This window comes from Chelonoidis abingdonii, chromosome 2, assembly GCF_003597395.2.
Source record: "Chelonoidis abingdonii isolate Lonesome George chromosome 2, CheloAbing_2.0, whole genome shotgun sequence".
NCBI lineage: Eukaryota > Metazoa > Chordata > Testudines > Testudinidae > Chelonoidis > Chelonoidis abingdonii.
In genome coordinates this window covers 204,121,220-204,193,308 of record NC_133770.1, presented here as the reverse complement: position 1 = coordinate 204,193,308, position 72,089 = coordinate 204,121,220, and positions in this window count along the sequence as shown.

Here is a 72,089-nt window from a genome sequence, read left to right as displayed (position 1 = left end):
TTATCTCTTTCTTGTAGTGCACAAAAGGATTTCAAATGCAATGTTTTATTCATTTTTCAAAGTCCAAAGCTCCTTAAAAGCTTCTGAAGGTTTTTCTTTTCTTTTTATTTTTTTCTTTGCTAGCAATCAGCAACAATGAGGCTCTTGTGATGCTCTAAATACAAGTCCTTTTTCCCGCTTGGTGTTAAGGAGTCTGCCTTCTGACTGACGCTGCACTGGATTCTAAGAGCAGATCTGTAGTTTGGGGTTATTTTGCACTGAAAAGAGCTAGTTTATTTCAATCTCTCACTTTGTCATGGGAGCAAAGGGAAAAGGGGAAAGGTTGCTGCTCAGAATTTGAAAGGCTTGTTTCTCTTCACTATCAGCAACTCATCTCACTGACTTTCACTGAAGCCACAAAGAGTAAGTCCAAATCGGTTAGGTCTGCTCACAAAATAGCTGAATATTGCATATGCCTTAGAAAAAATGAATAAGATGAAAACAAGAAAATAATATTACGTGATTACGACAAATTATCTCTTTTCTAAAAGAGAATACTTTAAAAACACTGTTTTGTTTCAAGTTTTTCAACAAAAATAAATATTCTAGGTTTTTCTTTGAAAAAAAAAGGAACATTTCCACACACAATTTTTTTTTTCCATTTCTTTCATAATTTTTCATGGTAAATATTCACTCTTTTCATACCAAGTTCTACATGCTATTCATAGCTTTTACACATATTCGTAGATTTTAATACCCAAAGGGATAACTTGACCATCTAGTCTGACCTTGTGCATATCACAGTTCTTCTCTAAAGTAAGCCCATAACTTTGTATTTGAATAAAGTACCCTTTCCAGAAAGGCATCCATTATGTAATCAGTATGATTTTAATTCAAAATATTACAATTTCTGGCACATGTAGGGGGCTCTATGTCAAATGCTAACATTTTCTCAACAAGGAAGAAAGAAGTTCAGAGCACATGGGGTATTGTGGTGTTCTCTGTACTTAAGAGTAAGTATTTCCTACTATTTTCCTAAGGGAGGAATTGGTGGGAAGGCAGGATGAGAAGACAAATGTCCAGAGGAGAGGAAGTGGTTTTGGCTTTCAGGACTACAGTAAGATTGTTCATTGCACATCCATTTTCTGAGAAGCAATTGGGCCCAGGTCAAACACAGAACAAGCTGATAGGGCAGGATTGTCTTGCCTCCACTCAAAGTCATTTTTGTGACAGGTGGAACTAGTTATGGAAGTCACATATGAAAGGAGGAGGAACTCTTCTATTCTTCCATCAAGTGAAAATTTAACCACGAGAAGGAGGTCAAATCTTTCTCATCTAATTCACACAGGTTTTCCCCCTAAAATCAATAGAAAAATAGTCTGAGTAAGGTGAACATGATTTTGTTCATGCCCAACACATGCATTTTTCTCTGCATCATAACTTTGCTGGGAAGAGAAAAGTGAGAGTGTAAGACGAGAAAGAACTGTGACGAAGAGAGGTTGAGGGGACCAACAGGTGGGACTTGACAAAGCCCCAAGTGAAGCCCACAAAGCCCCAAGTGGCTGAATAGAAGCTTATGCATAGATTAGTTTTGCATAAGTTTAAAAGGAAACATTGCTCTCTTTAAAAGGCATGTCCACTAAATGGTACTAATGTGGGTGCAAAGCAGTCTTGTGGGTAAAGCACAATAACTGGAATAACTGGGTTCATTTTTTGCTGGGCTCAGTTAACTTTCTGTATGACTTTGGGCAAACCCTTTGTTTTTAGTCCTGCAACTGCACACATGTGGGTGGAGACATGTGCCTGCATGATGCCCCATTAACTTCAGTAGGACTTTGTTCAGCACTGAGGTATTTCTATGAACATGCAGTTGCAGGGCTGGAGCCATAATCATTCTGCACTTGAGTTCTTTATCTGTAAACTACAGATAAAAATACTTTCCCACATTACAGGGGTGTTGCAAGGATGATTAGTTAAATGTTTTAGGGACACTCAAGTACTCAGAAAAAAGCCTATAAACAAGTGAAATAAACATGTCCCTCATCATCATCAGCATCTTGACAAGAAGACATTTACAGATTGTTTTTCAAAAAACACTTCCCAATGAATCATTAAAGTGGTCAGCAAACACACAAAATCTAACCATGGTGCATATATTTTCCAGAAATGCAAAATCAGTGAGTTCCTAAAATCATAAATCAGAGAATTCTTGAATATGACCCTTTAAAAAAATTAAACCAATTTTTACAGCAATTTTTATTGATTGTTTCAACCTATTTGGACTATTATTCAATTCATTTTTATCATTAATCAATTATAGAAAAACATCCAATAATAATCTTAAATTAAGACAAGTCTAATGGAGTCTACTCCTTTATCATACAAAAAAGTCCATTTGTCTAATTTTCTCTTTTTTAATTTTCACATATTCTATAATATCATCACATGATGGACACCCATGGTAAATACGAGGATTTCTCACAGCTTCTTTGCTTTCCATGAAGGTTTTACTTGTGTTCCTTTAAGTATCAAAATTCCGGCCTTTTGACCTGCTCCAAAGCTCATTGATGTCAACAATTTTGAACACTCAGACCTTAGCATTTGACATGGAGGAGTCATTCTGTTCTTCATGATGGATTTCGTTGACTTTATTAAGATAGCACTTGGTCCACAAGTAATGATTTTTTTTTCATTTGGAACTGAAATAAATATACAATTAAAATAAACAATCTCAACATATGTCTTTCCAGCATTCCTCACCTGCCTCAAATTCCCACTAAACCGGATCGTTCCTCCAGAGTAATTAATATAGCATACTGTGTCAAGTAATGTTGACTTCCTTCTACCCTGTCCCCACCCACCCCCACCCATGGATTGTTTGGCAATACCCTCTTGCTTCCATTCCCATCTGCAGATTGAATGACTTATGACTGTCTACGTCCTGATGTTACAATCCTGCTGCTTTTCTCTCTAGCTGGCTGCCTGGTATTACTCACTCTTGTATGATGTCCTATAGTGTTGCCATCGGATACCATTGGCAGTGCTGACTTCCTGGCATTTCACGCTGGATGCCCTGTCTACCTTATTCATGTGCCAAATACTTATTTTATTCTATAACTTTTTGGGCCAGATTGCTACTTCATCAGTTTCACATACGTAAATTCCTGCTGTGCCAGGACACTCTTCATCACTAGTATAAAGTTGGCTGAGATGTCACAACCATCTCCTATGCCAGCTGTCTCCACAACTGTAATGTAATTGGGAGTCTCTTGTGTATTGTTGGCATGTTGATAGCAGGATGGTGCGTGGTGGAGTTTATCCCAATGAAGGAGATTATACTAGGTTGGGTGTCCAAAGATCTTGGAATCACAACCTGTTCCCTGGGACTAAAACTGTCTACTATGTCCAAGTGATTGGGGCCTTTGCTATCCAAATGTCGATATTTTTTCAAAATATTCAGACATCAGGAACTCATTTAAAAATGGGCCTGGGCCTGGTCTGCAAAGCTTCATTCATTCAAGGAATCCTCAGTCAAGTGGATAGTTCCACTGACAATTTGGACTGCTTGAGTGAGTAAAGCTTTGCAGGATCTGGCTCTATATTACAAGTAGCCAACATTTTCCTTCTCTTCCTGCCATTCATAACTACTTAATTTCCATCAAGGCTGCTGCTATGAAGTAAATATAATAGTAATTAGAAATAGAAAACTACATTTGCTCTAGGATATTATAGCAAATTGCTCTGAAGTCCTTTTCCTACTATGTCAAACTTTGTTCAGATGTTTTTACTTTGATATCTTTTGTTTGTTTATTTTTTTAAAACAATCCTATATTCTTATCTGTTCATTAACAAATTCTGCTTTTTATTTCATAAAACAATATCTTTATGCTTAAAAGCTAAAATGTCAAACAATGATACACACAAGCACAGCTAACTCGATAAACGTTAGGATCCAAAGCTGCTAGAAAGGAAGAAAACCAGGAGTAAATTTCAGACCCAGCGCTTAGACCCACAGTGCTCAGTTACTCACCCTTCCAATTTATGTGACCCTTAAAGCAGTTATTTATTATTTTTATGATGATAGTGCCTAGAAGCTCCTTTGTGTTAGGCAATGTACAAACTAGAGCGAATTGGGCATTTTCTGTGAGGACAATTTCCCCAATGGAAAATGCAGTTTCTGCAAAACTGACATTTCAGTTTTGCCAAAAAAAAATAAAGTAGATTTTCTGTCAGGAAAATTGAAATGACATATTTTGGTTTGGGTCAGTTTAGACTCAAAACACTCAGTGTTTTGTTTCAAATCAGTTCAACACATTAAACAGCATTTCCCTAACAATGCATTGCTTTAAGAGAGTTGCAGATCAAGCACCATTTTCTCCAATAGGCTCACTGGAGGACTGCATTTCCCACAGTCCAATGCTGATCAAGCTGTATGGTACATCTGAGGGGCAATATGATTCTGGATGCAAAATGGGAGATGTAATCTGGCCAGAGCCTGTCCCATAGAAGTGAATGGTGGCACAAGACTCCAGAACTAGAACCCCCATGGAGCAATGAGAAAATACCGTTCAATGTTGAACTGACCTGAAATGAAGCATTTTAGGTAAGTTCAACAAAATGAAACAAAACATTTCAATTTTGTGACCATCAAAATATTTTTTGTTTTCAAATTTCAAATATCCAGATTATTTATAAAAAATGTCAAAATAGAACATTTGGACATTTCCAATATCCATAGCTGGATAAATTAATAGAAACTACAGATTGCTAGTCCTATGACTCTCTCTTTTGCAAATTCACCATCAACTGAGTCATTTCAGAAGCAAAAATCAATCTGATAATTGATGCCTTTGGTGCATATTTGCAGGATAAAAAACTAGGTAAAGGGGGTTAAGGGCCCAGGAGAACCAATAGGGGAGGGAGAGAAAAAGGAATTCCAAGAATTTCTCATGTTCAACTGTTTATTAAGACAGATAAAAATCACTTCTCATTTTTACATCCTGAGTGGCATTATGCCTTTCGTAGGCTTTTGCATTCCTCAGCCCCAGAGCCCCAACTGAAATGCTTTGACCCACTCTTAGGGGAATTCAGGCATCTGATAAATCCTTAAAGAAGAGTAATTTCATCCTTCCTGAAAAAAGTATTACAGTACACTTATGTAGTTTCTTTATCAGGGAAATGCATGAAAATCTAATTATCCATGAATCAGGCCCTATGAACTCAGGGCCAGTCTTTTTTCATACTGAATTCTAAAACAGAGAAATTACTTAGTAACAATGGCTGAATAGAGGATAGAAAACTATCATCCAGTATTCTAATGCAGACTGAATGATGAACACCAAGTGTTACCTCGAAGGTACTCTGTGTGTGTATGTGTGTGTGAGTGTGTGTGTGTGAGAGAGAGAGAGAGACTCTGCAAGAAGCATGATTCATAGTCAGAATATAGTTTGTTTTTTCCTGCTGGCTAAGAGAGGCAATGAAAGAGTGAGAATAAATTAAAAAAATTAAAAACTGAAATAGAAAAAAATCGATCACTGCAGGATCATAATGTTATTCATTCTCAAGAACAGCAGCTTTCTACTTCCCTTCCCCCATTGCCATAAGCTCTTTTTATGGTCCAAAGGTCATTTTACTTTTCTATATTCCACTGTAATGATTAATACACTGTAGGAACACGATTATATGCTATAATGCTTTGCACCTTGGCTATAGGATAGTGCTTTTTTATTATTTTGTCCTTAAATAAGGACATTTCTCAGACCCAATTCCACATGAAGAAAAACCTAGTTCTTATTACAGTTATTGGTGATATTTACTTCTGCAGTATGATATTCTGTATTACCATTCAGTCCCTTCAGGAGCAGCCTCAGAGCAGAGGTTAGCCACATGTTCTGATGCAGTACTATTCTGAGTCCCTGTGTTTCTGTCTAAGTTGTATAATGAATGACTGCTGCTGTGCCAGCAGAGCCCTTGTAATGTTCTCTATTAAATAAATGTCTGGCAAATACCTGGCATGCTTGAAATACTAAACACAGAACCAGCAGTTGGGAAAAAGAGCTTTCTCCAAACATTTTCTAAAGGATAATACTGTCTCACTGCATAACCTATTATTGTGATTTTCGAAGGGAACTATGATGAGTACATGAAATAGTGGGAGCAGCCAAACCTTTCCCCACAGTCCCAATGGATAGCAATTCATCCAGGTCATTATAGAAGAGGAAGCCTATTGTCCTGATTCTGATCTCTCTTAAACTGATGTGAAATTGAAATAACTCCATTAATTTCAAAAAGTTTCAAAAGGTCCCAATTTTGTTCCAGGAAGGGTTTCCATTTCAATTGAGTTATTCCTGTTTTACTTCAATATGAAAGAAATAAGAACCATGTCCTATATGTCTTTTCATAGTCTAGTATAGACATTGGCAACTTTTGGTATGCGGTCCGCCAGGGTAAGCACCCTGGTGGGCTGGGCCGGTTTGTTTACCTGCTGCGTCCGCAGGTTCAGCCGATCGTGGCTCTCACTGGCCGCCGTTCGCTTCCTGCCACCCTCGTTGGCCTGGAGCAGCGAACCGCGGCCAGTGAGAGCCGTGATTGGCCGAACCTACGAACACGGCAGGTAAGGAAACCAGCCCGGCCCACCAGAGTGCTTAACCTGGCGAACCGTGTGCCAAAGTTTGCTAATCCCTAGTCTAGTATATAAATTTTCAACTTTGAGGTCTTGACTTGCCCTTCCTGTATGACTAAGAGGAAGATCTTGGTTACATGAGTGGGCTCCAGCTTGAAATAAGAGTTTCTAGTAAGGAAAAGGTTGAGGACCAATGATTTTCTGAAAGGATCTCAGTAGTCTTGATACATAACTGCATATTGGGATACATAACTGCGTATTTCTTATCTTAGGTCTGACAATGACTTGATCTGCTAGACTTGAACAAGTCATTTAACCACCTTGTCTCATTTCTCCCCCTGTAAAATTGGAGATAATCATTAGGGCTAGCTGGAAAACAAGAAATCTGTTTCATGAAGAAATAGAGGTTTTGACATTTGATTCTGTTCCACATTGGAATCAAATCATAAGACTTCTTTTTTTTTTTCAGCGAGAGAGAGAGAGAGGCCGTTGAGATACTGGACACCCACATTCAAGTGACCACATGACTCCCATATCCCATCTAGGTGCCACAACTACTGGGCTTTATGATCAGTCTCTCTCTCTGTTGCTTAATTAAAATGTAATTGCTTCTATAAAGTGGAACAGCTCTGACAGAAGAGAGTTTGTTCTCATGTTATCTTCCTGCCAAGATGACTACAGCCTCAGACGGTGGGGTGGAAAGAGGCTTTGTTCCTCCAGTAAGGTCTCTGGACTTAATAATGGAAGATTCTGTTTATCTGGAGACTGAAGCAGAAGTTTCTGTCCACAGATTGGTGGATCCTGTGGTGCTATCAGCTGATGTTATGAGCTTTGTTCCTGTGGTGCCTGGAGGTTTGTGCCTCTCCCACCCTAAGCTGAGGATAGCTGCAGGGAAGTTGACTTGGGAATGATACTCACAGGTGGGGAAGTATTTGGGATGAATGGATAAGCAATATGAGTATGTGTTCAAAAGGAAAAAAAAAGTTTTCTATGTAGGTCCCTGATGTTGGGGAGCAACTGCTAGAAGGAGCTCCAGGAATGCAGGGGCTGGAGCTAGGTCCCCTTACTCAGGGAAATTATTTTTCAGCGTGTGTCTTCCTTTGGGGTATTTAAGCAAGGGCAGGAATACAGTACAGCTTTGGAACAGTCAGCTGTATCAGAAATGTAAAGGACAGTTTAGCAGCCACATGTGTGGCCTCCCCTTCTCCTGAAAGTGGAGATGGGAGTAGTACTGGGTTTTCTTCTGTTACAGGAACTCCATTCACTTTAAGGGATTCCATTTGTGTATTATTGAGGGTAAAAGCTGACCAGAGGGAAAAGTGGATCAAAAGAGGCATTTTTTAGAATCTGAAGCAGTGTGTGGGTGGGGGGGGAGGGGCTTGTTTTGCTTTATGTTGATTTTCCCAGCAACACAAAGGGAAACTCTAGTGGTTATGTGAGAACACAAAGTCCTGTTATGAGTGAGCGACCGAATAACAATAGCAATAAGGAAGGACTCGATGTGCCTGTTTCTAGCCATGGTCTTCTCAAGGGCCAGCTAAGAAAAAATCCTAGGTAGCTGTCACAGTACTCTGGGCAGTACCCTTCACAATAGAAGCATTATCTTAGGATGATTCAGCAGAAATATGTGATTTGACTGCCCTACCCATGGGGCATAGACAAATGTCCCACTAAGGATTTTGTTGCTGGGACTCTTTTAATAAAATCTTTAGGATTCTCACTGAAAGCTGTGATACACCAGCCAGGCAGCAGAGAATTTGTGATCAGCAGTTTGCAAGTAGAACAGGGTCTAGGGAGTGAGATGATGTAGTAGCTGTTCCTCTATTCCAACCTGCTATTAAGTCTATGACTATCTTCTTTTGCAATGAAAATATACATGAAGAGGATGTTCTGCATTGGGTTCCACATTATGCTAAATGTTGCAGCTTCCAGTTGAAGTTTATGATCAATTTAAAGTTTGGAATGGTAAATTTAGAGGGACCAGTGAACTTTTTCAGGCAAATAATACAGTGTAACATCTCCTCGATGTATTTAATTTAGGTTCTGAGCAGAGTTAATGTTGGTATCCCAGGCAGCCACGTACGTTTTACCTGCTGCTCTATAGAACATTTTAGTATGAGCAGCGGTGTGAGGAAGTGAATATACTGTGGTTCTGATGCACACAAGACTGAGGTCTGTAGGGACTTCATTAGATGTAACACGTGTGCTGAAAATTGGACATGTTTACAGGCAGTGCCCAGAGGCATAGCATAATAGGGGAAAACATCATTCCCAGCCTCACAAGGACCTTTTCTGCTTGCCTGTGCCAGGGGATCAGAGGATTCTAAGCAGCCTGTCAAGAACTAATGAAAGCTCTATTTTCATTAGTAGGCCTCTCTACTTTTGAGGGGAAGGACAGAACTTTACTAATACAGGATAGGGAAGAGGTCAGGATGAGGGAGTGGGGACCACTGAGAGCCAGGATGAGGATACAAGCACTGGTAATATGGGGGCGAATATCTGAGATGTGGACAGGGAAAAAAAGAAACTGGGGAAGGAACATCTGCAACCACAATTGATTATGTAGGAATCCAAATCACCAGTAAGGGATTGGCAGACTATGGGTACAGCAGGCCCTTCAATTGGGGAGTGAGTTTTGATGTGCTCAACTTCAGAAATGGAAGAGTTTCTTGAAATCAGAGAGGGAAAAAGGATCCTGGGAATTTGCTGGGGTTATAGTAACTGAGAGTGACCTACAAGTGTCTGAACCATACAGCATTTTCACAGTTCAAATGGATAACAGGTTTTCTGTATTAGGCACTCTTGCGGATGAGGGAGAGAAGGGAAAGGAGTCTGTGGATGCATTATAAAAGCATTCCCTGGGGGCAAAAGAACTCAGGGATTTTTGGGATTGACCAACTTCAGAAACTATCAGAGTTGAGATCAAGATCTAGGGACTCACAAGGCACCCCAGTTGAAAGTAATGAACAAGGAAAAAGTGGTGGCTAAAGAACAGGAAAAAGTGAGAGCAGGGTAAGTCAGAGGATTTATTAGCATTTGCACATCCCCCATTTGAATCTTCTGGTCAGGAAAGAAGGTCCCAGGATGCAGCTTTCTATTCTGTCCAGTGTTCCTAAAGACGCATGCACATGAACTTTCCGTGACCAGCTTATATCGATATCAGTGAAATGGCCCCGGTGATCAACCATGGAGGAGTAGCCCTTTCAGTTGATGTACTCTATCACAGGATGATCTGGGGCCAAAACTGGGATTAGCATGCCATATATGGCCCCACTACGGTTAGGGAATCCCACTGCCACAAAGCTATAAATTATTTCCTGTACATTACCCAGAGTCACAGTCTTTCAAAGCAGGAGATGATTAATGGCCCTGCATACTTGTGTCACGATGGAGTTTCCAACTCCAAATTGATTTGTGACTGAGCAGTAGTAGTCTGGAATAGCCAGCTTCAACATAGCGATCACCACTCGCATTTCCACTGTGAGGACAGCTCATATTTTAGTGTCCTTGCGCTGCAAGGCAGGGGTTAGCTCCACACACAGTTCCAGGAAGTTGGCTTTGTGCATCTGAAAGTTCTGCAGCCACTGCTTATCATATCATACATGCATCACGCTGCGATCCCACCAGTCGGTGTTTGTTTCCCGAGCCCAGAACCCACTGTCCACCATGTGCAGCTTCTTCGTGAATGCCAGCAGCAATCTTGAATTGTTTCTTTTCATTGCACACAGCAGGGCAGGCACCACAAATTCACTTTCTGTTTCCCAGCTCATGAAATATTGCATGACCAGCTGCATTGGGTTCATAATGCTCAATAACAGATGGGTCAGCAGTTCAGTATCCATGCTTTCAGGCCTAGATGGAGGGCATACAGTTTACAGGGGCTGTTAAAAAAAGTACAAAATGAAGTCAGAAGCTCATTGAATGATGGGATGGAAAGAACTGTATCATGGTATAGTGAGCATGCTCCCCTGATGCACTGCAGTCTGTCCCCAGAACTCCCAGTGGCAGCAGGTAGCACGTTGCTTCATAGGATAGTTATCCATGATGCAATGCTCTCTCTGTCGATGCAACATCAACAGCAGTGGTTGCACTACACCAACACAAGGAGCATTGTGTGAATGTGCACAACTGATGTAATTACAATGGTAGACGGTCGTCAATGTAACTTAAGTAGACTTAACTCTGTAGTGTAGACAAGGCCTTAATTGTGTTCCTGCCTTTCTTCTCTTCTTTTGCTTTATGCCCAAATTCTTGTATACTCTATGGTACCATAGCCAGGGAATTTGAAGAGGAATCTATCCCTTTCTGTAGCATTGTGTTGAAAAATCTAAGTCTTCTTAAATAATAAAATAAAATAAAAGCCTTTTGGTGGTAAAGAAGCTCACTCCAAAGTGATCCAAGTGTATCCAAAGCAGACAACCTGTATAAATACACTTAAAAAAAGTGTGAATTGGTCCCATTCATCCCACTTGGATGAATGGAACTTAAATCACTTTGATCAATTGGTCCTTCAGCCCTCGTATTGATTGCGCCGATCACAACACATCTTCCATTCTTCTTGTATCCTGGCCTTCCTTCTTCATGTGCGGTCATGTTTTTCACGATAAAATCTTCCCATCTCTTTGGAGGTCGGCCGAGTCATCATTTCAGTTCCCGTGGGTACCACTTGGTGACAGCTGCAGTCCCTCAATTGTCAGTGAGCCTCACTATATGCCCGGCCCATCACATTTTCTTATTCCTGCTCTCAACAGTGACATCCTTTATTCCACTCTGCTGTCTGATCACTTCATTGGGGACTTGGTCGTGGATTGAAATGTCCAGAATTCTTCTTTCCATCGCCCTCTCCATCACAGACAGTTGCTGCTCTTCTGTCATTGTCAGCACCCATGTTTCACTGCCATACAACATTGCTGGCAGTACTATTGAGTTGAAGAGGCTGGAGCATGTTGCCTTGTTGATTTTAACTTGGAGGACATCCTGGATAGAACTGAATGCGCACCAACCTGCTTCTTTCTTCATGAGAGTTCACCTTTCTGATCGTGACATAGGTTCATTTCTTGGCCCAAACAGACATATTGCTCAACTTCTTCTATTTCTTCTCCCTTGATTGTTATTTGCGCTTTTGGCAAGGTATCAGACTGCATAAACATTTTTTTGGAGTGGTTTATTTTCAGTCCGACTTTGCAGCTTTTTGTGCTGAGTTCTCTCAGCATTTTCTGTAGCGTGATAGTGTTTTCAGCGATCGATACACTATCATCCATGAATCTGAATGGTTTAATTTGTTAATGTTGATTCCACCCTTCCAATTCATCCACCTCATTACCATTTCAAGGCAGGCTGTGAAGTGTTTTGGTGAAACCGTGTCTTCTTGTTTCACACCTTTCTTTACTAGGATGCAAAGGGGAGAATCAAATAAAGTTATATCTGTAGTGCAGTCACAATTTGCTTCCTTTACAGTTTGATATAGTTTGTGTCAATGCCTTGCTCTGCAAGAGTTTTCAACACTGCATTGAACTATATGCTGTCAAATGCTTTTTCATACTTGACAAAGGCAAGCTGGTTTATAGTGAAAATATGTTCCATTGTGTTGAAATTCCTTCAAAAGCCTGCCTGCTCTCTTGGCTGCTGCTTGTCCAAACTCTGTGAGTTGGTTTGTTATTATTTTGGTGAACAGCTTGTAGACATGTGAGAGCAGGCATATTGGATGATAGTTTTTTAGATCTTCACAATGACCTTTCTTGTACAGCAGAATGGTGTTGGACTTCTTCCAGCTAGATGGTATCTTCTTGATTTCCAAGTAATGGCTAAACCTCTGAGTAAGGGTTTCCCAGAGGTCTTGGCCTCCAGCTCTTAAATATAACAGTTTAAGCTGGTATTTTCAAAGGAGCCATTGGGAGTTCACCATCTGTTTCCCTTAGGGTGCTTCAAAAATCCCAACCTTAAATGTCAGCTTTAACCATCTCACTATTTATCATTTAGGATCAAATCATGAGATGCTCAAGGTGGGACAGCCTTGGGACTTCAGTTCCCATTGATCTTAATTGTCACAGCCTTGAGCAAGTTAGCACTTAGCAGTACCCTTCAGGTTCTTCCTCACAATTCAAACCCATCTCTTCTGTGATTTTCCAATAATCTCAGCCACCTGACCTGGGCACTAAAATGGCCATTTTCCCAATAATGTGTTCTACAATGCTGCTTTGCATTGGCAATACAAATATCTAAGACACTGTTGAAGGCCCTGAGTTTCTTCAATGATGGGACTCAGAAGCTCAATAGCTCTCACAATTTGGCTTTTGGGGCATGATCCTGCTCCCATTGAAGTATGTGAGAGATGTGAATGCTCAGCACCTCACACTGTGGATGCTGCACATTGCAGAATTGGGCCACTAACTTGCATGCTTACAAAACCAGTCCATTTAAAAAAAATCAGCCACAGCATTGTCTCAAGAACCTCCTGAGGCTGGAAAATCTAGTGATGGACTGTCCATCGCATAAAATTTTATTTCCTTCTATTGGCATAAAATATGTTGTCCTTTAATTTTACAGAGAATTCCCTTTTTCTCCTATGGTGTAAAGAGAAAAAAGAAGAATTGATCAGTCTTTTACATGCTTTTCTTAATTTGATAAGACTCAGGGTACGTCTACACTGCACGATTATTTCGAAGTAGTTTAAACCGATATTACAAAACCGATGTTATAAAATCGGTTTTGCGCGTCCACAATGCGATCACAAAATCGATTGCTTGCGTCCATGGTCCAAGGCTACCATCGATTTAAGGAGTGGTGCACTGTGGGTAGCTGTTCCTCAGCTATCCCATAGTTCCCACTTCCGTGTTGAGAGCACAGTGCCTGATGGGGCAGAAAACATTGCCCCGGGTGCGTGGTGCTGGGTACAGCCTCACCCTCCCTTTGTGAAGGCAGCAGACAATCCTTTGGCGCCTTTTTCGCGGAGTGCATTGAGCAAACGCCATAGCACAGCAATCATGGACCCTGAGATCACAAACGGTTCCTGACCGTTGTCACACCGTCGCGTACTCTCGTGCTGACTATACTGAACAATGAACTACAAAGGCAGAGAGAGAGGAGGGAGAGCCTTTGCTGAGCGGCGAGGACAGCGATGATAGAGAGGAGCAAAATTCTCCATAACCGCTGGCCCCAGCATTTTGGAGCTACTGCTATTTAACGGGGCACTCTTCTACCCATTCAAGCCGAAATTTGGGCACGGGAAACAAGCACAGACTGGTGGGACCGCATGTTTTGACGGTGTGGGACGATTCGCAGTGGCTGCGAAACTTTCGCATGCATAAGAGCACTCTTAGAACTTTGTGACATGCTTCCCCTGCCCTGAAACGCCGTAATACAAACATGAGAGCAGCCCTCACAGTGGAGAAGCGAGTGGCAATAGCCCTCTGAAGCTTGCAACGCCAGACAGCTACCGGTCAGTCGCGGAATCAATTTGAGTGGGCAAATCTACTGTGGGGAGTCTGCTGCAGTGATGCAAGTAGCCAAAGCAATCGTTAAGCGCTGCTACGAAAGGTTGTGACTCTGGAAACGCGGGATACTGGATGGCTTTGCTGTAATGGGTTTTCCGAACTGTGGTGGGGCCATAGATGGAAACCCATATCCCTATCTTGGCCCCAGAACACCAGGGCACCCAGTATGTGAACCGCAAGGGGTACTTTTCAATGGTGCTGCAAGCACTGGTGGACCAACCCAAGGGACGTTCACCCACATCACGTGGGAGTAGGCCAGGAAGGGTTCATGACGCTATGCGTCTTCAGGAGCACTGTATGTTTGATAATTCGGCTACAGCAAGGGAAATTACTTCCAGACCAGAAAAATAACACGATTGGGAATGTTCAAAAATGCCTATAGTTATCTGGGGGACCCAGCCTACCCTTGATGCCATGGCTCATGAAGCCATACACTGGCTAGCCTGGACACGTGGTCAGGAGCTGTTCAACTACAGGCTGAGCAAGTGCCGATGAGTGGTAGAATGTGCATTTAGGCCGTTTAAAGGGTCGCTGGCGATCATTAACTTACTCGCTCAGAACCTCAGCCAAAGCCAATGTCCCGCTTGCTATTGCTGCTTGCTGTGTGCTCCACAATCTTTGGACTAAGGGGAAGACTTATGGCTGGGTGGGAGGCTGAGGCAAATACCTGGCGCTGAGTACGAGCAGCCAGAGACCAGGGCGATTAGAAAGAGCACACCTGGAGGCGCTGCGCATCAGAGAAGCCTTGAAAACAGTTTCAGCACGGCCCAGGGTACGGTGCTGACTCTGTTTGCTCCCCTTGATATACCCTCCGCACTTGATGGACTATTCACGTGTAAGAACCCACCCTCCCCTTCATTACATGGCGAGGAATAAATATCTTAGGTTAAAAATCCTTTATTATCATTAAAAGTAATTATATACATCTGTAAAATCATAGTTCCTTACTCGATTTCCCTGTAAGCAACCCACCCTCACCCTTTCGATGTATTTCGTATTACAAAGGGAACTATAAAAAAGGCAGAGAATTAGGAGTGTCCTGGCTGTCTGTGCTTTGGAAGGAGGGGAAGGGAAAGGCTATTAAGCACATTGTAGCGTAATTACAAGCCTTTTCCTGAACTCTTGCAGGGTGTGGTGGAGAGTAGGCGGACTGCAGATAGCCTTCCCCCACGCGTCTTACACGTGTGGAGACGGAGATATGGGACCGGGGCTGGTTCCTCAGTTTGGTCAGCCAGGCTCTCTTAAATCCAGAAGCAAACTACAGTGAGTGTACATACTCTCCTCGAAGGACATATCCCAATAAAGTGAATCACAGACAAGAATACTTTAATAAAAATGTCGTGCAATAATAAAGCTTTTATAAGGATATTACTAGCAGTTATAATATCTGAAAATGTACAGATAATACACTCTAATTGAGGGTCTTACAGTAAAATCTACCATCAGTGAAGCTGTCCGTCTGCAGACAGAGAACAGACGTGAGTCGCATTGACTATTGATCTACAATCACAAACAGACTCGCTCTTTATGAAAAACTTGCAAACCTTACTCTAAACATCTCGTCACCGGACCTCTTCCAGATCAAAACGCCTTACGTTATACAAAATAACCTGATGCAATTCCGTTCCTCCAAGTGATTCTTAGGCTTTTCCACTTCAGTCTAGAGCCTCTACTAGTTCATCACACTAAAGATGTGTCTCCGTGCTACATTTACTTGCATTGCTATCTGTTCGCCTGATTGATATGTACTTGTATCATTCCTTTTTATCTAAACCTTCTATCTACACTTACTAATATGTGCGTTTTTGTCCACAAATGCATAACTGTCCTCTTTCTTTGTAACTCTCTTCCCTCCTCTATTTAACTCGATATTAATGACGACGTCGTGTGAACGGATACAGCGTTAAATCGGTATATCCGCCATTAAACCGATTTAAAGTCGCAGTGTAGACCTGGCCTCAGTCAAATCACCTCTAATTCATCTCCTTTTCAGGCTAAATAATCCAAGTCTTTACAATCTCATGACAGGATGGACTAGGTGTAGAGAATACACACTATTTAAATAACTTCAATTATGTAATGACCCATTTGCATTTTAATGCAGATTTTGACTACAGCTCCTGATACTTCCAATAAGGCAGGGATTTATATTGTTAGGTAATTAAGGATTGAGCAGATTGTGAAATTTCCATTTGATCGCTTTAATAAACCTGTTTACTGTTCTCAACAATAGCGCTACTGCCCCCCAACTTGTCCCAAGCTATCAAGGAAAAAAAATTCCTCTTTTGATAGCACAAATTACTCAGAAAGTGGGTGTTTTTTATATGATGAATATCCCCCTTTCATGGAGATGCTGCTTTAGTAATCATGTTTTTAGCTCTTGGTGAACGAAGTAGCAAAAGCGAAAAAAAATGAAGACAAAAATGCTGAATATGTCATTACATAGAACATTGTAGCTTTTTATCCAGATGTTATTTGCTCTGGTGACCTATTAGTGGATAGGGAATAGCCCTGCATAACTCTTATTAGCATTAACAGGAGTTATCCCCATAAATCTTGGGAGTATTGATTGCAAAACAATGTGGATGCTGATTAAAAACGGATCAAAAGTGAAATAATTGAACTGACAGATGCTCCGATGAGGAGTCACTATTTTTGAGATGAACAGTGCTGCTCTATTTGCCACCTCTAGCACAAGGGTGCAACTTACACCCTCTTGCAGGTATTCAACTTGGAGGAGGAAAGACAGTCTTTCACTGTTGCACAAAACTCTCTTTCTTCTGGGGAAGATCATTCTAATTCCAGGTTGTGCGTCGACAGGCACCTTGTTCATGGAGGCTGTTTAGGGATGCCATGAATCAGAATATTCCCTCGTTTCCCTGGACATGTTTCCTTCTCCTGACAAAACAGCACTTGCAAGTCCCAAGCTGGGTAAGCTCTTCACCAGCAGAGACTCTCCTCTAAGAATGTCCCAGTGCTTAAATCATGGTGACCACATAGTCAGTGTGATATTAGAAACAAGCTCAGATATTATGGTGATTTATTTTCACACTATTTACCACTCATGTGGCCATGCTATAGTGGTACCAATGCCAGTATTGTTAGCATGGTAATCTTTTGTCACTCCATAGTAAGGCTGTTAGAGGGCTAGGTGTCATAACACACAGGTCTAGAACCCAGTCCTGAAAGATGCATGGATACAGCCATACTCCAGCCATCCACCTGGATGTCAGCAAAAGCTTATCTAAGATCCATGAAGCCCCGTGTCACAGGGTAAGTACACACCTTCTCAGGTGCCAGGTCTCGTATGGTGAGAAGAAGGGAAAAAAACTGTATAGAAGCCAGTTAGGTCCTGTGTTCATGACCCTGACTATAAAATGTGGTAGTCTGGCCTGGTGGCTGGAGTCAATAAAACATCCTTTCCTCTTAGAGCAGCATGGCCTAATGGCCAGAGTCACCACACCCATTAGAAAAACCTGGAAGGTGGGCAAGCAGAAGCCCACCGACTTCGAAAGCCTAGCAGGAGGAACCACTGGACCCAGGTTCCAAATGGACAACTAATGAAAAACAAGATCAGAAGTGGTGGTCAGAAGTTCAAAATGAGAGATCCAGATGGGACACTGAGCAGAGGATCCCAGACAGCACCCACTGCTCCTCAAAGGCATCTAGGGAGCCAGCAGATGCTGCCCAGTGGAACTCTGCCCGGAGGCATGACACTAGGGAAAACCAGAAAGAGTCCCCACAGTTGCAGAGCAATAAAGGACAGAGTCAATAAAGCCACCTTTCCACTCAGGGCAGCATGGTCTAATGGCCAGAGTCAATAAGGACGCCCACTTCTGGGGTACTGTGTGACCTATTGGGCTGTTGGGACCACCTAGGAGTGTGTGTCACCCAAAGTAGGGGGACTCAGCCTTCCCTGCTCCTCCAAGTCTCAGCCCAGGGCCCAGGCGCGTGGGGGGAGAAGGGGAGGGCGCACCACTGAGTCAGCCGGGATCCTCCCAAAACACTCTGACTGGTTCCTCAGTTTGCTCACCAGAGAAAAGTCTAAGTCCCTTGGGCTGCTTCCTATCTTTTCTCCCATAGTGATGCTCCACGTTTCCCTGGGTATCTAGAAATTCAAGTGGCACAGCTTGGGGTATCTGGAAATTCAAGTGGCACAGCTCCTGCTGGCATGGTCTCTTCTCCAGGCTTCTCAGGAAGCCTGGAGTCCATCTGGATCTCTGCATGCCAAGACTCTATAGTCAGGGCCTGAAGCAGCTCCCTGGAGAGAGCCTGCAGTCTGCATCCTCCTGCTTCAGCAGCCTTCCCGCACTGAGTTGGGCTGCTTTCTTTTATACTCTGCCTGCAGGCTGAGCAGGCCCAGCAGAGTCGGATGGGTGGGGCTTCCTTAGCCTGCAAAGTACAGTTAACCCTTTGGGGCTGATGCAATGTATGTACACCCATCACACCCTGCTACAATGTGAGGATCTGATTATTGGTGTCCCAGAGTAGCTGTTTGTCCCTCTGGCCTTACTTAGAACAGAAAACTGCCTGATCAACTGGACTTCTGCTCTTATGACTTGATTTCCTGACATCCCCATTCAGCTTGATTCCTGGCATCTGACTTGTGGTTCCCAGACTCCAGTTTGTCTTCTACCTCTCACCCCCTGGTATGCTGACCCACCTTGATTCTAGTTCCTAACTCATGGTTCTGATCTCCAGTCTACTCCACTCCAGGTGGGGGAGGGATAGCTTAGGGGTTTGAGCATTAGCCTGCTGAATCCAGGGTTGTAAGTTCAATCCTTGAGGGGACCACTTAGGAATCTGGGGCAAAAATTAGTCCTGCTAGTGAAGGCAGGGGGCTGGACTCAATGACCTATCAAGGTTCCCTTCCAGTTCTTAGAGATTGGTATATCTCCAATTATTACCTTACCTAGTTTGCCTCCTGCTTCTGACATCCAGGTATTCTGACTACTAGGTCTAGCTGTCCACCACCTAGCCATGACATTTTAGTGCAGCTCCATGGTATTGTGGCAGGGATTTGAGCAGTGGAAACCTACCTTTTTGAGATAAATTAGATCCCCACCAGTGTAAACTTTTATTCTTTGATATTTTAGATTTATCTAACTTTCCTTTTTTAAATGATAAATTGTTTATGTTTCAAGTCCATAAAACCTTGCAAGAAAAATGTTGGCAACAAGAGGCCCCGTCTCTTACTCTGTTCCTGTATCTCTCTTTTCAACAAATTGCTTTGGCCCTGGGATATCTTGCCCACCCTGTGTCCCCAAATGGTTTGGGGCTTAAGGCTCCTCAACTTTATCACTCTTCCTACCCACTTGTCTTTCCCATGGACCAGTGCTACTAAGCCTCTTCTCTCATGGACTATACTTTGGACCTGGGGTTTGGGAAGCGATCCCTCTGCCCAAGGGCATACTCACTTACATAACTTTGTTTATCATTCCTGAGATACAGGTTACCAACCCAATGGGGAGTGAAGAACATACAATGATACTAGAATCATAGCATGAATGCTTGTTTGCATGAGAGGCAGAGTGGCAGCATAAACAAAGCACCCTGATAATAGAACTCATTACTAGTTCAGTATCATGACTCATTTGTGCAGCTTCACTGGATTCATTGCTGAGTGTCTGCTGTGACAAAGATGAATCCAAAATAAATACATAAATAAATAATCCGATGGGAAACTGGGCAAGTATTTTATGACATGTCTAAAGTAAGCACTTTCCTCTTGGATCCCCAGGCTGGATCTTGATTTAGATAATCAATCTTAAATGCCCAGAATTTCTGTTGAAGTGGGAGTTTCCATGAATGCAAAGACAAGATGCCCCCTTCACACTTGAGAAGAAAATGTTGCCTATTATATGATTTTGAAAAAGTTCTAACATAATTTAGAATTCCAGCTATTAGTGTTTTCCAATCCTCATTAGCTTAAAAAGTTCAATTACTGCAATGAATTATTGTCATACAAATGTTTCATGTATATTAATCAATACTCAGTGAAAACCTCTTTCTTCACAGACTTAGCTGCATACGTATTAAACTTTCATTTACTGTACATGCAGAATACTTAATCTTATCAGAATACCTGAAGAAATTATAAAAAAAAAATGATAGCCTGAAATCTGATTTCCTAATACAGCTCTAACTTTTACAATAAAAAGATTGGCATGAACTGGAAGAATTTGAAGATGGGAGGCTATAAAAAAACAGAGAAAAAGAAATATTACTTAACCACTGGTTATTGTATGAGTCTACAAATGAGATCTGAAGAAGAAATTAGGTCAGGATGAATGCTTGGTCTTCAGTCTCTTAGGAGATCACCTTTCAAGTGATCTGTACTTTATGTGAGGTGGAAGTACGGTGACAATTCTGTTCTTGACACAGAGAACAATTAATGTTGCTCAGACACCTTCTTCCCCTTTCAAACGATTCACAGATTTGTGAGCCTTATATATGCCTTAACTGTAGCAGTATCTCCTGTGGTTTCAATTTCATTTCTTTCAATAAGAGTTATCAATTCTGGAAGCTAGATTCTGATATGTTTGCTCATACTGCATATTGTCCAGCTATACCGAAAGAAGAACGGGAGACACTCAATATGGATTTAATCAAGCTGCAACTTTATTATTAGATGTCTGGGACTACCCAGCAGAAAAAAGCATAAAGTGTAGGTAACCCCTGTTTATTATGCAGTTACCTGGGGGTTGCAGAATAAACCAGCTCCCCCTCTTTTTCCATCAGGTCCCTCCAGCAAATCCATTGCCAGGACCTTACCATCTACCCCTCCTCACAGGAGGGGTAAGGTGGGCTATCAGAAATGGGGGTTGACTCCCTGCTGTTCCAACTATAGGAGTCCCAAACCCCACATCATTCCATTCCTTTAACCAGCACTCCCTTTTTAAGTCCTTTACCAGGCCATTTATCTGGTCACTAGATGCCTTCTCTATGGAGCACCTGCACTGGATATCTGCCACAAGGATATGCCAGCAATTAGCTTGGCTGCCTCTCTCCACCCCCAAGGATTTCCAGCACCAGGGCTTGCACCTTTAAAGCCTTCTGCCCCTTACATTCTAAGGGGGTGAGTCAGTGCTGCAAAGCTGACCAACACCCACCCACCTTGCTGCAGTTTCTGATCTTGTTCTCCTCTCTCCTGCCATAAAGCATTACTGCCTTCCTCCAGCAAGACTGGACAATGGCCCTGCTTTCGGTACAGGGCAGTCAGTATCTTACTCCATAAATATTCCTATTTACTTCAGTGGGACTACTGGTGGAGTAAGGCTTTACCCAGTGTAGTAAGTGTATCAGAATCTGCTCCTAGATAAGGGGCAGTACATTCCTAAAACTAGACCATATCATATGTCTATGGAAAATACATTGGGGGCCGTGGGGACTTACAAAGAAAATCAAAGTTATCTCAAGCAGTAGAACTTTCCTTAGGTAAAGACTGATAGTGATTTTGCAGGTGGAGGGCTAGGGCTATATAGTCTGTTGATCGGTAGGAAATTCAAAGCCAAGATCCACAACTCAAAGCCACAACTCTGTACAGCTACCAGGCTCCCCCTCCCCATTAACAGTTTTGTATATTGTGTTGGTCCTGAATATTTAGCATAAATTTCTACCCCCTCCATTGGTGGGTATAAAAAAATCACCCATCATTAACAACTTCAGATATTTACTCCGGGATTTATATCACATGAAACATGTTGTGTAGTGGCTGCTCCATCTTATCTTCAGCTAGTCACTCTCTCATTGCCCATGGGCTTTTGACTGTGAAACAATCATGCAATGAGGCTTTTCACCACTAGGGAGAATGATGGTGCATGTTTTAAAACCATTTTTACCCTCTATGTCACTCTCTCTCAGTGCTCTTTGCTCCTACCTGCCTGCCTGCCTATATTAGGTGAACATTTGGTGTTATTTTACACTTACAACAGACTTCCTGAATGATCATTTCTAACATACTGTAAGTTTCCAATTTGTGTTGGTGACTATTACAGTATCTGCATTCCTAATCACATGCAACAGCATACTTGGCTTCTTTTTATCCCAGAATTCTATCTTGATACAGGATATGGAATTCCAACAAGCGTCTACAGCTTAGTGACTGAGTCCAATAGTGAATAGGAGGAGTGGATGTTACCCATTTCTGCACGTTGGAAGATGATCTGCATGTTTGAAGCTAAGCCAACCGCTGTGTTCCTTCACACAGCATATTTTGTGTAAATTTTCTTCAGCTCAAGTTGGAGGCAGCTTTTCCCTGGCAATTTTGAAGGATATTTTTGTCTTTGATTTAAATAGGGGAATATATCCTGAGATCTTAATTGCCAATCCAATAGAATATTTTCAATGCTGTAGCTTTCACTATTGAATAACTAATCTAACAACACAGAAGGGAGAGATCAAATTTCCATAAAATCTTCAGCTGTAATATCACCTCCATCCTGTAAAGACTGTGCAAATATGTCAACTAATTTCCAAACATGAAGATTAATTGAGATGAATTAAACAGGCATAGGTAAAGTACTAAGCCAAGTTCTATGCAGCCCTAAATCATGCAGAGAAGATAAGTCATTGATTCATGGCATATAAAAGAGAAAAAAAAAAAGAGTTTCAAAGCCCAGTAAAGGAAGATACCTGAGCAGACATCCTCTGGAAGCATTATACCTCCTGGCCCAAATGTCAATGAAAAATGACCACATGTATTTTCCACACACCAGTTGTCATTAACAAAATTAACTGTAACACTCTGAATCTTTGCTAGAGAGAGTGCAGGCAAATTGATCCCCATTCAGACAACTTATGAAACTCTCTGATTCAAAATGCACATAACAGATACTTCTTCATGCGCTTTGTAGAAAATATAATTTATTATAATTTGAGTGACACCACCAAAACAATAGAAATTAAGGTCTATTCAAAATGTTAACAATACCTGCCAGGAAATGCCACACTATACTAGGGCTCAAATATACCTACAGATACACACAAACACATACCCTTTATCTAACTGTAATAATAATATAATATATCTGAACAAAAGTTAGCAGATATAAACAAATTACTGCTCTGATCAGACTGCTCTGATCAGAAAAAGGGTAAAAGAAGTAATAGCCATAAAAAGATATACTAATCACACCACTTAAATTTTAAAAATAACTCCTATACTCCTTAATATGGTTGAGTAATAATTACTCACCCTTTTTGTCCCACTGGAGCTAATTATAAGTTGTATTCAGGAATAAAGCTTTGGTGGGCCCTAAATATATAAAGAAAATTGAGGTCCTGAACTGAAACATCCTTTAACTCAGTAGTTCTCAACTTGTGGCCCAGTCAACACTCAGCTGCTGGCATCCTCAGGGCCATACAGGTAGTATTGGAAGCAACCGACATAACAAATTGTGGGCCACATATGCAGCCCACAATGGTAAATAGGTTGAGAACCACTACTTGAACTACATCTATTTTCTGATTTACATACTGGTGACTTACACATGCCACAAATTACCTCTTTATACTTTTGTGTATCACAACTGTATTGTACAAGTAATAAACTCTCTCCAGCAAGCACCTACAAGTTTTAAGCCAATTACTGTTGTACCTACCCATGTTACAAGTGCCACTTGCTTCTAAACATATTTTCACACTAAACATCACTGTACTGACTACATTCCTGATTACCTGGTATTCACATAAAAACTGACATTTTTGTCAGGAGCAGGCTTGATTTAACAATTCACTTTTTTAGTTATTTTGATTTCAATGTATAAATATAAAAAGAACTCCTATGCCAGGTTCTAGGTGCCCTGAAAACATAATTTAAAACAATCCAACTTGGAAAAAAAAGTATCAAATCAGTAACCTTTCTCTGAACAAAAGAAGCCAGCTCTAAAAAACCAAACTTTCTTCATCTCGGTTCCTGTAAATTCTTGTACCCTGAATAGAGATCCATATCACCATCCAACTCTCAGCCGTCTTTAAATAGCTACCAACAGAAATGGACTTTTGGGATGACCTATTATTTTTTATTTGATAACTGTGTCCCTAGAATAACGTCAAATAACATTCCATATAGTATTTTCACCAGTGTGACTTACTAAAAATTAAATGTGTATCTACCTGAAACCATTTAAAAGACAAATAATCAGTTATATATACAGAAGCTATTCTCTGCCTCTGACTTCTTGTTGCTCATAATTTGTTTATTATTGTCAATCCTTATTGTTTAAATTGCATCATTTGCTTTGATCGTTTTGTCATACAGGAATACTGATACATACAGCAACTTTATATCAAAGATGAACTTCTTTTCATCCTGTTCCACATCCAGATTTACAGTTACAGCATTAGTAGCCCATTATGCTAAACATATTGTCTATCATTGTGAAGTTCTAATTCAAAGATGATTTTTTACACACAACAGAGAAGAAATCTTTAATCAGGAAATGAGATTGTGACAAACACACATTTTTGGCTTCCTTTTGTGCAAAGAAAATGGAGCTAAAAAGAAAAATAATTGGAAGGCCTTTTAAAAAAGAAGTGAAATTGCTCGTGGTGGGCTGTGCTTTAATATTTCAGAAGTTTGTAGATAAAAGGTATTCTTTCTCTGACAGCAATCATTGTTCAGACTGTCATCACCTAAGTCAGCAATTTCATCACTTCACAGCACATGCATCATAAAAAAAAAAAAAATCCAGATGAACTGCTAAATAGAGGCGAAAACTCAGCCAGAAAGAAGACTATTTTTCAACAAGTAGGACTTTAGGTCACCTCATTCTTTGAACATTTTTAGTTCTTACTATACGCAGTGGACTATCTTGGCTCCTTTTATGGAGGGGAATGAAATTACTGAGAGTTGAACAGTATTTTTTTTTAGTTGAATCTGACTAATGTCAGACTTTTCTTATCTAAAAAGTAGGAATGCCATATGAAAAAAAATCTAAAAAAAAATCAAAGAAGACATTTTGTATTGATTTTTTCAGACTTGGTACAAAACCCATCATCTAAGGCAGTTTTTGAATATGTAAGTAAAAACCAGGCTTTCAAGATCTAAGGTGATTAGTTATTCTTCAAACCTCAGGTCTCTAGAAATTTAAGGTCAATAAGCATGAAGTGGTGAACAAGATGTTTCGTTCTGTATTGTGCTTATACTGTAATATACTTACTCTTATTTTGAAGATAGGGACAGAGAGTCTCATTTGAAGCTTAGTTTCTGTAATTGCTAAGGGAGATTAATATGATGGGTAATTTAAGCAGTCAGCACTTGACAGTGAAAAGTACAGATTAGCTGCATACAAACAAAGAATTAGATCCAACATAATGTCAAATACATTTTATTTAGTGCAGAGAATAAAGATCAACATCTGTTTTATCTTTTGATATCTATCAGAATTTTCACACTGACATAAAAGAAAAGAGGAAGGAAGTTAACAAGAAAAGACCATATGAAAATAGCTATAAGGGCCATATGCAGGTCTCAATCTGCAGTCCCAATGATATCAGTGCGTATTGCTTATACAGATTAACAGCAGTGTTTGTTCCTAAGGACTTGATCCAAGCCCGACGGAAGTGATTGGAAAGATACCTGATTATTTCAATTAGACCAAAGAGTCAAATTTGGCAAAGTGGAAGCAAAGGTCTGCACGCAGTGCAAATATGTATTAATGTGTGCAAATTAAGTAAAGGTTCAGGCAAAGAGATATACACATTAGAGCTGGACAAATCCTGGAAAACTCATTTACAAATATTAATTCAAATAAAGACTCCGCTTCAATGTCCACTTCAAAATTCAAAGCAACATTATTGGTAATCCATTGTACTTGCTTCCCTTCAGTGTGGATACCATTCATTTTTTTTCTACTGAAAATGTCTTATGAATATTCAGAGGAATATAGATTTATGTAAAGGTCATTATCTGTGAATTAAAGTTGTCAGGAGCCTACTTCATTACTCCTCCTTTTACCTGAAAATGTCCACATGGTGAAACTGCTCCCAGGTTTAACTGTGTATTCTGAAAGATCTAAAGACAATTAGGAATGCAAAGGAAGCAAATTTTTTAGAGGAATGGTGAAAAAAACTATGTCATAATTTCTGTGCACATGAGAAGCTACTCTGTCCACTAAGGATCCACAAACAGAGGCGAAATATATTATACTTTCAGATTTTAACAAATTTGATAATTTTGGATCTGGATGAGCATTTGTACTTTGATTTTAAATGATTGTCTAGCTGTAGAGTGTGTATTTAACACTTAGGGCCAGATCCTATGCTGATGTACATTGATGTAGTTCCATTGACTTCATTGATGTGATGGGAAGCATACAGGCACTAGCAATAGTTAATGGGATCATCACTCAGAAATAGCTGGGCTCCCATTTTGAATTACAAAACCTGAGTTTAGATAGATCAGTTCTTCTCCTGACGCAGACAAAAGATTCCTGTACCCATGCTGCTAAGACTGATCTACTTGATACCCTCCATGGACATCTGGGAAAGGAGAAGATCATTGAGAAGGTGCTGTTATCCTTCTACTAGCCCTTTGTATGCCAGGAAAATGTAAATATCTGCACATCTTGTCCTGAATGTCAGAGGGTTGCCCTGAAAGTGAATATTCAGGGTCCCATAGTGCCTATGTCTCTGATCACCATATATTTCAAGAAAAGTTAGAATTGATTTAATAGAGCCACTTGTTAAGAGCACTCATGTTTCAAATTCTTTTGTTAACAATTAACAATGGTACCAGATGTCTTGAAAACATTTGATGCTGCAAAGCCAGGACACTAATGATTGTCAAACAGTTAATTCAGGTTTTATCAAGAGGTGGTTTTTGCCCTCTGTTATTTTTACTTACCAGGGCATTACGTTTATGTCTCACTTTTACAATGGATCAGAGCCTTTTTGAAAATGTAGCCACTTCAGACTGCTCTCCACCACTCTCAGAATGATAGGCTGGTTGAATGGTTTAAGCAAGCCTTTAAATAATGATATGAAAGAATGACACAGAAACCCCCTGGAAAAGGCTCCCCTATTCTTTGCAAACAGCTCTCACCTCAGACCTGACAAACTCACTATACCAAATACACATATTACAGAATATGCATCCATAAAGAGTAACATATAAGATATCTACAGAAAGCTCACAACTTTTCAAGACTCAATCATTTCCCACATGTATGTGTGGATAATATTTAAGGAATGATATATTTATATTGAAAACATGCTTTATGGACTTGGAAATTAGTCACCAGGGTGTAATGTGTCTCAGTGATGAACCATTCCCAAAAAAATGTATCAAACCCGCACCTCTAAGTAGAAGCAAGTCTAAGGGGAAAAACAATTGAAGACAGTTGACAGTTTTTCAAGGAGACATTATTAAGGGCACAAGAGCAAACTATCCCACTGCATAGGAAAGATAGGCAGGATGACAAGAGACCACCCTGGCTTAACCAGATCTTCAATGATCTAAAAATAAAAAAGAGTCCTACAAAAAATGGAAACAAGGTCAAATGATAAAGGATGAATATAAACAAATAACACAAGTATGTAGGGACAGAATTTGACAGGCCAAGGCACAAAATGAGATCAAACTAGCTAGAGACGTAAGGGGTAACAACAAAACATTAGAAGCAAGAGGAAGACAAAGGACAGGGTAAGCCCGTTACTCAAGGGTGGGTGGGCAATAATAACAGAAAATGTGGAAATAGCAGAGATGCTTAATGACTTCTCTATTTCAGTTTTCACCAAAAAGGTTGGTGGTGAATAGATGCCTACTATGGTCAATACCAATGAAAAGAGGTAGGATCAGAGAGGCTAAAATAGGGAAAGAACAAGTTAAAAATTACTTAAACAAATTAGGTGTCTTCAAGTCACCAGGCCCTGATGAAATGTGTCCTAGAATACTCAAGGAGCTGCCTGAGGAGATATCTGAGACATTACCAATTACACCTCTACCTCGATATAACGTTGTCCTTGGGAACCAAAAAAATCTTACTGTGTTAAAGGTGAAACCATATTATACTGAACTTGATTTAATCCGCTGGAGCATGCAGCCCTGCCCCCCCACCCCCCGGAGCACTGCTTTACCGTGTTATATCCAAATTTGTGTTATATTGTGTGGCGTTATATCGGGGTAGAGGTGTACCTTTAAAAAGTCATGGAAGATTGGAGAGATTCCAGAAGTCTGGAAGAGGGCAAATATAGTGCCAATCTATAAGAAGGAAAATAATGGGGACTTACAGACCAGTCAGCTTAACTTCTGTACCTCTAAAGATAATGGAGCAAATTAAGCAATCAGTTTGCAAACATCTAGAAGATAATACGGTGATAAGTGACAGTCAGCATGGATTTGTCAAATTGTCTCAAACCAACCTGATAGCTTTCTTTGACAGGGTAACAAGCCTTGTGGATAGTTGGGAAGTGGTAGATGTGATATATCTTGACTTCTGATACTGTCTTGTATGACCTTCTCATAAAGAAACTAGGGAAATGCAGCTTAGATGAAGCTACTATAAGGTAGGTGAAAAACTGGTTGGAAAACCATTCCCAGAGAGTAGTTATCAGTTGTTCACAGCATGCTGGAAGGACATAATGAGTGGAATCCCTCAGGGATCAGTTCTGGGTCCGGTTCTGTTCAATATCTTAATCGATGATTTAGATAATGGCATAGAGAGTACACTTATAAAGTTTACAGACAATACCAAGCTGGGATCGGTTAAAGCGCTTTTGAGGATAGGATTAAAAATGATCTGGATGAACTGGAGAAATGGCCTGAAGTAAATAGGATGAAATCCAATCAGGACAAATACAAAGTACTCCATTTCAGAAGGAACAATCAGTTGCACGCATACAAAATAGGAAATGACTGCCTAGGAAGAAGTACTGTGGAAAATAAATCTGGGAGTCATAGTGAACCACATGCTAAATATGAGTCAACAGCATAATGCTGTTGCAAAAAAAGTGAACATCATTCTAGGATGTATTACCAGGAGTGTTGTAAGCAAGACATGAGAAGTAATTCTTCCCCTCTACTCTGGGCTGATTAGGCCTCAACTGAAGTACTGTGTCCAGTTCTGGGCACCATATTTCAGGAAGGATGTGGATAACTTGGAGACAATCCAGAGAAGAGCAACAAAACTGATTAAAGGTCTAGAAAACATGACCTATGAGGGAAGATTGAAAAAACTGGGTCTGTTTAGTCTGGAAAGGAGAAGACTGAAGGTGGACATGATAACAGTTTTCAAGTACATAGAAGGTTTTAACAAGGAGGAGGGAGAAAATTGTTTTTCTTAACCTCTGAGATTAGGACTGGAAGCAACGGGCTTAAACTGCAGCCAGGGAGGTTTAGGTTGGACATTAGGAAAAACTTCCTGTCAGGGTGGTTAAGCACTGGAATAAATTGCCTAGGGAGGTTGTGAAATTTCCATTGTTGCAGATTTTTAAGAGCAGGTTAGACAAACACCTGTCAGGAATGGTCTAGACAATACTTAGTCCTGCCATGAGTGCAGGGGATTGGACTAGATGACCTCTCAAGGTCCCTTCCAGTACTATGATTTTATGATTACACATGTGCAAGCTTCAGTTATCCAACTTCTCCATTTTTCCTGCTGGTTTTGTAGTTTCAATGTCATGTTGTTCTGTGTCATCCCGTTCCTGAGTCTTACCAGTAAAAGCTTCTTGTTGTTACAGGTTTGTGAGTTTTTACCAAAAAATTACCAGCACAACATAATTTGTTTTGTCAGCAATAACATTATTTTAAGCAGATTAGCAATTATATGCAAAATAATTAGCAAAATCACACTTATACCAGCAAAGGCCTCAGCCTAAGTATTTCTTCATATAAACTTATTCACTATCTGGAGGATTCTCTGCAGCTTGAGGTCTTCAAACCACAATTTGAGGACTTCAATAACTCAGACATAGGTTAGGGGTTTGTTACAGGAGTGGGTGGGTGAGATTCTGTGGCCTGGATTGTGCAGGAAGTCAGACTAGATGATCATAATGGTCCCTTCTGACCTTAAAGTCTATGAGTCTAGCCATATTTACAAATTATTAAAATATAGCTTCAAAGGTTTTTTTATCTTACCATAAGCAATCTTTCATTTTATAATTTAGAGTTATAAGTCAATATATGTTATCCCCTTAATGTATTTTTCTTAGAGGAGGGGGTCATGAAGAACATGATGACCCTTTTCTGTCAACATTTCTTATCTTATTTAAACATAGCCTTTTTTCATTCTAAGACCACTTTTGTTTGTGAATCATTATGAAAAAAACTGTCTTAGACATTTTCCTGTGAATGCATTTTGAGGCGTGTCTCATTTTTAGGGTCTTGATGTCTAGTTACTTTTAAAGGTCCTCCAACTTCAAGTCCTAGAAATCGCAAGCCCACACAATGTTCTCCTGGCAGAAGTGCTCCTGAGCTATTTAAATGGCAGGTTTTAATCTGACAGAGGACCTCAGAAATGTCTTCTTTTTTTTCTAGTGAAAATTTCAGTGGTAGCTCTTGGAACTCAGATTAACTTTAAAACAAATCAGGGGAACCCTTAGAATCCCAGAAAAAATGCAAAAAGTGATAGTTCAGGAAGTATAGGTGATAGCTCAGGAAGTTACATTTCAAAGTAATTTTAGCGTCCCCAAGCAATTGGAGTAGACTGATAGTTCTAGAGCCAAAACCAGATGGAAGCATACATTTTGTATTAATTTCATGACTATATTTCATATCCTAGTGTGATGCATATCCACTGCCCTGGGTAGATAATTGTCTTGAACAACAGGGTCAAGCTGAATTCAGTAGGACCCTGGATTTGACTAAAGGGGTACAGGAAAGTCCCCTTTATGCCCAAAGCACATGAGAGAACCATTTTTGTAACTCCCCTTGGGTTGGCATCTGCACCTAAAATCTATACCAATCACCTTTCAGACACTAATGGATACAATGCTGTGGCCTTGTTAGTAGTATGTGGCGGCATGCCTGGATTACACACAGCTGGGATATGTTGTTCCATCTGCAGAACATCATGATGGCCTTGCAGTCTCTGTTTTGGGCTTTGTTTAGAGGTTTTCTTTCTGGATAAAGGAAGTGACTATGAGCATTGAATCATCTCTTGCATAAAGCAATGGACAAGCTTTCTGGGGTCCCGAATTCAGGCTTCCATCACAGGAAGGGAAGAGGTCTCTCTTTACACATTCCCCTGTGTAGTCCTGGAGTTTATCATAACCTGAGGGCCTGCAACCAGAGAGCCAGTAGTCTGGCCAAGTATGTTTATTTTATGAGCACAAAGCATGTTAATAGTTTGTTCACCAAGCTCTATGACAATGTGGGGGAAAAAACTGGCCAAAGATGTTTTTTTTTGTTGTTGACGCTGAACTTTCATGCCCATGCAGGCTCTTTGTTTATTCTGAGACTTCTTGATACCCTGGATGGGACAGAGTTCAGTTTGGCCAGAGAGTTAAACCACTTTTCCCCAGGACGGAGACATTTAAGGTTGATCTATACAGGAGGAAGAGATCTGTCACATTATAGAATAGGTCTTCATTACCAGGAAAATGGACTGGGATTTCTACTCTCTCTTACTTCTCTGGCTGCTTGGGTCCCAAATGTTTTAAAACATTTGCACATGTCCTCTCTGGTCTTATGGTCATAATATAAACAAAATTACTGTGAAATTTAGTGGAAATTTCCCCTTAATAAGGACTGAGGGCCTAATCCAAAGCCCATTGAAATCAATGGAGAGGCTTCTATTGACTTCAGTGGGATATGTAACAGGCACTTCAATATATATTCTAGTGCAATTCAAGAATTTAGTCCTATTGACCTTTCCAAAACATGGCATAAAATCTTTTGTCCAATACCTCCGCTTTATGCCTTGTTTTTCTACAGATACAGTTAAGCTCACCAGTTTCTTTAGAAGATTCTCAGTCATCACTATAGTAACTAGTTGCTATAAGAGAATTTAGCAGCAAAAAAGACCTATTGCACATTCCAGTAGAAATGTGCTCATCCAACCTGCATAATAAACTAATAATAATCTGAAAACCAAAATGTACTATTTTCCTTCCACTCCATACAAATGAAGAAAATTTCCAGTATATGTTTTGTACAAACCAATTTATGGATTTGAAAAACATATCATATGTGATCATTTTAGTTATGTATAAAATATTCTGAAAAGCAAAAAATAGTTTGTACCCTGTATTAATTGAAACTTATTTTACTTGTTCACATACGCCAAAATGCACTCACAAAAATCTTGAACAAATTGCCTTTGTTCTGGTGACCTGTGCAGGCTTGATAGACACAGAATTCATTGTCAGTTCATGGGCAGAGCTAAGACAAGCACCGCAGCCTCTCAGTGACTGCTCTTCACTCTCTGGGCTGGAATAATGAACCTACATGTAGGGGTTTAGAACTACTGAATCTGAATACTCATAGACCCTGGCATAAACAGATAGCTAAGGGTTAATGTCTCTTTCACCTGTAAAGGGTTAACAAACAGTGACCTGCAACACCTGACCAGAGGACCAATCAGGAGACAAGATACTTTCAAATCTCGGTGGAGGGAAGCCTTTGTTTGTGTTTTTTGGGTTTTGCGTTGTTCTCTCTGGGATCTGAGAGTAACCGGACGTACTACAGGCTCTAATTTTCTATTCATGTAGTAAGTGCAAGTAGAAAGGCGGTTTAATCTTTTTAATTGGTTTTCTTTATTTGCAAATGTGTATCTGGCTGGTAGAGTTTTAATGTGTATTTGTCTGGAAGTATTTTAAATTGTATTTCTGCTGGAGGAGGCTTTTCTCCAGTTTTTATAAGCTGAAAGACGCTGTAAAATTCCATCTTGAATTTACAGTGATTATCTTTATTCTCCTTTCTTTTATTAAACTTTTTTTTCTTTAAGACCTGATTAATTTTTTTTCCTTGTTAAGGCAAAGGAACTGAGTCTGTACTCACCAAGGAATTGGTGGGGAGAAGGGAGAAGGAGGAGTGGGGGAGGAAAGGTGAATTTCCTCTGTGTTTTAAATTCACGGAGCTTGAATCTGTCTATCTCTCCAAGATAACCCAGGGAGGAAAAGTCTGGGAGTGGGAGGAGAAGGCGGAGAAAAAACCTGAGTTTTCTGTGTTATGATTCAAGGAGTTTAAATCACGGTAATCTCCTGGTGTACCCAGGATGGGAAAGATCTGGGAGGAAGAAAGGAGGGGGAAGGGAAATGGTTTATTCCCCTTTGTTGTGAGACTCAAGGAATTTGGGTCTTGGGGCCCCAGGGAAGGTTTTGGGGAGACCAGAGTTATCAGGCACTCAAAGTCCTGATTGGTTACAGCTTATCAGATCTAAGCTGGTAATTAAGCTTAGAGGAATTTACGCTGGTATCCCATTTTTTTGGACTCTATAGGTTCAGATTGGGCTAGATACCATGACAGACCCCTGACCACTTCCCTGTGCCTTTCCTCTATTTGACCAAAAACTCTCTGCATTAATATTAAACAGATCTAGGCTGAATTCTGAGCTCAACTGCATGAAGGGCACAGAGTCGCCTTGCACATCTGTCCACAGCCTACAGCTACACAATCCCACTCATTCTGTTGAACCATGGAAGTTATTCACTTCTTTACTGGTCTTACTAAGATGAGTTGAATTTAAAATATTAGACAACTCATCTATGGAATAATTCAGATCCAATATGATTATTTTCCTTTTTACCTGTTTTGAACCCAAGAACATAAGAAAATATTGCAATGTTTATATCTTTGTAAAAATATTTGCAATGTTTATATCTTTGTAAAAATGAAATATTTTTAACATATTAATAAATTCTTCCATCACTGCACACCTCCTTGCATCCCTGAAGACATCTTCACAGAGGCCCTTTTGCAACTTTACAGTTGGGCTAAAGTAGTTTTCTTGAAGGTGGTACATTGAGGTCTCAGCCACTCTTTGGCTGTCCCCTGTATGTCTGCCCTTAGTCCAATGTGCAGAGGGATCTGTGGTTAAGACACAGAATTAGGATTTAGGAGCTTTGGATTCAATTTCTTGCTCTGCCACAGACTTCCTGTGTACCTTTGACAATTCACTTAGCCTAGATCCACAAATATTCAACTATCTGAAAGAGGATGGATCTAGACTGTTCCAGTGGTACCTGATGACAGAACAAGGAGTAATGGTTTCAAGTTGCAGTGGGGAGGTTTAGGTTGGATATTAGGAAAACTTTTCATTAGGAAGGTGGTGAAGCACTGGAATGGGTCACCTAGTAGGTGTGGGAATCTCTTTCCTAGACTTTTCAAGGTCAGGCTTGACAAAGCCCTGGCTGGGGTGATTTTGTTGGGAATCGGTCTCTGCTCTTGACCAGGGAGTTGGACTAGATGACCTCCTGAGGGCCTTTCTGTCACAGAGTCTGGCCCTGCACCCCTCTTCCTGGGCCCACAGTGACTTTTATCCAACCAGTAAAACAGAAGGTTTATTGGACAACAGGAACACAGGTTACAGCAGAGCTTGCAGGCACAGTCAGGACCCCTCCACGAGTCCTTCTAGGGTTTCAGGGTGCTTGGATCCCAGCTAGGATCCCCTGAATTCCTCCCCACAGCCCAAACCCAAACTGTCCTGCCTTTCCTCCTCCGGCCGAAAAAACCTTTGTTCCCCTCTCCTCCGCCCAGGTGCTCCCCCCTCCCCCCTGCCGGGTTCGGATTACATCCTGACTACCTGTCCGCCACCTACAGACATCCCTTGCTTTCCCGTTCCCCACACCGACAGTCCCTACTTCTTCCTGTTCCCCACACACACAGCCCCTACTCCGGTTTAGGTTGGATATTAGGAAAAACTTTTTCATTAGGAAGGTGGTGAAGCACTGGAATGGGTCACCTAAGTAGGTGGTGGAATCTCTTTCCTTAGACTTTTCAAGGTCAGGCTTGACAAAGCCCTGGTTGGGGTGATTTTGTTGGGAATCGGTCCTGCTTTGACCAGGGAGTTGGACTAGATGACCTCCTGAGGGCCTTTCCAACCCTGATATTCTATGATTCTATGATTTAGGCTCCTTACTTCAGTTTCTTGCTCTGCCACAGACTTCCTGTGTTATCTTTGACAATTCACTTAGGCCTAGATCCACAAATATATTTAGGCTCCGTACTTCCATGGAAATCAGTTAGGAGCCTAAATATTGCTATGGAACTGGGCCTTACTCTCTCTGTGTCTCAGTTCCCCATCTTTTCCTTACCTTTTGTTTCTCAATTAAGATTGTAAACTCTTGAAATGGGGACTGGCTCTAATTATATGGGTGTGTATACAGTGCTTATCACAATGGAACTTCAATCTTGTTTGAGGCCTCTAGAAATGAGAATGGGCCAATGTAACACTCTGTTCCTCAAAACAGCACCCTGGAACCCCCATATTCATCACTATCATATAATTTTGATATATTTTGTACAAAGTATACCTTGTGAGGTATCATTTTCAAAGTCTCGATCTGTTGAACATATATATATATCTATCCTATTGGATTTTATGTGCTATCACTGTATGTGAACTTATGAAAATTTTGCTATGTGTGTGTCACTGAAGTATGTTGTGAGGTTTGGAATACCCACAACCAGCCTTTCAGGTTCAATAATAGAGTAGCTAGATGTGCTGATGGCCTATTAAAAGGAATCTACTCTCCAGCAACCATCTCAGAAGACTTCACAGAGAAAGTACATATACAATGGAGACTGCTTGACCCATGTCATAGCAAAAGATCTTTCTGGCAAGCTGGAAGAAACTATAAAAGAAGGGAAAGTGACGTCATGATGTGGCCTTACTCCCCCCGCCACTCAAAATCTGGAAACACATCTGCAGGACAAAGAATTTCAGTGGGGGAGGGTGGTCCCAGGCTGGAAGGCAGTTTCAGCCCCTTTATTGAAGATCTGTGACCTTTTTGTACCATCTGTCAGGGTGAGACACTGCTTGATTCAAATCCTGTTTAGCTTATATAACTCAAACTGCAAATTTATTTTTATTTCTTAGGTAACCAACTTTGATCTCTAGGCTTACAACTTGTAATCACTTAAAATCTATCTTTCTGTAGTTAATAAAGCTGTTTTATCTTTTACCTAAAACAGTGTGTTTTGGTTGAAGTGCTTGGGAAATCTCAGCTCAGTTTACAATGGCTAGCGTGTGTCCTCTCCACATTGAGCCAAAGGCAGACTGGGTAATGAATTTACACAGGTCAGGCTTCTGACCAGGGCAGGACAGTATATTCCCACGTTGCAAGGCTGTGAGCTGTGAAATTTGCTGATGCCTTTCTCTGTGTGATTTGTGAGTGTCTCAGGGAGCATTCATACAATTTGGCTGGGGTGCCACATGCTGGCGTACTGAATGATAACAGCACCTGGAGGAGTTTGCTGCTTGTCACTAGCAAAGCAATGAGAGACATAGCCCAGGCTGGAGAGTTAAGGGGGCACAGTGGTACCCACAATCCTGGTTGGGGTATCTAGGCACAGTTAAACTAGAAATCATAATGGGCCAGATACTGTATTTTGTAAATTGAGGTAATACCATTGACTTCTCTTAGCATAGTAAATACAACTGGCAGTCTTGTGTCTGATTAGGGTAGTAGAAAGATTAGTTCTTCAAAACTTGTAATAGGAATATGTGAACATCTCAATTACTTAACTATGTTTATTACTTAAATACCATAATGGGGAAATCTCTTGAATTATTTTCTTCTATTATTTTATCAGGGCATGCTGTAAAATGTGTGCTAATGACTAAATAACTTTCCAGACTCTTAATTCCTCCAATCCTCTATATGGATGAAAAGCTAACTAACTTGTATTTGATTCCTGAATCTGAATTTCTTGAAGTCAAGAGCCTAATATTATTTATTTTATCATGTTTTATACTTAATTATACATTGTATTCAGGCTCAATAAACAAGCAGAGCTTCAAAAATGGGAAAAGATTCATTAAATACTTATAATGAGAAAGCCTAAGAAAAATAAGTGAAGCATTCATTGGGAAATATTTTTTTCCCCATGAATGGTTAAAATTGACTTTGTGTGAAGTAAATAGATTGGACTATAATATATGATTGCAACTTATGTTTCAAACTAATTTATTCCAGGAATAATACAATAGCAAGGCTAAACATTATATATATAAACATAATGTTCATATTATTATAAGGCTCACTATTAATATTAATAGATAATAACAAAAATTAAGAAGAATTTTGTAAAAGGAGCTGTAAAAACAATCCTTATCTGTGCCCGTTCTGAACAGTCTTTTAACATCTAAAGCATTTGCAAACCACTTCAGGATACATTTTATATGTATTTAGAGTGCAAAATGTTAATACTGACAATTATTGAGTGTCTGCTAAAACCAAAGTACTGTTAATTAGGATGAAACTCTTACTGATCATAAAGATTAGAAAGTGCCAAAATTTACTCTGCCACAATTACTTATTTATGTCAAAGTATTTCATGATAATTAATCCTTTTATTGATTACTGAGTGCAATTGTGTTAAGATTGTCCTCTTATTCTTTGGTGAGTTGTCTAAAAAGTGAAACTATTACTTATAAATATGAATTTATCTTGTTTGCACATTGAAATCTAATGTCTCAGAGATATATCTACCCATGACATGGATGGGATTTTTTTTTAAATTGCATGTATTTCTTTATTTGTATATTAATGGTTATAGCATGCTATTGTAAAATATAAAAGAACTCTGCAAAAGATTAGGAACTTACATTTATTATGATAGATTATTGTATATATGGGTGTGAAGTTTGTAAAAATAAAATATTTTAGAAAAAATACTGAAATAAAAGACACTTTTCAGAACAAACATATACAAACAAAGGAATAAGGACATGATCTAAGGCTCCCATTGACTTAAGTAGGTTTTGAGATGTTTCACTCCTATAGAAAACCCTCAAGAGAGGAAAAACTCCACTAGAAACTCTGCAAGGTTCTCCTGATGGATTTTTTTCTGGAGTTTTTCCCATAGGTGAGGGGTATGAAGACTTCATGGTGCATGGGGAGCCGGTGAATACTGAACCTTATGGATTCATGGGAAAATAGAAGCCAACCCAGGCACATCCAGGAACCCTTAATTCAAAATCTTCTGCTATGCCTTGAAATCCCCTTTTACTGGAACTTAACATTGACTTCAATGGACTTTGGATCTGACTTTAGGTTATTTACATGGTCCCTGTCACTGTAGTATCTCAGGACTTTGCAGCTTCTAGGAGCACAAATTCACACAGGCCATTTCCCAGAACATATAATAGGAAAATCTGCTTGGTAAATGCACTGCTGCCTACTTCACTTGAATAAGCAGAAGAGACAGAATCCCCACTTTTCTCCCTCCATAATACAATCAAAGCACTTTTCCAAGCTTACTCCACTTATTCAGGAAATGTTTCTTATAATTCTTGAATAATTTGTAATTTTCATAGGATATGGCACTTTTCATAAGCAGTGTTTGGTGACAATAATAATGATAATTAATTAATAATAAATCAGGGACCTATCAGAGTCACAACATAAGGAAGTCAAAGAAGAAGTAGGGAAACCATATTCTAGATTAATAAAAAACTACTCTAAGCACAAAACTCAGCTTGAATAATTTGATCAAAGCCATTGATATGTGAGCAATACCAATTGTATGAAGTGGTCAAGGTAAACAGAGGAGAAGAAAAAAATTGACATCCAAACAAGAAAGCTCCTGGTGATGCACAGAGTAATGAATATCAGTCAAAACCTGGACAGGATATACATCCAACAATGAGATGAAGAAAAAGGTCTATTCTGTGTGGAGGAAGCAATTGACAAAGAAGAATGTAACATCAAGATAAATGAGCAGTCAGCTACAGTAAAAGATTGACTGATTGTGATAACAAACAATGGCTGAGCACACATCCCAGCCCAAGAAAGGAGAGAGCAAATCACGAAAGAAAAACTCTGAAGATTTACACAGCAATCAATGTTTGGAGACTGATGAAAAGAGCTCAAACCCATTAGTGATTGAAAATTAACAAACTCATGGCTTGTAGAAAGATGCCTCAAAAGAGAGACAGGGAACCTTATTATAAATGCACAAGAGCAGTCCTTAAGGCTTAATTATGTCCACAACAAAATTGAGCAATATAACTGCTTCCCAAACTGCAGAATGGTGTTCTGAAAATGAAGAGACAGTGGAACATGTTCTGAGTGCCTGCAGGAGCCTGGCTGGGAGACAATATATGAACCAACGCAATGACATCTTCAGTAGTCTGCACTGAAGCCTCTGTGGCAAGTACAGTTTTAAAAGAACTGTGCGGTATTGCAACCACCTAACTGAAAGTGCTCAGAGCATGAAGAGGCTAAAAATGTTATGTGATCTGACAAGTGTCACAGACTGAATGGTGCAGCCAAACACGGTGGATATAGAAAAGAAGACAAATGAGATCATCTTAATTGATAATGCCATACCAGAAGACAGAAACATTAAAAAAAAGAGAGAGAAACAAGAAGAAAATAAAGTATGAAGAACTCTGCCAGAAAGTGGAATGATTATAGAAAATTAAAACAAAGAGAAGTCCACTGAATATTGAAGCAATCCCTAATGGCATGAATGAACAGTTCAAGAACACATTAGGAGTGCAAGCTAGCACAAATAGTGACCACCAGAAGACAGCAGTCTCAGGCACTGCAAGAATTTTAGGGAAAGTCAAAGAAGAATGAATGCATTTAAGCATGTAAAACACAGAAATTCTGCAGAGGGTTTAACAAAACCCCTGCAGACCCAAATCTATAAAGTCAATCTGAGACCAGAATTTAATGGTGATGCATGGGGATACATTTTAGACAGTAGCTTTCCACTTTTATGCTTACAGATCTTGTATGTTGTTAAACATAATGGCTGATAAACTCTCTCATTTTTAGCTCCCAATGAAGAATTCCAGGGATGCAAGACACTGATACGTTCTCTGTGGGATAGAATATCAGATAATATAGAATAAACTGGTGAGATCTGACTCTTTCTGTCTTGTTTGGTACTTGAGAAGTGGCTACAAAGGAAAATGATTACTCCCCTGCTGAGATACTTCTCAGATGATTATTCACCCATTGTAAGTCCTGGATAAAATAAAGTTAAAAGTTTATATCACAAGTCTCTTCACTGGTTAGAGGACAAACATCTATAGGCTGTAGTTGTTTCGTGTGTATGCTAATTAACCTCTGTTGGTTAACCTCTCTTTTCAAAAGGGCTTTTCTAGATATATATTGTCTTTATTCCCTATCAGGTTAAGAAGTAATACTCTAGATATGAAAGATTTGCAGTGTAACATGCATGGAGCTACACAGCAAGAGAGCTATTCATGGAGATGGAAAATGAACATGGTTACTGATGAGATCATTTTTCATATTAATAAAGTTGGGATCATGCCTCCACCTTTATCAACTGCATGTTCTTATTCAAAAGTAATAGACCAGTGATTCCTCCTTTTCCATGTTGGTGTCTGCCATCAGAATAAGAGATCTGTTCCATTAGGGCTTTTGGAATTGTCACACCCTTTATAGGGAAATCTGACATCGAAGACTTAGCAACAGAAAGGCATGTGGGATCAGTCAAGTGAGAAAAAGGACAGTGATTCAATAATCTATAGTGCCTGAACTCTTGATTGCTGCTGTTCTTGGAAATAATGCTTCTGCCTTCCATTTTGAATTTGTGCCTGTATGTAAACTGCTTGACTGCAGAACAATAACCTGCAGACTTTCTAGGATAGCCTGTGTGTATGTAGGTTTTGCAAGAACAAGGTAAAAGTATCTAAAGGCATATGTTAATAAACTTATAGTTGTCAGAACTGCTTTACTTACACACTGCAGCAAATATACTGTCAGGGTCAATTTCTAGTTGAACTGCATCTGTACTATATGTTCTTGTGGAGTTTTATAAGGACAGTTAATATGATTTTTTTTTAATGGTACTGCAGATGATTAAGAAGAAGAACAGAGCATCTCAAAAGCTCTTTGTAAATTCCGAGATTATACAAGGAGTCCTGATTATCATTTGTCCTTCCTTTGACTTGTTTAATGGCTGCAGAATACTTCTTAAAGTTTTGTAAGAGATTAAGAAGGATAAGATAATGAATTACTGCCAGGTGTGCATTTCTATGTGATTGCAACTTAATAAATGTGTTTTGTCGGGATATTGTCTATGTGCTCATCATCTGTATGCACTTGTGTTTATAGACCTAGATTTGTCGTGTGTGCTTCTTATGTGGGTAGGACTAGAGTTGTGAATATAGCGAGGATATATTTATAGATAATGCCCTTCAAAATGAAACCACTATTTAATTATCTGGGATGGTTGCTGTTGTGGGGAGGGGAGGAATATGCAGCCATCATTCTTTGACTGAAGAGAACACAATTGTGCATGGGCTTCCTGTATAGTTTTCCTTGTGTAGCCTGATACTATTGCCTCCAAAGGTTCAAGAAGCAAAATATATTAGTTTACTATGTGTAAGAACAGCGTAACTTTGTATATGTTTGTGTGAAAACCAAGCCTGACAGTCTACAGCCTTACTAAGCCAATATATTGCCTCATTTTGAAAACCCTTCAAAGAACTCCGTATTTGCGTCAAAGATATATGTTCCTCTTACAGGTTTCTCTGATAATTATAGAATGTGTTGGATCTTTATCCATTTTCAATTTTTTTTGTACCAGGCTTCCTGCTAGAACAGATTGTAGTGCTTAATAACCTGGTTTTATTATTTTCATATAAAACAAGTGGAACATTGAATCGTCACATGAGTGTTAATAGAAATCAAACCCTTCTAAGATATTCAGGTTGAAAACTGAAGCACATAGCATATCACTCATCACTTTTAGAAGTCTTGGCCAATATTCTAACATACATTTGCAAAGAGATATGACACTTTGGGGGTGCAACCAAGCCAGTTAGGGTTTTTCACCACTTCCCTTGTAACCCTTGGTGCTTCTGTGATGTGCAGCTTGGGATCAGAGCCCTGACACCAGCAGAAAGTTATATAATAAAAACAAGATTGAGTTTATTAACAAAGAGCAGATATTTCAGTGATACAAAATAGAGGGAATTGGGATAAAAATGGTTACAAACAAACAAACAAATAGTAAAAATAAATCTCTAAGACTATTACACTACTTAACAAACTAGACTCTTTTGTTTAAAGTTTTCTCACTAGAGTCATTCTTCCAGTGTGGCTGTCCCATCTTTAGCCAGGACCCAACACACAGTGTTGCAGTGCAGTGTGGATGCTCAAGCATGGGCTTGGAAACATAGAGTCCACAAGTCCAGATCCCACACATCCAGATTTAGGGTATGTCTGTATCAAGAAAACAAAATAAAAACCCATGGCAGTGAGTCTCAGAGCCTGACTCTACAGATTCCTCCTAGGACTTGCGCTACTGCATTAAAAATAACTGTATAACAGGGGTGGCCAAACTTACTGACCTTCCAAGCCACAGATGACAATCCTCAGAAGTTTGCGGACTGGGGTTTGCTTACAGGAGCTTGGGGCTTCAGCCCAGCAGGGAGTGCCTCGCATGGCTGAAACCCCAAGGCCCCCTCCCTGCTGGGCAAAAGCCAGAGGAGATGTGTATGTGTGAGAGCAAGTGGGGGTCATGTGCCGCCCAGATTTTTGTAAGAGTTTTCGGGCCCCACTTGGTCACATTGTGCTGCAGGGCCCACTCCCTGCACTGCAGCTGCTAGAGCTGGCAAGCTTGGAGCTGCAGCCATGGGGATAAGCAGAGGCAAACAGCTGTTCACTGCAGGGAGACCTGCTACTTTTGCTGCTGCCTCTCCCTATGAGCTGCAGGGAGGGGCCACTGAGAGTAAGAGGAGGTGTGCCTGCAGGGGCATGACTCAAGCTGTTGGGAGGAAACTGTTAAATTGTGCCCCCAACCCCTTAGCAGGTACCAATTGTCACTGGGAGAAGCCCCTAGCTTCACCACCCCACCGCAGGGCAGAAGCCCCAAGCTCGAAGACCCGGTCCCTCCTCCTCCCATGGAGTCTGGTAGGCAGAGAATGGGAGGGAGAGGGGCTTTGCGAGCCACTCTTTAACTGTAAAAGTGCTGCATGTGGCTCATAAGCCATGGTTTGGCCATCCCGGTGTATATGTTCTGGCTTGGGCTCTGAAGCCCAAGGAGAGGGGTGGGCTTCAGAGCCTGAGCTCCAGCCCAAGCCAGATCATCGACATGGCTATTTTTAGCACTGTAGCAGGAGCCCTTTGAGCCTGAGTCTGCAGAGCCAGGCTCTGAGATTCACTGCTGCGAGGTTTTTTTTAAATTTTTTGGCGGGGGTGTATACTTGCCTTAAGCTTGTAATGCAGACTATCCTAGAAGAGCAGAACCTTTTGTAACTGCATAGGACACAGAAGCCTAAAGACATCAAGAACAAGTTATCTTAGCAACTCATATGAATTTGCTGATGTAAACTCATACTTTTGATCTCTTTAGGATGCTTGCTTTTCAAGTTTACTCTTCACACATTTATACATTTACATAAAGTGGGGCTTTCTGAAAAAGTTGGACAAACAGATTTCTAGAGAACCATGTTAACATCAAGCATCACAGCCCCAGTCATAGCTTACATAGATCAAAGCTATAACATGTGAAATCATCTAATATGAGAGGATAAGAAGGATCACATAAAAGTTAACACAGAATACCAGAAACAAGACAGCAGCTACATTGCTTTAAATCCTAAATAATAAAGCGATACTGCTTTAGTACAGTATATTATAGTCAATAGTTGGAATCCAATGGAGAAAAATATCTTTAATTTACTCAGATAAAAAACTGAACAAGATATAATTAAGATTGTTTCAAGACAGTTTAAAAAGGATGAACAACCATGCTCGTAATTAGCCAATACATGACAACTTCCAAGCACATAAATATCTACAAAAAGAGACTCAAATCCACAGAAATGCTTAAAAATAATACTCACATTTTTAACTCCACATTGAATTGATCATCACTGATGTCTAGTGACAGCCAAATTCACTAATGTTACAGCTATGCAACATTTATCAAAGTGGGCTTTACAAGCTTCTCAGTGATCAGCAGAGATTTTTATTTGGGGGGAGAAAGAAGGAGGGAGGAGTCCATAAAAGTCTTGCTGCAAGAATTCTCACTAGTAATAGTTGTTTCCCAGACACACTGTCTGCTACCTGGCCTTAATGTTATTTAGGAAGTTAAATTGGATTGCAGACAAAATCCATCCAGAAAGGAAAAGTTCAGTGGTTCTTTGCTAACTTAAATGTGTGCGTAAGTTTTGTTTTTTAAACAGTGTCTAGCTTTCATTGGCCTTTATATCTTCATGTAATACATCCAGTGACTCTCTAGCTCATATACAGCCTTAATAGCCAACATTACATTGGAGTGCACTTATTGACACAAACAGTGTCGCTGAAGTGAATAGCACTAGGCATGCAAGTATGCCCTCACTTATGTGAGTGAAGATAGCACAACTGAGCAAAAACTAGAATGTAAAAAAGAAAAAGCTCAATCACCTTAATCAGTTTCCAACTCACGTCTAAAATCCAGTCACAGGTGTTGAACATTTGTCTTCACACTCCCACTCTTTATTGTCGAATACAATTTGTAGATCTCTGCTCACTGCATCTTTCCCATAGGCACCTAAATCCATAATGAGTGGTCTGATTTCCAGAGATACTGAGCATTGAGAGCTAGTGTGTTTTCAGAAGCTCTGACAATCAAATCATGTCTGTAGATACCTATGTATGAATGCAGATAACTAACTTTAGGCACCAAGTCTGAAAATGTTGGCCTATTATTCTGCTGATCAAGCTTTCTTATTTGTGCTCTGTAGAGCTCTCTCTTACAGCAGAAATTAGCTTACCACTCAGTGGTACAATAAGAGAGGGGTGAACACTTATGTCTTTTGGTTGTCTGTGTGCTCCTTTTAAAATTCCCTATATCCATGTATTAGCATTTCAGTAGATTTAATTAAATTCTGTTTTGCAGTAGATAATAGCATCAGAAACATGAATGGAAATCTTGCGCATCTAATTTTGCCACTTCTCATCTAATACTAGTCACATTTGAGATTAATATTCTTGTCTATTATTTTCAGTGTTAAACATTATTGGAGCATTTTATTATTTTTTTAATCTAATGGTCTAAATCCTGACCTCCTGCTATTTTTTTCCCCACAAAGTCTTCATATTTATATCTCTTACTGTAATAAGAAAAAAAGTCTGTCTTTGAAAAGTGTTCCTCCAAACTCTCGCTCAGTCAGAGTTATAGCTATATGTTCATATTATTGGAATTATTTATTTTATATTGCAATAGCACATAGAGGGCCCAGTCAGGAATCAGGACCCCATTGTCCTAGGCACTTCACAAAGACATAACAAAAAGATTGTCCTTGCCCCCAAAAGATTACAGTCTGTGCATGTGGATAAAGTCTTTGGGTCTCCCTCTTTATGAGTCTCATGGTACCTACTGCTTCTGTGAATGTAAGGATATGGTAGAGGTATGGAAGAATGAAAAAGGATGATAGAAATTTATTTCTGTCTGCTCCATAGTGTCCCTGAATGTCATGGAGACTTCCTTCTGGACAGGCAGAGTAATGGGGCAATTTTCACATACTTAATGTTAAGCACATGCTTAACTGCCTACTTAAATAAGGGGCAAAATGGGGTTAGCCATTAAAAAAATTACAGATAGAGAAGAATTCACTGTTTTGGAGAGGCTGGAAAATAGAGGTCATAAAAATGAATGGACAGGCTTTCAGAGGCCATCCAAATTCAATAGCTTCAAGGTGATCTTGGCTAAAACAATCTTTAAAAAGTAAATGCAGGTATAACATTTACTTTAATCATATTCTTACTCCCTATCTCCCTCACAGCAATACATAATAGTGATGGGACATTGTTGTAATTTGATTACATGCTTCTCTGTGTGTGTGTATACATACATATATATTTGGATGTTTTCTACATTTTCAAATATATTGATTTCAATTACAATACAGAACACAAAGTATACAGTGTTCACTTTATATTTCTTTTTTATTACAAATATTAATGCTTTAAAAAAACAAAAAATACAAAAAAGTGCTATGCAAACTCCTGTTCTCAATTTCAGGTGATGTAAATTAAAAACTGGCAGCATTATCTCCCATCAATGTAAACAAACTTCTTTGTCTTTGTGATTGGCTGAACAAGAAGTAGGACTGAGTGGACTTATATGTGCTAAAGTTGTATCTTGTTTTGTTTTTGAGTGCAGTCATGCAACAACAAAAAAAGTACACTTTTGTAAGTTGCACTTTCACAACAAAGAGATTGCATTATGGTATTGTATGAGATGAATTAAAAAAACTATTTCTTTTGTTTAGTATTCTGACAGTGTAAATATTTGTAATAAAAGTAATAATATAAAGTGAGCACTGTACACTTTGTATTCTGTGTTGTAAATGAAATCAATACAATTGAAAATGTAGAAAAACATCCAAAAATATTTAATACTTTTCATTTGGTATTCTATTGTTTAATATTGTGACTAATCACATGAGTTAACTGCGATTAATCAACAGTCCTAATATGAATATTTTTTCCCGCTCAGTTTTAATTCTTTGCTGTGATTCTCTTGCTCAGATTCTTTATTTTATTTCTCTATTGTTTTTTTACTCCCAGGGAGCTTTGAGCAATGTAAGGGTTTGTTTTAAAATCCCTATTTGAGAATTAAGTGTACATCCTACAAAATGACTGTGGGTCAAGGTCTAAAAATGTGGACTTTTCTTCTGATGTGATAATATACTACAGAAGTAACGATATACTTACAGACGAAAGTGTGGTGAGGACAGAAAGTTTTCATATACAGTAGCCTCTGGTTAATGGGCAAGAATGTAATTAAAAATGCTGCTACTGCTGGGGAATAAATTGAAATATCTCCAAGTTGAAATGACCCCATCAAAATTTGAATATTTTGAAAATGTGCAAGTAAAAGGATATCTGAATTTGTTTAATTGACATACATGCAATTTTGTATATTCAGGTCTTGTTACACAGTAACTATTTGTTTCTAAATTAACTATTAATCATCATACCATCTTGAAAATATTACATTTATGTGCTTTTCTGTTAGGTTCTTTTTAACTGTAACAGAGACTGTGTTGGAGTTGTAACATAGATTGTGATGATTTCAAAAAAAATTTTAAAGAGATTTCACTGAAAATATCAACTGAATACAAATGTATCAGAAGCTATTCTTGAAGGAAACGCAACATAGCAACATGTGTTGACTATGCTTCTGTTCAACCTATAATACTTGTGACATGAACAACAACAAGGCTGGATTTCCAAGTAAAATGCTTAAGCTCTTGAAAAAGTACCACAATTTCCTTTGTTGGGAAAGGGAATATAAAAATATTGTCCAGGAAGAAGAAGAAAAAAAAGTATAAGAATAAAGTAATTTAAAAAAAAAATAAACATGATGAATTCCTGTAGAAATGAGACTAGAATTTATAGACAGCTAAAATGAAAAGTTTGGATTTCTTATCCATTTTGTATTACAACTTACTGAAACAAAGCTTTCCAACTTGTAAATTCTTATAGGTTTATTTTTACTTTATTAAGGTTAAAGGTTTAAAAGACATTCTATTTATTCTGTACTCCAAGATATTGGTATATTTCAAGTACTATGCTTCATTTTGCCATGAGTTGTTTGTCTTCCCCAGAGAATCATAAGAATTAACCTTTTACATGGAGCCTTTCCTCCCTGTTCACAAAGGTCACAGAGACAACAACCAATGCAGTATTATATAACATGTGATTGTATTGGAGTCATACTGCAGATAAGCTGAAAGGGAGCAGCTGAGAAACCCCAGAGACAATGCAGAGCAACTGGGCTATATTCAGAACTACATGAGGGTTTTCAGTTTCTAATGTGCAATACTTGCAGCCAGACCATATCTGATACATGGTTAGGAGCTGGGAGACGTGACACGTAACTTAATTGGGAAATGATGTGACTGCTGATTTCATGGTATGTACTGGCTAGATAGATAATGTAAGAACTTCAATATTGTGGTGCAACAGATTCCCTGAAAGACAAGAATTAGTGAAAGTCTCCTTCACAGTTAGAATGAGAGTATCTGTTTTATTACCATTATATTATTAATATGTGAAGACAGTAACCTCAACACAACTAGACCAGGAATTTATTACCGCTTCTTACTCTCTCCTTCATTTAAGAAAAAAAATAAACCCAGATATTTTCTATTCTGATCTTCATATATGTAGACTAAAAAATGTGACTTCACACTGCCCCACAAAGATCTGTGTTTAAATGGCACAATCAGACCTCAGCTTATCTTAAACTTGCTTCCTGTTTTAGAAAGCTAAAGTCATCCAATCATGTTCTAGAACACATGACCATGTTATTTCGGTCACTAATGTTGAAATCCAAATAATAGCATGAGACAATCCACAAATAGTCTACAGTTTGCTCATGCATGCTACTGATTATTTTCAAATGGCATATATATTTGAGAAAAAAAATAGATTGCTTTGTGAATGGTTTGAATTTAATGAGCGTCACTTTACCAGCCGAAGACATTATATTGTGTTAATTGAGAAAATATATGATCAAGCCATTGACATTTGTGGGCCCGATTCTCAGAAATTCCTATAATCTCCAGCCCAATGAGAAGAGAGGACAAGAAACTATGTTTGAAAACTTGTGGCAAGGAAAGTTCCAGACCAATCTTGTGCATATAGTTAGCGGTCTCAGCAAGTTCTGATACAATCATTATTCTTTACATTTCTTTACCCCCAAACGTGGTCCAAATAGCAGCCACACAGCCTCACTCTTTCTCTCACCATTCTTTCTTGCAACACCATGGAAAAGCAGGCACATCGCCTAATGTTGTTGTATGTTTAGAATTATTTTATTTTTCTAATGCCTGCATTCCTCCTTCCCCTGTATATATTATCTCCATAGTTACAGTAAGTGCATTTCTTCATGACTTCATGTGAAATAGAAAGATGGATCTGAATGTTGACTTGTCTCTTCTTCCCTGTCAGCACTATTTGCTACTTGTATTTATCATGGCCTTCTCGTAAACAATGGGGCTATTCAAAGAATTTGGTACATCTGCACATAAGTAAGGGTATCAAAATCAACCCCTCTGGAATTACTGAAAATGCTCTGGATGGGAAGAAAAAAAAAAGAAAAAAAGAGCAGCATTTTGGGTTGTTCTCTTTAGCTAACCACAGTCACAAATCATCCCTGGTAAGGGCAATCCTCAGAGAAGCATAATGTTACAAATGAGAAAAAATATATTTTTAATCTTTCAGGATTATGGCTCGGCAGCAGGAGGATGTCAATTGTTTAACATTTTTGCTAAATATACATCAGTGGTTTGCCTGAAGTTTATTTTTAAATGAAACATGTTAAGTCACTGGCTGCTAGTGGAACTCCATCAGGGTTGGAATAATGTCTCAGAGAAGTTCCTCAGTGTTAATGCTATGTTAGCTGGTGTCATTCTTGAATTTCAAGAAGGAAGCTATACAGAACAACAAAAAAGCATTTCTATGGGATGTAACTTGACAACTTGTCACTGAAAAAAATGAAAACATGGCTTCTGTCTGGCAAGGCTGAAGAATGTTGAAATTAAGCAAATGCAGAGACTAGTACAAGCAGTTTGAGTAACTTGTGTAATAGGCGATGAGAGAAAAAAGCAAAAGGAATCTTTTTGAAATAAGCCATTTCCAAACTGACTTCGGCAGAACAATTTAAAAACAGTCCAAGATACAGCAGTAAGATGAAAAAAACAACTAACAACTTAACATCAAACATAATGTCATCAACATCCAAGACTGTTAAATTTACATCCAAGCAGGTGTTACAGCTGACAGTTTATGAGCTAAATTGCTTAAGTTTTCAAAACATATTTCAGAGCCACAGTCTAAAGTACTTCAGTTAGAATTCATTTTGCATATTACAGGGAATTACAATACAATGCATTTTATTTTGTTTCATTGGTAAGAAAAATGGATGTTTTTAGTAGAATAAATCAAAAGGGTGAGGGTACATCAGAAGTAAAATAAGCATATATTTTAGTTACTTATGAGGTCAAAGCAGACACCTGTTTCTTCAAAAGCAGCAGAGAATCCTGTGGCACCTTATAGACTAACAGACGTTTTGGAGCGTGAGCTTTCGTGGGTGAATACCCACTTCGTCAGACGCAGGTAGTGAAATGTCCAGGGCAGGTATAATCATATGCATAGCAAGCAAGGCTAGAGATCGAGGTTAGTTCAATCAGGGAGGTGAGGCCCTGTTCAATGCAGCTGAGGTTGAAACCAAGAGAGAAATTGGTTTTCTCTGTAATTGCAAGCCATTCACAGTTTTGTTTAGTCCTTGAGCGGCATGTGTCCATTTGCAAGATGAACTGAGCTCAGCATTTCTCTTTGAATCTGTTGGTCTGAGTTTTTTTGCTGCAGGATGGCCACCTTAAGTCTGCTATAGTGTGGCCAGGGAGGTGAAGTGCTCTCTACAGGTTTTTGTTATATTGCATTTCCTGATATCTGATTTGTGTCCATTTAATTTCCTTTTCCGAGAGACTGTCCAGTTGCCGATGTACATAGCGAGAGGGCATTGCTGGCATATGATGGCTGTATATAACTTGGTGGATGTGCAGGTGAATGACCGGTGGATGCGTATGGCTGATCTGGTGTAGGTCCTTGTGATGGTGTCGCTGGTTCGTATGTGGGCAGACGCTGGCATCGACGTTTGTTGCATGGATTGGTTTCCTGAGCTAGATTTACTATTCGATCGGTGTGCAGTTGCTGTGGAGAATACTTTCAGTTGGCAGGTTGTCTGTGGGCAGAGATTGTCGCTGCCACCCAAGGCTGTGGAAAGTTGTGGGATCAGTGTCGCAGGATGGGTTGTAGATCCCTGAGATGCGTTGGAGGGGTTTTGCTGGGGGCTGTATGTGAGGCCAGTGGATTCCTGTTGGTTTCTTTCTTGGTTGGTCTTGCATAGGAGGCTTTTGGGTACACGTCTGGCTTCTTTTGATTGTTTCCTAATTTCCTCGTGCGGGTATTGTAGTTTTGAGAATGCTTGGTGGAGATTTTGTAGGTGTTGGTCTCTGTCTGAGGGTTAGAGCAGATGCGGTGTACCTCAGTGCTTGGCTGTAGACAATGGCATCGGTGATGTGCCCGGGATGGAAGCTGGAGGCATGAAGGTAGGCATAGCGGTCAGTAGTTTTCGATATAGGGTGGTGTTAATGTGACCATCACTCATTTGCACCGTAGGTCTAGAAAGTGGACCTCCGGGTAGATTGGTCCAGGCTGAGGTTGATGGTGGGGTGGAAGTTGTTGAAATTGTGGTGGAATTTTTCCAGAGTCTCCTTCCCATGGGTCCAGATGATGAAGATGTCATCAATGTAGCGTAGGTAGAGAAGGGGTGTGAGTGGACAAGAGCTGAGGAGGCGTTGTTCCAGGTCAGGTTTCTTCAAGTAACCTTAACACCTCATTCACCCGCACACACAATTGCACACACACTTCACACAAACATCCACACCTCTATGCATCTCTCATATTTAGACATTTTAGGAGTGAAGAAAGAATAGTTTTTAAGAGTTGCCACTGTTGAAGGAATAATAAAAATTCCAATCCAGACTGCCCTATAGAAATTATTTAGCAGGTGGAACAGTTGTAGCAGCAACTGCTTGAAAAAACAATTGTTGTACAAACACTTGTCCTGACACTGTACCCTTTTGGTCATTCAGGAGAACCCTTGTCACTTCCCATATGAAGTGACTGGTATGGAAAAAATGAGAATTAGCCTTGAAAAATAAAGTATCAGCTTGTTTGCTTTTAACTTACCACTACATGTGAAAAGCCCATCATCTATCCTCCAAAGCCTGGATGTTGTAATGTAGGAATGTATAAAACTCTTGAGTTTTTAATACTGCTAATTACTTGAAGAAAAGACCTTAGGTTCCAACTCACTTTCAGTATCGTAGTCTATGAAGGCCTAAAATGAATAAATTAGGAGAACGCCCAGCCTGAGCTCCCCCGCTGAATATAATTTACTACTTGCAGTATAACAATTAGAAGAAGGTGGGTGATTTGAACCATTCAGCATGTTGAACTTGCTCAAAATGGTAGCATGCAAAATTCTTATTGGCAGCACAGGTTCTAATCTTAATATTAATTCATATAGGTACAAATCTTCATTATATTTATGTCAATAGCAAAACTCTCATTGACTTCAGTGGGAGGGATTTGGCTCATAGTGAATTGCTATACGAAGGGAATGCAGCCAGCTGGTAAAGCATCTAGAGTCAATGTACAATGTACATCACTAAAAGAAAAATATGAGGCACTATCCAGTTGGAGACTATGTATATGGATGGACATAATCATTTAGAAATGTGGAGGAAAGAGCAGTTTCAGTAGTGCGTCACAAGTGAAAAATAAAATATTGCTGGCCACTGCAGCTCGCTTGCCTTCTTATAAAACCCAAGGAATCTACTACCAAACCTGATTACAAACTGTCCAGTTATGCTACAAACACTAAACATATGGAATAAAGTACAAAGTGTCCCTTTTTTTCCAGATACTTGTTCATACTAACATGTTCCTATTAATCTTTTTTGAATTTCCTTTGGAGCTATATAACTCACTGAGTATGGCACAAATGTAACCATAGGATGTTGCATGTATGCATGATTGGCTTAGCAATGGGCAGGTGAAAAGCTTTAAGGATTATTCCATAGTGCTTGTTATCCCTCATAAGCATTTAGGAGATATTCTACTTCATGTAACTATCATATGTCTAGCTATACAAAATAATAGTTAATATTCATTGGTTTATAATACACTTTGGATCCTTAGATCCTTGTGGTGAGTACTCCAGAAATATCTGAGAACAGAAAGGAAACAAGCAGTTAACAAAGACATGATCAGAAAAAGGCCAGGAATCAAATCCTGGTCCATTCATAGGATAATTACCCTCTAGTAAACCAAACAAGTAGCTGAGGCTGCTTAATTTATCCTTATGGGACTTATTTAAAACATTCCTAATATTTTTTTTTTAGAAAGAGGGGAATGTTAGACCAACAAAGGTGAAGAAAAAAAAGACAAAAGGAAATGTGGGAGAGTTATGGATCCTACATATGAATAAGAGTCAATGACACCTGACCCGACAATGAGAAAATCTGTTTATTTGTTGTTGTTGTTGTTGTTGAAGACCAGGAAACGGGCCATGTGAACAGGTTAAAGGCATTTCTTCATTGTTGTTCTTTTGATAATAATGAAAAACACTTAAAAACAGAATATGTAAAGTGTATACATTTGATGTCACTGGAAGCCCAAGCTAGCATGTGCCCAGGTATTGTTTGTACACATGCAACATCGTAATCTCTGCAATAAAACACAGTATAAAAAGGAGTCAAGAAATAGTGGATTTACACTGAAATCAGAAGAGCTCAGGAGACACTTTAGATATATGATCAACTAAGCAATGAAACATATGTTCCTAAAGAAGCTGGTGGAATCAATACTTTTAGATACTTCTAAGTCTTAATAAGCTTCTTAGGATATTTGTCCTGCAGAAGAGAGGGAGGCAAATGTGGAGGGTTTACATCAATTCCTTCCATCTCACACAATTCAAATTCTACCAAACATTGTATGCTAATATTGAATATTAATAATTGAGTGTTCCCCAGTGATTTTTTATGAAAATTATAATATTTTCAGACTATAGTCAATGTTTGTTAGTGATAACACATAACCTTATATAGTCACAGAATTTGGTGAACTAATAACTAAATTCTGCCACTCTTAGTCACAATGAGAAGTAGTACTCACAGCAAATAGTCTCTATTCCTCCCACCTCACAATAGTTCTACTAGCGTGATACTCATTATGAGCAAAGGTGGCAGAATCAGGTCCTAACTGAACTAGTTTTAAAAGATTGTGCATAGATGAGATTTTTTTTTAACGTATGTAAGTCAGGGGCAACATTATCAAAACCTAAGTTTACATTGCAAAATGTTTGTTAAAATGGTGTATAACCATTTAGCTAAGTTTTTCTTTTGCTATAAATACAGTTTAATGAGAGCTTCTATGGTTCCTGCTTAGGTATATTCTGCTATGACTGACAGCTAATTTTCTAAACTGAACACATCTTGCCCTTTATTTAGCACTGAGTGACAAAGTCAATCTATACCTGGTAATATCCAGAAGAGCTATAGAGCACAAGCTTTAGTCAGTGAAAAGCATTGCCATGAAATCTGGATGTTTAAGTTAGTAGCACTCCAGGTCACTAACGGACTGAAATGGCAAAACAAATCTTTAGGTCTTTAACTGTTCTAAATGCTCAGTGGGAGAAAAGGTTAATATGCCATGAGCAGAAGATCTTTGAGGAGTGTGGGATAAGATTGTTTTAAGAGAGTAAATTCTTTAATTTATGAGAAATGAGGCCAGTTTAACATATTTTCCTATATGCATACTGAACCCAGTGTGAGCCTAGCGCACGCCTCTCTTTGCTTCCATGGCCAATAACCTTAATTCCTGTAAATCTGTTTTTGGAAACCCTTCTTAGGGAGGCAACTCCCTGTAGCACCTTCAAATGCTACACGCGCATGTCCATAACAGTCTTTGCATAAACAATTAGTGTACAGTATGTTAAAAGCTGTGGCACTGGGAGGATCACTACTAGATAAAGAAAGTTCTTGGGACCAAATTTTTTTCCCTTATACATATTGGTGATCATTTACTCACGAGTGCAGATAAAGAAAACTGCAATGACTGCATTGGAAATATATTAGTAACTGCTCACCAATATAAATAAAAGGGATTACAATGTGGCCTTTTGAGTCAAATAGAGTCAAAGAAAGGTAAAAAATAGGTCATCATCCTCATTCTACATTAACAAAATAACCAGACAGCCAGTTTTTAGGATGGGTTAGGCGTACTTGTCAGTTGTGGAAAGTTCAGCAAAAAAAGACAGAAAAGCTTTCTTATATGAGGACCTCTTTGGACTTCCTCAAGGCCGGCAGCACCTGAATGTAGTGAGCTTCAGAACCACTATATTATAATGAAGCCAGCAGATAAAGGGGGATCCGTTGCAGTTCTCAAACATGATGACTACGTTAATGAGGCCAACCAACAAATCTCTGACATCACTACTAAAAAAAGAACTCAAAGAAGATCTCTCACCTCTGTTCACCCAAGAACTTAAGGATATCATCAAATTCTTCTCCACCAACTCCAGGGGAAACTCTACAAACTCATCCCCTACAATCCAACCCCAGGTACCTTCTACATGCTTTTCAAGATACACAAACAAGGAAACTGAGGCCAACCCATCATATCTGGCTGTGGCACTCTTACTGAAGGAGTATCGGAATGCTGAAAAACCATCCTCAAAACACTTACCATGCAAAGAGCCATTTTCTTCCAGGATAAAACTGACTTTCTCTACAAATTATGCAATATTAACTACCTCCCTTGAGACACCATCATTGCCACCATGGATGTCACTTCCCTATACACCAGCATGACTCACAATGACAGCATAGCTGCCTGCCTCAAATATTTTCAAAACAATGGACAGCCCTCAAATATCCACCTCAAACACATGTCCAAACTCATAACAATTTTACATTCAACAACAAACACTTTGTCCAAACCATGGAAACAGCCATTGGTACTAAGATGGTTCCTCAGTATGCCAACCACTTCATGGGCCACCTTAAAGAAGAATTTCGGGACAAATGCACCATGAAACTAGTGATATACCTGCAATGCATCAATTATATTTTCATCCTCTGGACAGATGGCTTAAACTCTGTCAGAGATTATCAACACAACTTCAACAACCACCACACATCAATTAAACTCTCTCTGGGATACTCTAGAATTAGTATTAGCCTCCTGGACACCACAATCAGCTTCAACAATATAATCCTATAGAAATTAAAGAAACCCACAAATCACCACATCTACCTTCATAGATCCAGTAACCACCTCAAACACATCAATAAATCTGTTATCTACAGCCAGGTACTCAGAGATCACAGGATATGTGATGTTGGCATAGAAAGTACACTTATTAAGTTTGCGGATGATACCAAACTGGGAGGGACTGCAACTGCTTTGGAGGACAGGGTCAAAATTCAAAATGATCTGGACAAATTGGAGAAATGGTCTGAGGTAAACCGGATGAAGTTCAATAAAGACAAATGCAAAGTGCTCCACTTAGGAAGGAACAATCAGTTTCACACATACAGAATGGGAAGAGACTGTCTAGGAAGGAGTATGGCAGAAAGAGATCTAGGGGTCATAGTGGACCACAAGCTAAATATGAGTCAACAGTGTGATACTGTTGCAAAAAAAGCAAACGTGATTCTGGGATGCATTAACAGGTGTGTTGTAAACAAGACACGAGAAGTCATTCTTCCGCTCTACTCTGCGCTGGTTAGGCCTCAACTGGAGTATTGTGTCCAGTTCTGGGCACCGCATTTCAAGAAAGATGTGGAGAAATTGGAGAGGGTCCAGAGAAGAGCAACAAGAATGATTAAAGGTCTTGAGAACATGACCTATGAAGGAAGGCTGAAAGAATTGGGTTTATTTAGTTTGGAAAAGAGAAGACTGAGAGGGGACATGATAGCAGTTTTCAGGTATCTAAAAGGGTGTCATCAGGAGGAGGGAGAAAACTTGTTCACCTTAGCCTCTAATGATAGAACAAGAAGCAATGGGCTTAAACTGCAGCAAGGGAGATTTAGGTTGGACATTAGGAAAAAGTTCCTAACTGTCAGGGTAGTTAAACACTGGAATAAATTGCCTAGGGAGGTTGTGGAATCTCCATCTCTGGAGATATTTAAGAGTAGGTTAGATAAATGTCTATCAGGGATGGTCTAGACAGTATTTGGTCCTGCCATGAGGGCAGGGGACTGGACTCAATGACCTCTCGAGGTCCCTTCCAGTCCTAGAGTCTATGAATCTGTGAATCTATGATATTCTCTGAGAAGAAAGTCCAGGACATACAGTTTAATACACTTTAAATCATCTTCACCAAACAAGGACACTCTCCCAGATAAGTGGATCACATCATGGAATGGGCCACCCAAATACCCCGAGAGCCTGTTTCAATACAGAAATAAAACCCCATCCAACTGCACACACCTAATGATCACCTACCACCCCACACTGGAACCCATATAGGTCATCATCAAATAGCTACAACCCATACCTGTGGGGACCCCATCCTGAAATAAATCTTTCCTGAACCCCCACTTCTGAGCTTCAGACAACACCCCTAACCTCTCCAAGTTCATCATCAGAAGCTAGCTCCCCACAGACCAACTCAAAGGGGTACCAGACCCTGACATAACAAGAGATGCAAAACCTGAAGACATCTCCACTGCTACAATGATGAACACCCCCCACACGACAACTTTCAAGGTCCATGGTTCCTACATGTCTGTCACAACATGTGGTGTACCTCGTCCAGGGCACTAAACGTCTCTATAATGAATTCACACAGGAAAATGATAAATGACAAAAACACCCTATTACCCATGGGTGAACACTTTTCACAAAGCTATCAATTTATATCTGACCTATCAATCCTCATCCTCCAAGGAAATCTGCATAATACTTTCAGAAGATGAGCCTGGGAGCTTTAATTCATTACTCTGCTAAACACTAAAGATCATGGACTGAACAGAGACACTCGATTTATGGCTTATTACAACAATCCGTAACCCACTAACCCCCTTTTTTGTCCTAGGACTGCAGAAGTATTAATAGGTCACTCAACCTTGAATGGGTTCCTTAAAATATGTTAAACAATCTGTTGTACCTTGTGTTTTGCTGTGATGCTGTGAGTTCCTCTCCCAGACCTGAAGAGCTACTCTGTTTGGCATGAAAGCTTGTCTGTCTCTCACCAACAGAAGTTGATCCAGTAAAAAATATTACCTAATCCACTTGTCTCAGAAATTAATGAAGACATTTTAATTTAAGTTCTCCTTCATTTAATTTCATTTCAGCGTTGGTTTATTTTATGGGGTGCTTTGTAGTATGTATGTTTCCCATTTGGTATAAAAAAAAATAAAATAAAAAACCAGATATCCTGGCTATAAATATTTGCAAAAAACCCTTATGAGCAAACCTCAAAAAAGATGGAGGTTAAAATTGAAGCTGCAGGTTAGAAAACTTTCCTGAACCTCCAAAACTGGGATGGAAATTTCATTAGAACAGGTTCCTTCAAAACACTTTGATATTTACATTCTGGTCCCAGTTAAGACTTAAAAATAAAAAAAAAATGATTTTTAGAAATTGACCAAACTTTTATTAAACTGTCAAGAAGTTCACTTTGAAACTGAAAAAGGATTTGGGTCATCTCATACGTTATTCAAACAAATACTTTGCTTCAATCTTAATAGCCTGATTGTACAAGCTTTTTATTAAAGGGTGGTCATAATGGCTTATTGTTATTCACAGTCAGAGGATTTATTTTCTAAAACTAACATTTTAAATTCATTTCTGTTTCTGCCAATATACTCTTTCAGATTACAAGTTATGAATTTCTATGTTTTCCTGAACTGTGTCTCATACTGAGTGACATTCATTATAATGTGGCATTGTTACGTGAATTAATGGCATCACTGATTAGACCATTGACTAATCAATTTACATTTTTTAAAAGTGTTTTTCTAATAACATTTATTTGAACATGGTACTTTTTTAAAAACTGATTGTTTAAATGTCAGAAGTGAGCTATTTTTTTAAATCCATTTTTGCAATATACCAATTAATCTCTATGCAATTCTTCCCTGATACAAAGAAGAAAAAAACCTCAATTATTTTACTAGATTTCTAAATGCTACCTAATTTTAGTTGTCCCGATTCTATGCTGCCTGAGCACAACTGTCAAGGACTGAAAAGTGCAAACATAACTTGCTGCAGATTGTCATAGAAAATTTGGGTTTGCTACTTTCAAGATCTGCCTGGGCAAGAAGAAGCTTTAGGCTAAAGAAAGGGATAATTAGTTGTAATAAGAAAGGGGAGGAGTGGGGAGAAATGTGAGACAGCTCAGAATCTGTCTATATAAGTTTCACTTTTCTCCCCCGTAAAGATAATAAAATATATATTTTTCAGGGTCTCCGTCCCATTGCACATTTCCTTGTCCCATCCATCTGTAATGCTTATAAATCCAATCGGTAAATCTGGCCCATATTTCTTTAGAAAACAGTTACCCCATTATTAGATCAAACAATAAATAATTATTCGTCCATATCTTTATTCCCGAGTGCCTTGTAGGGTTTAAGATGTATCCGAACCCAGCATGTTCCATATGAGAAGTTGCCATCAGGGATTTCTGCCATTGTTCTCACTACACAAAAGGTTATGAAATATGTGACGGGTTGGGTCACAGAAACACCTTTTGGAGCTGCCAGTCAGTGTGCCAAGACTACTTCTATTCCTGTTTTCCTTGCCAGCTCAGGACTCCAGCACTCCATTTTGCCGAGCCAGACACTCCTGCCTGCTCCAACAAAGACCCAGGGTCTAAATTACCTGCCCCAAAGCTGCAGGTTGACCTGAAAGCAGCTAACAGAAGTGTGCTTGTCTTTAGCACTCAGATGCCCAACTCTCAATGGGGTCTAAACCCAAATAAATCCGTTTTACTCTGCATAAAGCTTATGCAGGATAAACTCATAAATTGTTCGCCCTCTATAACACTGATAGAGAGATATGCCCAGCTGTTTGCTCCCCCAGGTATTAATACATACTCTGAGTTAATTAAAAAGCAAAAAGTGATTTTATTAAATACAGAAAGTAGGATTTAAGTGGTTCTAAGTAGTAACAGACAGAACAAAGTAAGTCACCAAGCAAAAGAAAATAAAATGCACAAATCTATGTCTAATCAGACTAAACACAGATAAGTTCCTCACCAGTTCCAGAATGCTCCCTTTTTCAGGCTAATCCTGGGTCCTTTTAGCCTGGGTCCAGCAATCACTCACACCCCTTGCACACTGTCCTTTGTTTCAGTTTCCTTTCAGTATCCTGGGGGGGTGGAGAGGCTCCTTCTTTAGCCATCTGAAGACCTCATGGAGGGGTCTCCCAGGGATTTAAATAGACTCTGTCTTGTGGGTGTAGATACCCTCCTCCCCCTGTGTAGAATCCAGTCACAAAATGAAGATTTGGAAGCACATGGACAAGTCACCTGCCCATGCATGACTCATGACTTGCAGCAGTTGTATGCAGCCGTTACCCACATGCTACCTTGAATGTCCTCTGGTAGACTTCTTATGTGGATTGGAGTCTTCCAAGCTCTTTTGTCTGTTAAATGTTTCCTGATTGAACATATACCTTTCCCAAGAAGTGACCAAGCAATTATACAGCCAATGTTTATAACTCTGAACACACAAATGGCACCTGCATACAACTAGGATGAACATAACCAATAGATCATAATCTTTACATAGATATGTTACATGGCATATGTAGCAAAACTCTATTCCAGTTACATCATATATACCTTTGTAAGCACCCCCCATAAAGCCTTATGGGGTACACTGTCACAAAAAACACCAACACTTGAAAGATATAAAAAAGGTGAAAAATCTATAAGAGTCCATCGTAATTAAGCATTAAATGACTGCTTCAGATTATCTCCACATATCTGGAGTACAGTTTTCTTCCATCCTTATTCTAGCATATCAAAGCCATTATTGCGTAATGTTCACAAGTTCTCAGCCATCACCATTTAAAAACACAACTCAATGAGATAAAAATCTAACATTTTTACGAAAGTTGAAATAGATCAATAAACTCATTTAAACTATCATGGCCAAATTCTAATATCCTCACTCCTCCAATGTATGGTCTGAAAGTGAATGGAACAATTCATACGAGAGGCCAGCCACAGAATGCATTCTGGTCCTAGTCCCATAAAGTGTTGGAATGGGGACTCAGAGTGCTTCAGAGCACTGCTTTAATGGGGCCCTATCCATGTTAAAGTTTTTGGAAGCAAGCTAAGAAGGACAAGGGCACTGCCAATGTGTCTGTGTCTACAAAGGTACACTGGCCAAAACCTCCCATACAGTGAGAGAATGGTGACTTGTCTATGGAAGTGGGTGTAAAGCTGGAGCTTGGTTGTTCTGTGACCTTGGGGGGCAAGAACTACATGACCCTGGTGCCCACAGAATTTCCTTGACTAATACCATTGGGCATTAAGAGTTATAGTCCTTAGATACCAGAATACTTAATCTAAATTTTCAAGGGATTCTCTTGCAATAATGTCTTATTATATCATTTTAATCCACTGTCAACTTACATGCAAATGAGCCAGGAGGCATACATTAAGGTAAGGTGGAATTCCTATTAGTTTTTTTTCTGTGTGTGTGCAACACTCCTCTCTTTTAGCTCTTCATTACACTCAGACTCATCTTTCCAAATTCAGCGTCATACGTATTGCTGGATATAGGGGGCATAATTATAATAGCATATATATTACAGTGGTACTCAAAATGTGCCATCTTCTGTGCAAACAGATAGCAAACGATAATCCTGTCCCCAAGAGCTCACACTGGTAAATGGGTGAATCACTCAGCGGATTAAGTATGTCCAGAAGTAAATACACAAAGGTTGGGTTGTGTTTTCTGGAGGTATGTTCAACAAGCCTAATAAATGAGGAGCTGGGGCACTCTGGAGACTGTTTCCTCTAGGTCACTTTTTCATATTCAGTCCAAATTAGTACTGATCAGAAGATACATTATTCTTGCTTTTCGGTAGTTTGTGTGAGACCATTTGGTGACCTCAATCCAGCTCCTAATGGATGGATGCCCATATCATATCATCCTTTGGTATTCATGGGCCATCCCTGCAGGAAGAAGACCCAGGAGTAAATGAGAACAAAATGTAAACTACCATCTCACTTCTCAAGATTAAGCCACAATGTGTGTGTGTGTGTGTGGGAGAGAGAGAGTCAGACTTCATATTGTTTTGCCAAAAATAACATGAAGGTCTCGGTATCTGGTACCTTTTATGAATATTTAATTCACTTTTTAGAAATTTTATATTTGGAAGAGTAAATAAAATTATTTTATCCCTCTGTGTTCTACTCAGTTTCTTATATCACACCCATCACTATTATCTGTGTTCACTTCCAGAGATGCATGCTACCAATAGTGCATGAAATGATGTCACTATCATATATCACATGTGGCTATTTGCCACTTTCTTTTCCCCAGGAAAGGAGTGGGGGGATATTACATAGGTTCTTTTTTACTTTTAATTGATTTCTGTGCACTGCACTATACATTTTTAATAATGAAAATGAAGTTAAAAAAGTGAGCATTTCACTTGGAATGTATAGTGATTTGATCTGTGGCAGTTCTTTGATCAGGTTCTTAGATATTCACTGTGCTTTGTAATAGAAAGCTGGAGGGGATAAAGCAGTTAAAAACTTTTAATTATTTTGTGTGACAGGGCCATTGAATGGGGCCATTTTGGTACAGGTGTAAGACTGCTATGATACTTTATTAAATAGAGTTCTGGATGCTAGATTACATCTGTGTAAATCCTGTCAATTTTTAATGAAAAACCACAAACTTTACTTTACATTCCACCTATATTACAATTACATATTGCCTAGTTGGTATATGATGTGATGGGACAGCTGCCTCTCACTGGCAGCAAAGGCATTAAAAGCAGTCCTAGGGTGGCTGCGCAGAAGCAGCCAATCAGAGAAGGGCTGAAGGGCACAGCCAATCAGAGCCATAAAGCCCCATATGAAAAGGGAGCTGCAGGGCAGAGGAGACAGTTCTCTGCTGGGAGCCCAGGGAGGAAGGAGAATGTCTTTGGAGGGCTGAGAGAACTGCCAGCACCCTGGACAGAGCAGTGCTGTGAGCAAGAACCATGTGAGCAAGACACAGGTCCTGGCTCGCTACTGGGGCTTGCAGGCTGAGGCCCTGAGGCAAAGGCAAAGAGGATGTTGGGGCCATGAGGAAGTAGCCAGACAATTTACTGCAGTAGCCACTAAAGGAAGTCACTGAACAGGGAACAGCAGGTCCCCCAAAAGGGGGGAGCACAGTGTGTGGCATAGCTAGAGGGCTGTTTCACTGAAGAGGTTGCCCTCGTCCTTGAAGAGATGTGGGTCCTAGAGCAGGAGTGATGGTGGGGAGGCACCACCCGAAGAGGGTACTCTGGCATGCAGAGCTAATTCCCAAGACAACCAGCAGGAGGCACAAGAGTGATGTGTGTACCCCATCACGTATGACACCTGGTATTAAGACAATTTTAAGATCCATTTGTCAGATAACTAGCTCTTATACTATAGTGGTTTCAGAGTATTCATAGTTTCATGTAAAGTTAGCATTTTTTTTTATATTCACAGCAAAATTGAATCAAGACCTGGAAACTTCCTCATTTAATCCATCCATTTACCACCCAAATCCGATATAAATTCTGATTATATTAAAACAAATCATAAAACAGTGTTGAAATAATAGCAATAGGAATTCTGTCATTTCAAATGCATACATAAAGCATTAGGTAAGTACATGGTTAATTCCAAATTAATTATTAGCCATAAATATTTGTAGTTGAATTGTTTTATGTAACATTTTTGAATGAATGATTGCATTCATGGTTGCACATAATAATTTATGAATATTCATAGATTAATATTGTAACATAACACAGTATGGATTGTCAAGATCTCGAATAAGTAATAGGAAAAGAGGGAATTACATGACCTCCATTCCACTTTGCTTGCTTCAAGAGTCATCCTAGATGCTTTATAAAAGTAACAATACCACTTATTGAACCTATTAAAGCGTTTAAGAACAGTGTTTAATTTCAAAAAGTCACTATTTAAATTCATATATAAATCAAAACTTGTTTGTCAAATGTTTCTATTATGTTGTTCAACACAGGTAATTCCTTGTGCTAAGAAATTAAAATATGAATAGTTATAGCTTGTACACACAGTATAGCTCTTTTGTACATACTTATTATGTTGCCACTGAATCTGCATACAAACTTCTGTATGATAATCATGCAGATTAGTGCCTCATAGTTACAAACAGTGCTGACTGTGGATGTGAATGCTTAAGCTACTAATCTTATATTGTAAATAGTACTGTGAATATAAATGTATCAATGGTATTGTTTTAAGAAGTGTTTGTTTTTGCTGATTCAACAAGAATGCAAAAGTACATAATGCTACTCATAAATCTAGCTACAAAGACTACATTAATATTTTATTAACATATATCTTTTTATGCAGAAATATTTCTTTAATATTGTGTATTCACAGTGCTCTCCACTGCCTGAAGAAGAATTAGAAATCTTATTCCCATCTTGGAAGGTTAGTTTGCTGTGATGACTTTTTATGCTGCTTGTTAACAGAGTCTCCAAAATGGTAGAGATTATGATACCTCATGGGGAAACTTTGAAACGTGAACGTGTAGCTATATGGGAAAAAGTCCTGCTGATAATCTCATATTTTCTTATTATTTTTGTTTTGTTTTTAACCAAGGATGTTTGGATCAAAATGGGATATTTTCTGCTAAATAGCTCAGCTGCTTCTTAATATTTGTGTGTGTGTGTGAGTGCATGCTGTCAATCATATTCCCATGTAATCTAGAGTAAGTACATTTTGCCCCACTCACTGCCTGGGCTTTCAATCATGCCAGCCCATGAATAATTGCTCTTAATCTGTCATACTATGGGGAGCTGAAGTCCTATCATTACTCCATTTCCAACTGCAAGGAAGGATGATTTGAATACAGCAACACAACACAGGAGATACTCATTATTAGGTGGGAGTTAGCTACTCATTATCTTTCCATAAAACCCATTGGAGAAGTACATACAACATTTAAAGCTGACCCTGTTAGTATACATTTCCACTTCTCCCCTCTCTCTTTCATGAAATCACCACTTCAGTGAAAGAGCTTGATCCAGGTATGAATGTATAATCCATATCAGCACAGTCTGACAGGGACAAGTAGAGGATAGGAAACAATACAGAAAGGACTTTCCTCTCAATGTCAATTCAGGCCTTCTGCAAATGTCCTGAAATCCCTGGGGTAATCCTACTAATTTTAGAGCATCCAGGGGGTTGGAGGGCTACACTTCAAACCCATAATTGAAAGAGACAAATTTCCACTTCCTGACTGCACTAGTGAAGGTTTTTGCGCAGGATGCATGGCTTGTCTCTTTGATTTCATGTACAGAAAAAAAGATGAACTCCTATTGTCCCCATGCCAATCAAACTGTTTTCTTTGTAGCAAAATTTTTGCTGATATGGATCAGGACCCATAGTGGGAGTCGTCACTGACCCCTGTCATGTGACAGATGCATAAACTTTATTATCACGGAACAACGTCAGATGACTGGGGCCAGGAAATGAAGAGCAGTTTCTTATAGCACGTGCCACACCTTTATTAATCCAGTATCCATTGCAAATGTGCCATTGGGATTGTAGAAAGGGGGGAGTTTGGGTCCAAACTTCAGTAGAGCTGCACCAGTTTATAAGAGGTGAGGATCTGGTCAATGATTTATAAACTAAAATGAACTTAGAGACTTTTCCACCATTTTCCATGAAATCTCTTCTCTCTCTCTCTTTTTTTTTTTAAAAGAGAGAGATCCATGCTCTGTGAACAACTATATTTTCCTGGACAAGTGATGCATTTAAAATCTTGACATAATGTGAACTTAGTTATATGAATAAAGTTAAAAATACAGTGAATGTATTTCCAGCTGTTGTTACTAATCAATTCAGTTTCACTGGTAAGCTAAGCCAAGATTTGCAACCATGATTCTTGAGATGGAGAGGCCAGTAGACTAACCATTAGCTGCTGACTTATTTTTATACTAATTCATTTTCTTTCTGAACCTTTGAAAAACATGTAGTGTGATAATTTTAATTATGTGCCATAGTGCACTTTTGTCCTCTGGACTTCTCTGCTTTCTGGAGAGCAAGGCAAGTGGAGAAGAATTATAAATAGGTTCCTGTAAATAATATAATGATTAGTGCATACCTGGTGGTCGAAGCAGGACTCCAAGCTTTCCTTGAAAATATGATTGATCTTGCCATCCTCTTCCTGAAGCAGCCTGCTGAGAGTTATGCTACGGGAGTGCTTGCCTGACTTCCTTATACTCGGAGATTCTAAACATAGGCCCTTTTTGCCCTTTCCTCTCCACAACCTCCTCCAAAACCCTTTAATTATCTCGAAGACGCCATACTTCAATCCATTCCAAATGCTGATGAATGTAGGGTGATTTGGATCAAATGTGATTTGGTGTGTGGTGCTTCTTTATTCAAGTTCTTAGATATTCATCGCCCTTTGCAACAGAGAACTGAAGGAGATAGAGCATTTAAAAACATTCACATTGACTAACTAGATGTGGTTGAAATTTTTCAACCAACCCTTTTTTTTTTTTTTGGATGAAAAACGCAGATTTGGATTGACTCAAATATTTTGCAAACTGAGATTGAATTCACCAAATTGTTTTGATCAAAATAAACTACACATTCTGAACAAATTGAAACATTTCACTTTGCCATTTTCAAAATTAAACATTTTGATTTTTGGATACAAAATAGCTCTTTTGTTTTGTAATTTCATTCAATTTCAAAAATGCAATATTAATAAAATTTCTAAATCAAGATGAAATGTTTGGTTTAAGATCTAACAAAATATTTTATTCTAAGATTTCTTTTTTACTTGTTTATTCAACAAAAAAATGCAAAGAAATTCTGTTTTGGGCTGACCCAAAACAATTTTTTTCCTGATTTTTCAGAACGGCTAGTGAACTGAAAATAAATTATTCAAACATCTCTACTAACTCTTCACATCCTCCTACCCCCGTCTATGCATCTTCTTCCATGCTGCCCAACATGCTTATCATTCCCTCTACGACCCAGAATGAAATGCCTCCTCCAGCTTTAATTTCCCCTTGAAAAAACACTTCTTTAAGTGTCCTACTCACTGTGAGTAGAGGTAGCAAAAAAAAATTGGCTCGTGTCTACAGTTAATTGAAAAAGGGGGAAAGGCAGAATTATAGAAATCATCTTCCACATTTTTTTTCAGTATTCAAAATCATGATCACTTGATTATAGCTTATAAGTGCCTACATGAGGAACATATTTCTGATAGTAGATGGCAGTTTAATCTACTGGAAAAGAGCATAATAAGATTCAGTGGTTGGAAACTGAAGTTAGACAAATTCAGACTAGAATTAAGGCACAAATTCTTCACACTGAGGGTAATTGGTCACTGAAGCAACTTATCTCAGTGAGGTGGATTATCCATCATGTGACATCTTTAAATCAAGATTGGAGGTCTTCCTAAAAGATATGTTTTCCTGATGTTATGGTCTTGGTGCAGGAATTACTAGATGAGTTTCTGAGGCCAGTGCTGTGCAGAATGTCATACTAGATAATCATAATGATCCCTTCTGGACTTAAAGTCTTTGAAACTTTGAAAACTCATCAAAATATGTATATTTGAGTTTTTTGGATCAGTTCTAGTCTTGATGTCTCAGTCTCCCCATATATAAAATGGGGATAATACTTACATATTTCATAGGACAATTGTGTAGATTAATTGGGGAGGATGGAAAGTTAATGGGCCTTAAGCTCTTAAGTGCCTTTGACTCTTGGGAAAATGTCATCCTTAAAACTGGTAAAATGCATTGAGTACTAAATGCAGCAGAGAATCCTATGGCACCTTATAGACTAACAGACGTCCATTAGTCTATAAGGTGCCACAGGATTCTCTGCTGCTTTTACAGATCCAGACTAACACGGCTACCCCTCTGATACTTGAGTACTAAATATTATTATTTTATATTAATTTAGTATAGCTAGACTTCAATTTCTTTTTCACTAGGAAATCTAAGGCATGAGAGAATACATAATTTTAAATTAAATAAGAATCTCATCTAAAACTACACCCAAAAATCCAGCCAAAGTTTTTTTGGAGGTCTGAAAAAAAGCATTTAACATTGTCCCCATTCATTTTTATTTGTGTATGCTTTTACATGCATGCATGTCTTCCCCCATATTTAAAAGCAGATATGACAAAATATCCATACATAGCCTGTTTTCACAAGGCTTTCAATCAAATTTTGCAGATTCAAGAGTTCTGCAGATAGTTTGAATGAGCATCAAATAAATATCCTCCTTTTTTCAGATGTACATCTGACCTTAATCTAATCTCCAATTATTTGGAATTTCATTTATCTATAATCTATGAGCATGCCTCTAAAATTACAGAGCATAAGTAGGACAGATTATCTCTTTTTTGAATTTTCCTCTGCCAGCTACTCAGATCTGGCAGTTAAGGATCTTGCTTTGGGAGGTGAGTTCATATATTAGGAGATGTGCCTGTGGTCACTATTTCAGATAATATCAAACTCCGTATTTTTGTTGTCAGTTATGTGTACATTCTTGGTTCATGGTGCCTTCTTCTGGCTGGCAAACCCAGACCAGGCTTCTTTGTCCTCTTTCCTTGAATTTAGACAGAGTAATAGCCAAACTGGAATTAAGATCATTGAACTAAACCAAATTTATGTTTGTGGTGAAAGACCAGGGCCATAATTTATCTGAAAGATTGTTGAGCTAAACCTAGACAATATTTTCAAGAAGATATTACAGGTAATGCCTCTATTGGATTCTTTGTCAAGTTAGGCTTATTGTCAACAAAAATTTAAGCTCAAAAGAAAGTAGTAGGGACTGCTGCAATTTGTGCCATGTACTCGTGTCATTGAACTGAAAAGAATATGACAAATGGTTTGTGTGTATGATGGATCAGCTAGGTTCCACTTCTACAAATTAGCTGTGGCTTGGTAAAGACAACTTAGTTGATAGGACAACCACAAGTCATACATCATTAACTTCAGTGATATGCATGTCATTGCTAATTTCTATAGGCTAAATTCATTTCAGGCAGAACTCTTATTGACTTGACACTCTTCTTCTATGGAAGCTCTTAAAACAAATCCTTGCATTCAGATTTTTCTCTTTTAACATCCATACTCTCACACATTTGGAGAATCAGATATCACGTATGTACAATGGTAATTAATCTCAGATTATTCTCTGTTACACCTGTTTTATGCCAGTGTAACTCCACTGAAATTTACATTGACACCCTCCAAGCTGGACTTTTGTTTCATCACCTTTCAGGTTACTGAGGCAAAGGATTCAATCTATTTAAACAGACATTTCTTAACAAAATACAGACAAGGAAGTGGTTCGGTTATTCACTCTGTCCTTACTGTTATTTGCTGCTTAATTTCATTTCCTTTATCTATCTATCTATAAGGGAAGTTTAGTTTATGAAGAACACTATTTACCCTAAGGCAACTAAACGATGATGAGATCTCATTACAAAGCCCAGTTCCTTAGGCTTACAATCACTCCTATGTCTATACTGATTTTCACTGAGGATGGCAGAGCCTTTTGGTCTTATTAAACTGTCTGAGGAGAAGAGAGGAGTTTGTAGCAGCTTTCCATTGCTACAGGTACCTGAAGCAGATAAATGGATTCAATGCATCTCATCAGCAGCCTTCACCAGCATGCAGGTTCCTCTTGTGGATACCTGATCACACCTTAATGCTGACCTCCTAATGTAGAAACTCTACTAGAAGACAGGCAGTTACAACACTTTCAACTTTCCCTTGAACTAAATCCCATAGTGTGACGGAGATGTAATTTTGACCTCTTAGCACTTGCTAAGACTCCGTGGTCCTATGAGTTTATTTTCTAGGTTCAAGTTCACGCCTCTACAATGACTATTTTTATTTAGAGTGCCATTTTTCCTTCTTCCAACTAACAAGAGCTATAATGTTGCCCATAGTGAAAGCAATAATTTGTACTTTTATTGGTAACCATTTTTATAGTAAGACACTAATTATGCTGAAACTGCTATAAAACAAAAATATAACTCTGGTAATATTTTGCTCCTGATGTGACATAATATATTGTCACATACATTACATCTCTCTTAAAAACTACAGTACACACAGTAATTATGCATGTGATTATAATTAGGTTTTAAAATGTGGAAGTCCAGAATCAATAATCATAACAGAACAGTCCATAAACGATTATTATGCCATCAGTGAGACCTGATGTGCAATAAAGTTCTATAGAAAGTTGCTTATCAAAACTGATTTTAAAACCATGATGGACTGTCTCATTTTACTTCTCCAGGATGTCTCCTGCATTAAAAAAAGTATTTTTTTCATTTACTTTTTCATTTGCAGCACATGTGCTTTTGCGGTTACCGCCAGTCCCAGATGCACAGCCTAATTAATGTACTCATTTCACCTATTTTTAGGGTGTTATTTCAAAAACCGTAATGGTCTTTTATTTAAATGAGCACTACATATACAAATAAAGGCTTTTGAAAAACTAATATATAGTAATAAGCATAGGTTATGAAAGATTCGACCAGGCCATATATCAGAGCAAAATGTTAGTGCTAGCATTCCAATCCATTTGTAATATAGAAAACAGTCCTTTTTATTTTAAATATATACACAGACACATTGTGTGTCTTTTTCCAGGAAGGAGAGCAAAAAACATAGGTATGAAGACTGAAGGAATGTGTCCCAAGCCACTCTCCTGGCTCTTATTCATTATCATTGACATTCTGAGTTAAGAGTTGTGTGCCTAGAAAATTACTGCTTAGAGTGTCATAGAATTTTTCTATAATAATTCAGAACAAATCAGTAGGTGTTTCAATCCCATTAATCTTTTATCAGTTTCCTGCATGACATTTTTGGAAATTAAGCTCATGAAAAATTAGTATATGTAAAGAATTAAGTTTGAATACATTGATTTGGGTGGATGAGAGATTAATTTGCTTAATATGAAATGACAGAATAATTCCTACAAGATGGCAAATATTTTCCGTATACAAGAGCAAATTATTCAATGTAAGAATATTTTTTCTGCTGTAAAGTTTTGAGTCACAAAATCTGATTTAGCAGAACAATTCACTGCTACGGGATTCAAAATCTGTGTTCACTGTGGTGGGTAGAACTTATCTTTTGCTAGTCACATGAAATAAAAAAAAACAATCTAAGTCGAAACATTATATTTTCTTGGTCTGGCTCTTTGCATTGTTACTTAATTTTACTGAGATTATATAAAACAAACAGAACAGGACAAAAACTAGAAGGAAAAATGGTGTCAGGTGGTCCTAGTACAGAGATAATCCCTCTGTATTCTGTGGTTGTATCTCTGGAGGCTACAGACTATTAAACTGCACTGATTATACCTGTTACCCTAATGCATTATTCATGAAATTGGCACTGCAACATTTTCAAAACAGCCTGTCATTTTCCATTACTTTCCATCAAAGAAACCATATGCGGTTCTCACATTATATTGATACTAGACCATGTACAAAGCAGACAAACAGGAACATAGACACATTATCTGTTTTCAGAGGAGCTTTTCAAATAGTTATTATTAAACACTGATTTTAATGGCCTGTTTGATTATTCAGTGCTTAAACTATGAAACTTGAACACAGAGAACGACAGATGACTGCTTCCTTTACAGTGAAAATGACGCCATTCTTAAAAACAGCTTTCCAGCCAGTGGAATTATGCTGAGAAGATATTTAATCAAGGAGGTTATATGGTCAATTTTGTTTTTAAACTTTGTTCTCCAAGCTTCTCCCATGTACAGTGTAAATACCTGAGCATTAGTACTTGTATATCAGCCTGGCAAAATTCTACCTCTCCTCTTGTGAGGGTGAATAATAATAATGACCAGCAAATAAGATACTGAACATTTTTTCATGATCATCTTCATGGTAAGCACTAGCAAGTAGATTTGGTGCCTTGGATGGCAAACGCCCATGGTAGTTTTGCAAGACTAACTATGCACAATATCAGATCTAGAAGAAAATTGGAAAAAAGAAAAATAGATAAGAGGTACTTAATGCCACAGATTATCAGTTCAGGAAATACTAAATAGAGGTGCAATT